The 72,089-nt window shown below is 43.7% G+C and overlaps 1 protein-coding gene and 2 pseudogenes across 1 annotated transcript; all 3 read right to left on the bottom strand.

Moving 5' to 3' along the window:
* Positions 1 to 2,966: 2,966 nt before the first annotated feature.
* On the bottom strand, positions 2,967 to 11,972 carry LOC128598331 (phosphatidate phosphatase LPIN2-like; annotated as a pseudogene).
* A 679-nt stretch (positions 11,973 to 12,651) lies between these two features.
* LOC128560103 (uncharacterized) lies at positions 12,652 to 14,226 on the bottom strand. The gene is made up of 2 exons (XM_053553600.1): positions 14,156 to 14,226; positions 12,652 to 13,420 (listed from the first exon to the last, which is right to left on the bottom strand). Exon 2 carries the CDS (start codon positions 13,300 to 13,302, stop codon positions 12,652 to 12,654), a length of 651 nt encoding a protein of 216 aa, XP_053409575.1. The 5' UTR covers positions 13,303 to 13,420; positions 14,156 to 14,226.
* An 18,251-nt stretch (positions 14,227 to 32,477) lies between these two features.
* LOC128598332 (phosphatidate phosphatase LPIN2-like) lies at positions 32,478 to 41,513 on the bottom strand (annotated as a pseudogene).
* Between the last annotated feature and the right edge of the window lie 30,576 nt (positions 41,514 to 72,089).

The following is a 72,089-nucleotide window of genomic DNA, read 5'->3' on the forward strand; positions in this document are numbered from 1 at the left end:
AAGATAAAATTCTCTGGAAGAGTCTGTTTTCATCAACCTGCAAAAAGTGAAAGAGCTGACTCCTCTCTAACTGTTGTTTCCATAAAAGGTCTTGCCTGGATTCTCATGTGGCTGGACAATCGAGTGGGCCGTCTAGGGGCAGAGCACCTCCCAGTCACTCAGTCAGCTTTGTTCCTGAGTTGGTGTCCCATGATATTTAGCAGCTTTCTTTTTAGGACAGTACACATGTAAGCTGTTTTCTTTTTCCAATTGAAAACGATGCAGATGTTTTCAAACACAGCAAAACATACTACTCAAACATGGAGGCTGCCTGCATGCTCTAGGTACACACGTGCACCTGGCACAGCCTGGCAAGGGCCAGAGTTGGCAGGACGAGCTTTCCAAACAGGGACATCAAAGGGAACACTAGAGTAAGACTGCACTGCAAAGAGGGGAAGGGTCCAGTTCACCGAGGGAGCGTCCGCTAGAATGATGAAGAGCCAACCTGCCTACCATCAACCTGTGATGGTGCCAACTCTCTGCCTACCATCTCCCTGCAGACAGTGAGGGTGGTGCTTCACCCTCCTAAGAGTTTGTGTATAAACACACTTGAGAGCATCTCTTTCACAGAAACAACAAATGTCATTGTACCACATGGCAATGGATTTCCAACACAAACTTAATACTTTCATAACATAACAGACAAAGTAATCATCTACTTTCAGCAAGAAGGACTCCTTTAAACAAGGAAAAACTCATATTAATCAGCCTATGTACCCACTGGATCAATCTGCAGCACCAAGTCTAGTGCTAATGAACACTGGGACACAGGGGCCAGCCACTCTCAACACAGGGCCGGGACCCATGTCCTAGGCTGGACCCTCTAACAAGGCCATGTGTCCAAAGAGCTTGTCAAGAAAAAGAAACACCCTAGTCAAAAACTCTTTGAAGGACAACCTAAAAAGAACTAAAAATGTATGTTAAGATTTTTAGTACCACTCATATGCAAAGAAGTCCTACTAAGCTCAAGTTAAGCACATAAAGCTCTCCTTCTTCCTCTAAACAGAAGGCAGTCAAGAGGACATGGTGATGGCATCTATGAAATGAAGTGGCTCCATGGCTACTCTGCTAAAATTTTAATTCACAAACTGGGTAGAACTTCATATAAACAAAACCTAGGCTCCCTGGCCTACTATACATAAAGAAACCAATTAAATTGTCTTATGAACTATTTAAGAAAGGCAAGGTTTGCACCAGGGAAAGCCTGTGTTGTCCCTTCTCTGGGCACATGTGGTTCCCAGGTTTTGCCCCTGGGAATTGTGCTCAAGGCATTTCAATGTCATCTATGTACCCACCAGCACTAGGGAAAAATGGCTGCAATCAGTCACCAAGGACTTTCAACTCTCCAATCTGGAAAAATAACGTCCCCTATTCCCCCCATATAGGTCAAGACCTAAAACAAGACCACCAGCCCCATACGACTACAGGGGTACATGCAATACCCCCTTCCTAGCGTCCTCCGTCTGTATCTGCAGTCCCTCTGCTCAGGAGCCTGCACCTCCTCAGTTCTCACCATGGTGACTATGACCTGGTGCCATTTCTGGTCCCCTAAAATGTCTCCTTTCTTGCAGTTCTCTTGATGTCAACATTGCAGTAACTGAGAATGCTCTGAGGGGTGGACAGTGCATAATCCTCCCCTGGTGCCATCTGTTTGGACATTTGATATGAGCTCATTATAATAAATAAATGAACTAATAAGTGGAGCTGCTGTGCACATTTCAGTGAGAACACACGAACATCCCAAACCCTCATAGGTCTCACAGGGTGTCCTAGACACAACCAACCACAGGAACACCTGGCTGGAGGGAACGCTGTTGAGGGACGGTGGGCTTATGGGACTCTCCAAGACCCCTCTTGCACAGCTTCCATTGGGATTTATTACAGGGTGGTGATTCCAAAGCCTAACGCTTTCAAGCAAACTTCACTGTGCTCCCTGAGAAATCCGGACCATCAAATTTACAAAATCAGGTGCCAAAGCAAGACACCTAAAGGCCCATCGAGGATAGGCGACTGGCAGAAGGAAACAGCACTCTTCCCAGCACCAACACAACTGTATCTGCGTTTCCAGGGCCTCCCTGAAAATATAGTGGTTGGGGTTTTTTGTTTTGTGTTAAAACCCAACTTCCCACTATTGGTGCTTTAATTGCAGACATGAACTACAGATCTGTAAAATCTGTTCTTCTGGTTAGATGTAAAAAATAACATAAAGGTCTCTCACTGTAGGGAAGACTCACGAGAAGACCGTCTAGGGGAGTGGTTCTCAACCTTCCTAATGCTGTGGCCCTTTAATACGTTTCCTGTGGGTCACGACCCACAGGTTGAGAACCGCTGATCTAGGGGGATTTTCTCCTCCAGAAGCCCACATCTGTGGGACTGGGTTCAGTGGCTCTGGTGCATGGGCCCAGGGGTCATGCCCAAGTTAGCCCACCCAAGCAACAGTCCTGTCCAGTACAGCAGGAAGTGAGGTGCCCAAAGGAGAAATGTGCACAGTCTTAGCCAACATCACGAGCGTCTGAAGAAAGCTCTGGTTACAGAGACAAATTAGCTCCAATGCCGATGGAAATTGTAACAGTTTACTTTGTGTAATGTTTTCATCCCCTCTTTGTTAGGTTTTGTTTTTTTCTTTTAAATTATGTGATGGAAGGAGCACCCTGCACACAACTTGACGAAGTATGTGTGCAGCCTGTGAGGGAGGAAGCACAGCCTCCAGCCCTGGGCTGAGCTCTGCCCTGGTCACTCCGGGCACTAAGCCGCAGACCTGCAGGGTTCGAGCAGCAGCCTTGGGAAGGCAAAGGACAGCAGTGCCAGCTCCAGGAGGACCCAGCCATGCTCGGGAAAGCTGGTGTCCAAGGTTGGCAGAAGGGCTGGTCACCTTCCCTTCCTGTGGAATGAGTGACTGAGCCCTACCTGCCCCGTGGAGGTGCCACTCAGGCCAAGTCATCCAGTTCCACTTCAGGAATTGGGTCTCACCAGTAGCAGAAGGAGCTGAACTCCGGGCAGGGAAAGGCGGCATTCTGTTCCTTGCTGAGAAGTGGGAATACGTGCTCCACAAGCTCACTCAGTCGGTGGGTGGTACTATGACTCGTTTCATTTGGTGCTTTCTTGTATTAATTCACCCTTGGAGTTCACAGTGAATATTCTACAGTCTGGAACTCCAACTTGTGTGTAAGCACAGTCATCATTTGGACTATTTCCAAAGGCAGCATAGAAGGGCTGCTTGGATGGAGCAAACAGATTCTTAATATGACTTAGATGCTCAATTTTGGACTTCTCTGGTTTCTTTTCTATCACTTCCCTGTGGAAGGCCGAGAACAAGCTGCTGGGGGATAGCATCAGAGGACCGTGAGGCAAGATGGTGCCCTTGTCATTGACCCAGTGCAGATAGCCATGGGTCATGTTGGGTATGCCCATGGCATGGGCTGAATAGTACAGTAGCCATTCTCATTGATGGAATGTTGGAGCTTTGCTATGCCCTGATGAGTCCAGTCTTTACCCAGCAGTGGGAGAATCTGTCCCAAAGCATCAGACTTGGTTATTGTTCCATCAATATCAGACGTGATGATATTGTCATTCCAGTTCCACAGATAAATAATCCCTGCACAACGGCAGATCCCTTGATACAGGCTTGTGATACTAAACACAATATCGTTTGGGCCATCTTGGAGCTTCAGTTTTGCGACCTGGTCTGAGGAGAGCGGGAGGGACTGATAGAAAGTTGTGCTGCCATGGCTCAGGGGCTCCATGGCAATGGGGACCACTTGGATTGATTCTTCAAGCTCTTCAAACCCTCAGCACTCGAGGAGTCACCCTCAGCCGGACCGGCACTTGCCGGCTCCTTTGTACTTGATTGTGGGTCACGGATTGGCGGCACCTCAGATTTTCCCTCCTTGGCTTCTGACAGCTGTTTGGTCATGCTTTCTCTCTTACGCCAAAACCACCAGTGACCAGATTTCTTTGGCATCTTGTCTTTAACCCAGGACTCAACTGTGGCCTTAGGCAGACTCTTCTGACACACCTGTGAGCTGAGGGTCATGGGAGCAGCCAAAGCCCAGTTACAGTAACGATTATATATCCGTATGACAAGATTAGGATTGTCTATGAGCCCAGGGTTTTCTGCAAATTCATGATAAGAAATGATATGTTCCATGAACTTTTCTTTAGAAATTTCTCCATTCTCACTGAGGCCCCCGCACAGAAAGAGGGTGACATCTGGCAAGTCCATAGCAGAATCTGAGAGGCACCCAGTGCCACTATCAGCAGCTGCACTTCCCACACACTGTGGCGACTGGGAGCCAGAGAGTGTGTCAGACTCGGGCCACTGCCTTGAGCCCAGACCTGATTTACTTTCAGGGAAATCGAGAACTGCAACTTCAGGTTCTAGAGCCTTTACATTATCAAGGTAAATATCATCAGGTCCCTGCTGCTGGTTTCATGTGGACACCTTTCTTCTTTGATGGTGAGTCTACTTTAGCAGCTGGTTTGGATTCCGAGGCAGCCTCTTCTGAGGATGGGCTGGAAGGTGGTCCACGTGTAACATACCTTGTTTCCTCAAAAATAAGACAGTGTCTTATTTTAAGGTGTGCTCCCAAAGATGCGCTAGGTCTTATTTTCAGGGGACGTCTTATCTTTGGTGTGAGTAGGTCTTATTTTCAGAGGATGTCTTATTTTCGGGGAAACAGGGTGGATGGCATCTGGGGACTCTCCAGAGGCTGGAGAAGCTCTGCAGTGGGAGGTGTGTCACTCAACTGTTTACACAGGGCTCTGGGCTTGGGTATCACTATAGGACAGTATCTTCGATGGAAGCAGCCTCCTCAACTCCGAAAATGAGTATCTTCCAATGGTGTAATTGGAGCCGTCCTGGGATGATAGTCAGCTCTCTCTCTTTTGCTGACCTTGGTGGATTCTGGAAATCCTCCCCACGTCCACTCCATGTGAGACTCTGATCTGAGCAGGCTCTCAGGGGTTTCACCTCCAGCTCTGAATCACTCTTAGGACATGTTGCCTGGCAATAGGTGTTCTCTAAAGGGGACCGATGATCTCCATCAGATAAGGAGTAGCGAACTCCAGCATGAAAGAGCAGAGGCTCCTTGTATTCTTCCTTAAGGAAGCATGTGAAGATCCCGTTGCTGACCGGGCGCCCCTGTCGTCTTCAGAGCTCCCGCCCCCATCTCATGTGTCTCCGCAGCGGGAGAAGCAGCCTGCTCTTCCTTCTTCCTGTCCCGTTTGCACTTCTTTCTCCTTTTTCTTTCTCACAGAACTTGGGGTGAAAACTGTCTCTGTTTCCAAGATGTGTGAGCTGTCTGGACTCTGGGATTGTTTTTCATCTCTACCCGATTTCACCAAAGGGGTGTCAGTATCTTTAAAGAATTGATCTTCGGTTGGACTTGGTGAGGTGGCAGGTAAGCAGGAAGCTTTTCACATTCCTCTTCAGTCTCCTCCACAAAGAAAGCTTCTCCATGTCACCCAACTTCATGGGAAGCTCCACTGCATTGCCCCGGATTTCTATATCAATCACTTTCTCTTTGGATCTCAGGACTCCCAGCTTCCCAAACCGAACGTGGAAAGGCGAACACTGACAGGTGATATCCTGTTGCTGCCCCACGATGACATCCATACCCCAGAGAGGGTGGCCTGCTTAATGCCTTTGTAGAGTTCCTTCACAGTGACAACCACCTGCCCCACCAGCTGTCCCACATAATTCACGGTTTGAGACTGCAGAGGCTCCGCTCCCTGCCCGCAGGCAGCTGAGGGGAGGCGGCCGCTGGACCACAGCCGGGAGGACCCGCGAGGGCGGGCAGCCAAGGGGACATGGCTGGCCAGGGTGCTGCGTGGGGACCGGGCTCCCGCCACTGCCACCGCTGCCTCGGGTTCTGCCTGGGGCCACCGCCAAGCTGTGTGTCCTTCATGAATGGGACCCAGCAGCGGCAGCAGAGGCCGAGCAACAGGCAGCTGGCAATGGTAGTGTGTTTTATAAGGATACGGAACCTATTTAGGTAAAAAGACCCAACTTTTCCAAACTAACAGATGTGGTTCAGGGAAAGGAGGAAAGCCCAGCAATATGTAGATAAAGAGTCACTGAAGCTGTCAGGTGTACAACATGGGCCCAGTTGAGCCGAGTCAGAAATAGTGATTGATACACGATTGACACCTCTGACTGCGATATCCTACAGGAAACTCCAGAAGATGGCCTTGGGCCACCAGACATGCCCCAGCTAATGTCAGTGGGTCTCCACTGTCCCCAACGACCAGGATATGTAACACAGGGGAGCGCCAAAAGGCCAGATTTTGGGGGGTGGCTTTTGTAGTAATGTCCTCCCCAGACACTCACTCCAAGCTGCCCTGGGGATGGTGGAAAGACCTGCCACCCTCCAGGGAAACCTGGACCCTTTTAGAGAGACTGTCACGCCAGTCCCAGAAAGACCAAAGGTGAAGAGGGAAAAGCCATGAAGCACTGGCGGCCCCGTGTCCCAACTGGGGACATCCTGGTTATTGGGCATGGAGTGTCCCTGGATCACAGAGAGGCTGAGGAGATGTCCAGACCCCGATGGCCATGGTCATAAATGACCAAACCCTAAGTGGCAGGATTCCACACTGGCTCCCCACTCATCCCCTCCAAAACACACATGAAGCACCCTGGGTATCCCTGGATGTGGCTGTTAAGCAAATTTTTTCTTATTGATTTGGGAGCCGCCTATTTCCTCATAAATACCTTTGATGACCCCTGTCATCCTCTTGTGTAGCTATGGCATTGATGGGTGCCCCACCAGGAACCCCCCCCACATTATTAAGTATTTGAAAAGAAATGTTAGTAAGCCACCAATTTCTCCTTATCCCAGAGGTTCCAATGTCATTGTTGTAAAGAGTCTTAGTCAAATTGGGCCTTAAATGCAATAGCAACACCTGACTATGGTAAGCAGCCCTTGAGACAGCTGTAAAAGGGAACAGCAATGACATGCAGGCCTGGAGGGCGTGGACCCTGGGACCTGGGCAGAGGGAAGCCAGAGAAGGCTGAGAGGGTTCCTCCAGTACAGGGGACTCTCAAATCAGGCCACCTTTTGCTGTTTGTTGAAGGAGGCTTGGCAGCCTTGTCCTTATGCCATCCTGATTCCCTATTTCAGTGTGCTCGATCCCTACCTCTGTCTCTCTCCTCCCTTCCCTACCCCTGTGGGTTTATCAACCATGGATTGCAAGAATATACATAGAGCTTGAGCCCACAGATAACCCCAAGTGGAAGGTAAATTACAAGCCTCTGTGGATTCCACAGCTTCTCTGGTTGAGTTCGCCTGACTCTTTCTCTGGTGCTTCCCAGCTGCCCTACCCGCTAACTGAAAAAGCTGTCCTCTGGATATTGTGACATTTCTATCACTGTGTTGGATCTTTCCTGGGCAAGCCTCTGTGTTTGTTCTCCAACCGCACTAATTCTGACTTGGCTGAGTTTGACCATTTTTGCTTTGCTAACTGAGAGCGGGGATGGAAGGTGGAATCATAGCAATTCTCAGTTAGCTTTAGGGGCTTTCCTACCCCAATGTCTGTCAAAATGTCAGTTCAAGATGGTATAGGGGAGCATGGCAGGGGACTCCCCACTAGACTGCCTCCTCAGCAACTGGAACGGCTAGGAAGGGTTGGGAAAAAATGGTTCATTTTTATGTCTCCTGTCTGGAAGTTGGGATAAAACACTGGATTCATCTTCGTGTGATCTGTGATGAGCAGGACTATTTCTGCTATCGTTGGTTGGGTGAGAGCAGCCAGGTCACCTGAGTTGCATGTATTGACATAGATGCTCACGTGTTGACTTTTGTAGGTCTTCCTAGTGTGAATGCCTGATTTCTTAGGTCACAAAATTATAAACTGGATAAATATAAATAAAAGAGATACAATGTCTGCACATTTCCCTAGACACTGCTAGTAAGGGGCATCTCGTATGTATGCTATCCTAGAAAACTTCAGAGGTGGCCCTTCTAACTATCTCTCTAGCCACTCTGAATTATCTTCTATTTTTTTTTTTTTTTTTGGCCGGGGCTGGGTTTGAACCTGCCACCTCCGGCATGTGGGACTGGCGCCCTATTCCTTGAGCCACAGGCGCCGCCCTGAATTATCTTCTATTGCATGAAGACACCAAAAGCTCGAAACATTCTCTTTTCATCTTCTATATCACTTAACGAACTTGTAACAAAAGGTTTGTGTAACTGTTCATTGAATGTCCATCTTAAAAAGTAAACAGAAAGCATTAAAAAGAACATGCCTGTTTCATTCACCACTAGGTTCCTAGGATTCCACATACCTGAGTCCAAAAATATAACAGGTGCTCAATAGACATGTATTGCACACACAAATTTATCAACCACAGGTTACAGGAATATACATAGAGCTTGAATTCACTGATAACCCCAAATAATTTCAAGTTTATGCATTTCCCCCAGCTGTTTATTTGATAGGTAGAATTAAAATTTCTTTGTAATATCAAAACCTTGCCCTCAGCTCATTAGCCTTATTTGTGCTAAGTCAGCATATTAGGTTCAAGCAACTCAGTTAAGGGAAGACAGTAGCACTATCTTCATTTTTAAAGGAAGCAAAGGATCATACATAGGCTTCCAACAGCACCCTTGATTTCTATTAGCAAATGTATTTTTATGGAGGCTAACATCTCCTGGGCCTAAGCTAATGTTTAAGCTATTTTTTTACACAAGTCCATGCTAATTCACGTGCCTATTTCTGTAAAGGACAATTCAGAGTGTCCTTTCTTAGGGTTTTCACCACTGTTTAAAGTTACTGGTGATGAAAAGTCTGGAACTCTGGAAGCACGTGGTTCTGCATAGGGGGTGAACCAGGGAGGAGGATGTGTTTTGAAAAGGCATGAAACGTGCCCTTAGTGAGGAAATATTTGTAAGTTAGACATTTTTTCAAAGTTGATTCAATGTATGGATTCAGAAAAAAAAGATAAAAAGAGGTAACAACAACAAAAACAGGCTATCCACGTGGAAATGTGTTTTTGCAAAGAAAGGACTGAACACAGAGGAATGGTTTTGGGGGGAACAAAAGGCCCACAGCTGGCTGAGGCCTCTCAGAGGGCCCCACCTGTGCTACTGTTAAAAGGAGAGAAGGTCACAGTGATACAGTGATTTCAGTGATACACTATTCAGTGAGAAAACACAGCACGACAAGTGGTCCCCTAGGGCACCTTGGGGACTACAGCCAGGTCACTGACTCCCTTCAGTGTGGGGAGGTCATGCAAGGTGTGTGCCTCTCTGTCCCGCAAATGGCCCAGAGATTCCTGTGTTCCTGTTGGGTGACCTTGGTAGCTCCCTCACAGCCCCTTTCCATTCAGTGTTTCTCATTAACTCCAAATACTACTGTGCTGCACAGCCCCAGGTGTGCAGGGAGGACCCCAAACAGCAAAATACGCAGGCCTCAGCTTTCTGGACTGAGATGTATTTATATGGATCTGAAGGAAACACGAGCGAGATGACTACGAACCCTCTTGCCCCACCAGCCACAACCATGGAAGAAAAGGCAGAGAAGGGCAGTAAGGAGACAAGTGCCCAGGAGTCACAGTCCGGGCTCAACGGTTGTTCCAGCTAGGGGGGGAGTCCAGGCCATGCTTCAGCTGGCTCCACTGTGGCCAGGAGGCCTATGCAGGCTGCAGGATGCTTTTCTGGACCCCCACCCTGCTGAGAGTCCTGGCCTGGCCGGCCTCCCACACCATGTTTCAGGATCCCGGGAGCTCAGGGCCTTCTTGCCCTCCAAGGAGACATTTGAAGTGGACTCTCAGGTCTTTTGAAATGTGCCCTACATTCTCCATAACCTGGTCACCCTGCTGTGCAACGGATGTCACGGTTTCAGATCTGTGACAAACACCCTCCCACCCCAAACCCTCCTGTACTTCCCACCCTCGTGTCACAAATGTTCTATGAGGTCAGCTTTGCAGCGGCAACACATCAGTGATAGCATGCTGCATCTGCCTGCGGGGATGAGGGTGTTACACTTGAACTTCACCTTGTTCCCCATACATGTACACACAGTGATACAATTTCAATCTCTTTATTGAAAATCCAATTAAGAAATGAAAGGAGGAAGCGGGGCTTGGACACCCCACACTGGCCTCCTGGTCTCAGCCTCAAGTCCTCTGGCTGTTCCCAGGCACCACCTTGTTCCTGCGGCATTTCTTTTGGGCAGGAGGGAGGCAGAACATTTTGCGAAAAAAGTTCAGGATCCTCCTGGCGCACCCCCGCCTGCCCTGGCCCGCTTCTGTGGGTTCTTCCTCCACTACCTGCCCAGCTGGAAGGGAATAGTTCTGTCTGGGACTTCCCTCATCTCCTGTGTCTCCAGCCAGGCCCCCCCTAAGGTGGCTGGTGCTGGAGGGAGAGGGCACGAGGGCAGGCTGGGGGGCACAATTGAACCTGGGAACCAGGGGGGGAAGGTCTCTGATGGGGTGTCCCCCTCTGGTGGGTTGGCAGCCTCCGGTGGGGTGGCGGCTTCCTGTGGGGTGGTGGCTGCCGACGGGATGGAGGCCTCCGGTGGGGTGGTGGCCTCCTGTGGGGAGGTTGCCACCAATGGGATGGATGCCTCTAGTGGGGTAGAGGCCTCTGGTGGTTTGGCAGTCTCCTGTGAAGTGGTGGCCACTGATGGGATCAAGGCCTCTGTTGGGGTGGAAGCCTCCAGTGGGGTGGCAGCCTCTGGTGGGGTGGCAGCCTCCCGTGAGGTGGATGCCACCTGTGGGGTGGTGGCAACCAAAGGGATGGAGGCCTCCAGTGGGGTGGCCACCTCTGGTGGGGTGGCAGTCTCCTGTGAAGTTGTGGCCTCCAGTGGGGTTGCAGCCCCCGGTGGGGTGGTGGCCACCAATGGGATGGAGGCCTCCAGTGGGGTGGCAGCCTCCAGTGAGGTGGCGGGCTCCGGTAGGGTGGATTCCTCCTGTGGTATGGCAGCTACTGATGGGATTGATGCCTCCAGTGGGGTGGAGGCCTCCAGTGGGGTGGAAGCCTCCAGTGGGTGGAGGCCTCCTGTGCGGTAGTGGCCACTGATGGGATGGAGGACTCCAGTGGAGTGGTGGCCTCTGGTGGGGTAGAGGCCTCAGATGGTTTGGCGGCCTCCGGTTGGGTGGTGGCCTCCGGTGGGGTAGAGGCCTCAGATGGTGTGGCGGCCTCTGGTGGGGTGGCGGCCTCTGGGGTGGTGGCGGCCTCCAGTGGGGTGAAGGCCTCCAGTGGGGTGAATGCCTCCAGTCGGGTGAAGATCTCCACTGGGGTGGCAGCATCTGGTGGCATGTCTGTCACTGACCTGCATGACCTCATTCTGTCTTGCCGAGACTGGAGCCAGGGGTCTGCCATCATCTGGCGGAGGGTGGGTCTCTTGCTGGGGTCAAGGGTTAGGATACTCTGGATAAAGGATTTTAATTTGGGGGTAATGAAAGCAGGTGTTCTATAAGTGCCTCTTAAGATCGACGTTTGCAGTTCATTGAGGTCCCATCCTTTAAATGGGAAGAGCCCGGATGCCATTGAATAGAGGATGACCCCAAGGCTCCAGATTTCTGCCTCTGGTCCCTTGTAGTTCGGGCCCAGGAAAACTTTGGGGGCCAAATACATGGGGGTCCCACATAAGTCTGTGAAGGTCTTACCTTCGCTGAAGGTTGCAGCACTGCCAAAGTCAGCCAGCTTGACATTGTTTTGGGAATCTAATAAAATAGTCTCAAGCTTCAAGTCCCTGTGCACGATGCCCTCTTGGTGAAGGTACTCCATGGCTTTCAGTAGCTGCAAGAATATGGCTCGGGCCTCCCCCTCCTCCATCTGACCAGATGTCATTACTCTGTCACACAGGTCACCACCACCCGCATGTTCCATTATGAGGTAGATATTTTCCTTACCCTCTCTGACCTCCAGCAGTTTGAGGATGTGGGGATGGTCCAGTCTCTGCATGATCTCAATCTCGGAAGACACAGACATGAGGCCAGCAATAAAGCGTTTGTTGAGGATCTTCACCGCCACCTCAGTGCCAGTTGCACGGTGCCGGGCCAGCTTCACCTCAGCGAAGCTGCCCTGGCCAAGGGTCCTTAAGAACTCGTAGTCCTGGAGGACCTCCTTGTCCAGAGACACGCAGCGCCGCCGACCAGCAGAGACGAGGACACCAACCAGGGTTTCAAAGGCACTTCATTGCAGAACGGCTCGGAGAACTGATAGCGATCTCTCTACCCGGGTAGCTTCTTCTTCTTCTCTCTCTTCCCTCCCTCTCCTACCACTCTTATGCTGTAGCGGAACCAATCACAGAACAGTACATGTGCACAGGGCATGCACAGCTCATTCACAATACAGTGGAGCAGACTCAAGCCACGAGCACAGCATGCGCCCTCAGGGCCAATAAGGAGAACTTCCTTATAGTTGTTTACCACTCAAGCGGAGAGGAAACACTTCCTCACAGCGCCATGTGGGCAAGTCTGGGGTGTGTCCGGAGCAGCCCCTGACAGCACCCCCTTTTTTGTTTTAGTTCATGGAAAGCAGGAGACCGTGCCTGTCTTAGGTTGTTCATGGTCTGTCATATTCTTACCCGTCATCAACCTCCCAGGCATCAAGGCCTGTGGTCTGTCTTAGGTTGGTATATACAGCCATAAATCTTACCCGTCATTGGCTACCGGTCTAGCATACTCAGCCAGATGTGAGGGGAGCTGCCAGACTCTAAAGCCATCATGGCCTGCACTATGGCAACTTTCTGGCGTTGCTGGTCTGCACGCATCTTAAGGATGCATCTGAGAAGTCCTCCAAGGCCCAGGCAGAGCAATACTGCAAGGCAGAACAGGCCTGCCCACTGTTTTGTAAAAGTGAGACCCCGCATAAGCCCCTGCACCCAAGCTTGGAGTGCTATGACTTTTACCAGGGTGGTATTTACAGCCAAAATGTGTACACATAGCTGTTGCATGAGATTGTGAAACTCATAGGACCAAGTTCCAGTTAAGTGCTTACTAAGCTCTCTAGACAAGTTAGCGGCTACTGACAGGTTCTGATAGGCAGAAGAAGTAACACACAACCCCGGTAAAGATTGGATACACCCTACAGTCAATAAGTTTTCCAGTATTTCCACTTGTTCTTGAACCAGGTCGACACGCTGGTTTACAAGGAGAATTCCAGCTTGCAGGTGAGCGTTAATGGCTTCCTGCGTCTGGAGCGCGCTGGCTGTTGCTGCTGACAGGTTGTTCAAAGCACTGGCTGTCTGGATGGAGCTAGTCAGGGAAACAGTGGCAGCTACAGCGGCGGCTGCTGAAAGTGCTACTGCAGCGACCATGGCGGCAGTGATTCCAAAGTCTCTTTTCTGCCGGGATAAGACAACAGGGAGGTCCCGCTCCTGCACTTGTGCGGGCACAGGCACATAAGTCGGCACTCGGGCTATTAGGGCAGAATCACTGTGGGAAGCATTCCAACATTGTGAAAGTGCACAGTTATTATTAGTACAATTCAAAATAGGGTGAGACAAATTGAACAGAAGAAACAGAAAAGGAGGGTGGACACAAACAGGGGTAGGGGGAAACTGTCTGCTTTCTCGGGAGCAGTTAAGTTGCACTGTTTGTTCAAATGGTGCGGTATCATTGGGTTGGTACGTACAGTTTTTCCAGGAGCCGCCCTGTACTAGGCTGAGTGCCTCTATTCCAGTACAGGCTCCAACTGCATTACACAGCACCCAGTTGTCCCAAGGGTTTACAGCGCCCGCCAGGACGGGGTTCTGATAAGTATAATTGTAACCTCCAAAGGTATCATTGGAATATGTAGCTAATCTGGGTGAGAAGCTAAAACCTGTTTGAACATTTTGGGCAGAGATACCACTCTGACAACCAGTCCACTCAGGGGGCCAGCTGATTACAGGGGTACATCTTGGGTGCCATTACGTTTTAATAACTCCTGTAAAGGGGTTGAAGCCTCAAGCCCATTTTTTCATTGCTCATTTTTTTGGAACACAGAACAGACTCAAAACAACACGGACTAAACAAAGACAGACAAGACGGACAAGTAGCTACTTCCCTCCCACTGCGGTCGTGGGCACAATTCCCTGCGCAGATCCCCCGCTTTGGTCGCGGGCCTTAAATTCCTCCCACTACGTCCTGTGGGCTTTCCCCTGCTGTGGTCGCAGGCTTGTTACTTACCGAGCTGTTGCTTGCGAGAGGATCCCGGGTTTCGGCACCAGTTGTCGGTGTCGCAGCGCCTCCGACCAGCAGAGACGAGGACACCAACCAGGGTTTCAAAGGCACTTCATTGCAGAACGGCTCCTCCGATAGCGATCTCTCCACCCGGGTAGCTGCTTCTTCTTCTCTCTTCCCTCTCCTACCACTCTTATGCTGTAGCGGAACCAATCACAGAACAGTACATGTGCACAGGGCATGCACAGCTCATTCACAATACAGTGGAGCAGACTCAAGCCACGAGCACAGCATGCGCCCTCAGGGCCAATAAGGAGAACTTCCTTATAGTTGTTTACCACTCAAGCGGAGAGGAAACACTTCCTCACAGTGCCATGTGGGCAAGTGTGGGGTGTGTCCGGAGCAGCCCCTGACACCCAGGCTCCATGCGGAGCCTGACTACCTACCGCTATGCTATATAAGCTACACTAAATAACTAATGAAGAACAACTATACTCACTATGCTAAAAACACTAACAAACTATACTAACTGGGGCACTAAATAGGCTAACACTAGTAATGAAAGCTAACTAGGATAAAAATAATAAGTGAACTTATGCTAACAAAACAAATAACACTACGCTAAGAAGACTATGTACACTATGCTAAACTACTCACTGGGATAACTGCAAGAACTACGATCAAGGAAACACGCTATCTGAGGTCAAGTCCACAGGTCACCGAAAGAAGCTTCCTGGGCTGTAACGACCAAAGACCCAAGCCCAGACGGGGGCTTATATAGGTTTTAGCCTCAATGGCTCTCTATGAGGTCAGAGGCAGGGGGAAATGGACCAATCAGGGCTGGGGATAACACAGGGTAGGGTTTTTTCCCCTTATATGGGCGCAAAAGCATTTTCCTCTTCAAAGAGAAACAAGTGCTTCTTGTTTACATGGGTTATAGAGATTGATATTTCATTTATTACAAATTAAAACCTGTAGCACATTTCCATGGTCTTCTCACTTACAGTTTGAAAACCTATAAAAACTTTAGGTTTTTAGAGACTTGGTTGTGTCTATATGAGAGGTATTCAATTTCTATTTCTTTAAATTTGAATTCATGTTGGAAGGATGCTACAAATAGCTGCCATCATGATATTATACATAAATATTCTCGGGTGTGTGATGCACAATAAGGTCCCTTATTAACATCTAGTGAGCTGCTAGGAAGATGAATCTCATCATCATTTTTCCACATGATTGACATAAAATTTGTCATCAAAAACCTTGCAGTCAGGATATCAATGGGTTGAAATCTTCAAAGTCATGGGGGACAAAAGTTCTGTCTACCAAGAGTCCAACATATGAGAAACTGTGTTTCAAAAATGAGAAAGAAATTAAGACATTTGTCAGCTATCCAAAAGGTGAGCACCAGCAGCCCTGGATCCTACAATGGAAGGGGTCCTTCTTTTGAAAAGAAAGGACACGAGACAGGAACTCAAAGCTTGATGAAGAAATAAAGATGTCTGGTAAAGGCAAATACATGGACAATGATAAAGCCTAGTATGCTTTGTGTTTTGTGCTTGATTTAAGGCTATTATGAGTGGATGTTTTGGACACATGTAATGTGGAGACACCAATAAGTGAAAGAGCAATTAACTAAGAGAAAGAAATACAAGGTACTCGAATTGAAAAAGAAGGTGTAATGTGATTGGTTTACAAATGACATGCTCTCATCTGTAGAAAGCACTGAAGATTCCCTGAAAGTACTATAAAAACCAAAGCAAGCTTAGGAAAGGTTCAGGTATATGGAATCTCAAGGGACCCCAAATAAAACAATCTTGAAAAATACAAACTTGGAGGTCTTATACTTCCTGTTTTCAAAACTCATTACAAGCTCCTGAGTTCAGAACAGGGTGGTACTGGCACGGGCAGACGTAGAGAGCAATGGAAGAGAACACTGAGACTAGAAATCAATCTGCTCCTGGATGGTTAAATGATTTTACAAGGGTGCCATGTGCACCCAGGGGGTAAGGACAGTCTCTTCAGCGAATGGTACTGGGATCACTGGACGTCCACATACAGGAGAATGAAGATGGATCCTGACATGAAACCATACACGAGAATTAAGTCATAGTGAATTGAGGACTTAAATGTTAAGGGCTATAACTATGAAACTCCTGGAAGAAACCACAGGAAGAAAGCTTGAGGGTAATGTATCTGGCATTGATATTTTGCCTATAATACCAAAAGCACAGGTTACATATTTACACTAGGTAAACAGGGCCACATCAAAAGCTAAAGCTGGACCGGGTGCAGAGGCTCAACCCTCTAATTCTGCCACCCTGGGAAGCTGAGGTAGGTGGATTGCTTGAGCACAGGAGTTCAAGCCCAGCCTAAGTGAGAGAAAGACCCTGTCTCTAAAAGTAACTGACTATCGTGGCTCTTGCCTGTAGTCCCAGCTACTGGGGAACCTGAGGGGAGAGGATCACTTGAGCCCAGGAGTTAGAGGTTGCTGTGAGCTATGGACGCCATGTCCTTGTACCCAGGGTGACAAAGTGAGACTGTAACTGAAAATGAAAAAGAAGAAAAAGAATCTAAAATCCCTGAGTATCAAAGGGTGCAAGAGATCAAAGGCAACCTATGAAATGGGAGAAAATACCTGCACTTCATATACCTGATTAGGGGTTCACGTCTGGAATGTGTAGAGAACGTCTATACATTGACAACAATAAAACAAATAACCCAATTAAACAACAGCCAAAGGACCTGAAGAGATATTTCTCCAGATGTGATATGCATATGCCTAATAAGCTCATGAAAAGATGTTCAACAGCGCTCATCATCAGAGCACTGCAGAGCCAAACCTCAGGGAAAACCCGCTTTACACTCCTTAGGATGGCACAGCCATTTCATTTATTAGCTCAGAAATCCTTAACACATAACCACAGTATGGTGGATCCTCAAAAAGTTAAACAGGATTCCACGTGAAATCACAGTCTCAAAGTGGTATTAGTCCCGCTATGTTCCTAGCAGTGTTATTCACAATCACTGAAAGGTGGAAGCAACCCGAGGGTTCATCAAAGATAAGCGGATAAACCAAATGTGTCTGTACACACAATGGAATGTTATTTTAATTTCCCATGGAGGGAGACGCTGACACATGCTACCACATGGCTGTACCTCGGAGACACTGCTAAGCCAGTCTCAAAGGTACAGATTGTGTAATTGCTCTTATATGAGGGGTCCAGAGTAGTCAATTTCATGGACACAGGAAGTAGAAAGGTGGTTGTGAGGGAACGAGGGGTGGGAATTGGGGAGTTGACGTTTTTTGAGGACAGTTTCAGTTTTACAAAATGAATCGTGTAGATAAATGGTGGTGACAGTTGCACCACAGTGGGAATGTATGTCACACCACTGAACTGCACACTCAAAAAGTGTTATTTTATCAGAATCAAAATGAATAAGGGTTCAAAATGTAATCCAAATATTGATGGAAAACAAAGGCAGGGATGTAGGGCAACTGTTAATAGTAGTTTCCATTGATGAAACCACTTCGAGAAAGATATTTGGCAAGAACAATGTGTGCCCCGTGGCCTAGGAGTCTCACTTTTCAGGACACACCCAAAAGAAACTCCTAAGGGTGCCTCCAGAAGGGAAGGTGCCCAGATGCTCTTAGTAGCACAGTGGATCAGAGCTCCGGACTGGAAGGAACGGAAATGTGCACAGTACCATGGCTCAGTCTATTGCCCTGTATCCACACAACGGCGTACTATATTGAAATGTGCATGGGGACATGCAATGTGTGACAGACGAGGAAGCTCAGAATGAGATGGAGCTGAATAAGCCAGGTACGGAAGAGTTTAGCGCAGCATCAAGCAAAATTAGGCGTGTGCTGGTAGAAGTCAGGGTAGGGGTTTCCTTTGGGGGAGAGGCTAGCAATCAGATGTGTCTCCAGGTGACTTTGGGGTGCTGAGAATCTGTTTCCTGATCTGCGTGCTGAGATACACAGTGTGTTCAATATGTGGCAAAAAAAAATTTCAGTTGTATATTCATGTGAAGTGTATTTACATTAAAAATTTGTAAGTGAAAATCATCAGACTGCCTATCAAACCTGGGATGAAAGAGGGACCCTCAGCCTGTCGTGCCTTGTTCACAAAGGACAAGTTCACGATGACCAACTGGTTCTCCCTGTGGTGCAGGGAGGCTGCCACCGGGCTCTGAGCACTGCACTGCAGTGGCCTCAGGGTGAAAGCTGGGGCCCAGGGAACCAACATGTTCCTAGTGAGCTACAGCACTGAGAGTTGAGGCCCAGGGAACCAACATGTTCCTAGTGAGCTACAGAACTGAGAGCTGAGGCCCAGGGAACCAACATGTTCCTAGTGAGCTACAGAACCGAGAGTTGAGGCCCAGGGAACCAACATGTTCCTAGTGAGCTACAGAACTGAGAGTTGAGGCCCAGGGAATCAACATGTTCCTAGTGAGCTACAGAACTGAGAGTTGAGGCCCAGGGAACCAACATGTTCCTAGTGAGCTACAGCACTGAGAGCTGAGGCCCAGGGAACCAACATGTTCCTAGTGAGCTACAGCACTGAGAGCTGAGGCCCAGGGAACCAACATGTTCCTAGTGAGCTACAGCACTGAGAGCTGAGGCCCAGGGAACCAACATGTTCCTAGTGAGCTACAGCACTGAGAGCTGAGGCCCAGGGAACCAACATGTTCCTAGTGAGCTACAGCACTGAGAGCTGAGGCCCAGGGAACCAACATGTTCCTAGTGAGCTACAGCACTGAGAGCTGAGGCTCAGGGAACCAACATGTTCCTAGTGAGCTACAGCTCACTTAGCTCTCTATAGACAGCTGTCCGTAGCTGTCCATAGCTGCCTATCTGCCCTTCAAGGTGAGCCGGGGGCCTGGCCCTTCCCACCCACCCTGCCCACTCCTTCCCTGCTGTGAATTATTCATTTGCTCTTCCATGCCTCCCTCTTCCTGTGACTTTCTGGCTGAAAGCAGGAACTGATGTAAAGGAGCAGAGTTCTCCAGCAGGGGACAATAGGTGCTGACATCCACGTGTTCAGATAGGACAGACAGTGCTTGGCAGGCTTGGCAGGGTGCTAACCTGCCAGGCTGTCATGACCAAGGCAGGAGTGTGGGCTTTAAAGGCTTTGAAATGCTTCCGACAGCTGTCACGAGAGAGGGCCCCTTCTGGTCCACTCCAGTCTCCTTCAGAATCCTCACACAGTTCCAGAACTGGACAGTGGCCTTTGGTGTCTTAGATTCTGAGGCCTCTACAAACTTGGGTCTGGGAGGATTCTGCCCCTTGCCTGATGTCTATGAATCCCTCTTCCCATCTGAGGAGGGAGGTGGCCATGGCCTGTGCAGTTTGGAGCACGTGGGCTCAGCTCCACACCAGCCCTGAGGCTACACATGGGTCTGACACACAGAAGCTCTGTACATTTAACTTCATTTAACTTCTCTGGGCCTCACAGTGCCCCACCTCCCCACCCCCTAAAATAGGGCTGAGACCCCAAGTACCTCATAGGCTGTGGTGAGCATTACTGAACTAATACATGGAATGGGTGTAGGAAGGAGCCGGGAGGTAGTGAGGGCTCAGTGAGGGTCAGTCAGTAATACATGCGCACAAAGACCTGGGCCTCCTCCCGAAGGTGGTTGTGGGAACTTCTCCTATGGGCTGCCACACAGCAGGATGGTGAATGGATTGGTCTTCCTGTGCCTGAACCTTGCCTTTTCCACAAGAGGCCCAGAGGGCAGAGCTGGTGGGAGTTACTGTTCCTGGGGGAGCCCCCAGACTCCGGACTGGAGCAGACAGCCCTCACATTTCCTGCCACCCAGAGTCAGGCAGTGCTGGTCCTCATGGTGTGTCATGTTTGTTTCTCCCTCTGTCCCATTAGAGGCCAGCTCAGTGACCTTAGGACCTTTCATCTCTGCACCTGTATACATGGGCCCAGTACCTCATACAGACCAGAGACCAACCAAGTGTTGTTTTGTTTAGGATGAGGTAATGTTTCCAGGGTCACCCAGAAGGCATGAAACCAAGGCCTCCTGATCCCCAGAGCAAACTCAGCAGCCCTTAGGAGGTGTCTGCTGTGAGCAAAGGCTCCTCCCTGCCCCTGCTGCCCAGCCGTCCAGTTAAGCAGCACGTGTTTGTGAGACCTCCCTGTCTCTGCTCTGGGCCAGGAGATGCCCCAGAGCTGAAAACACAAAAACCATTGCCCCATGACCTGACACTCAAGCAGAGACTGAGGGGTGGGGGAGGGAGATAGGCCACAAATTTTCATAGAAATTTCAGCTAGGACAGTAGGCATTTTTGGCAACACCTGCCACACCTTCAGAGAGATGGAGCTTTTCAGCAGGACCCTGGGGTGGGGTATGTTCAGGGCCCTTCGTGGCTACTTGGCTGGATCAGCAGAGGCCAACCCTGAGCTGACTATTGGTACCTGGGATGTAAGGGTCAGAAAAAGGTAGATGTTTCCCTTTTCATGGTGGCTTCCTAATTGGACAAATATAAGGATGAGTTAAGTCCATTTCCTGGGAACAAAGCCCAAAATGATGAGGCCTTAACCAATAGAGAAGCTTATTTCCCTGTCCTGTGTGATGTTTCATACAGGGGGAGTTTGGCTGCTCCTTATTCATAAGGGATCCAGGCTTCTGTCTTTCTGTCATCGTGCCATTACGTGCCTTACATCCTTTAGGGGTTTGGGGGTCTAAAATCCTTGCCGGAGCTCCAGCTGTCACATCTCATTCCACATAGCCACAAAGGGAAAGAGCTCACTTTTGAGCTCTCCTAGATTTTTGTTATTAGCCTTGCCAGGAGCTTAGAACTATTTCTCTCCACATCTCACTGACCAGGAGTTTGCCCATTATTTACACATAGAGGCAAGAGAAACTGGAGATGATTTCCCTGGGCAATTTACTACCCTAAAAGTGTGGTTTCCTTCCTGAAGGAAGAGGTGACTGTGGAAACTTGGAGGGCAGCTAACAGCCATTGCTGCCATCTATATTTGCTGATCCTTGTGTCCGTTCATCTGCAGCCAGTCCTGACCTCTGCTCATTGTGAGCTCACTGCTCTCCTTCAAGCCTGCGCAGACATTTGTGAGGTCAGAACTACAGGCTCAGGCAGGAGAGGCTCCAGTGGCAGGGTGGGTAGCAGATCTGTGTAGGAAACACAGAAGCCTTTGTTTCATGGTTTAGCCGAATAAAACCCTCCTATTTGGGGTTTTGTTCCCAGTAAGTTGACTTAACTTTGGGACTCCTATTTCTTTGTTGTGAGGCACTTCCATGAACCCCCTACAACTAAAACTTGAGTCTGGGCCCTCCCACTCATCTCTGCTCCTCATGGAACCTTGTTCAGGGCCTGTTAGCTCATGACAGTTCACATGGTTTCTACAGATTCAGTTTTAAGTTTTATTTCCTTTATTTCTGATTAATAGGAGGGTGCAATTAAGTTATAATGTTTGCATTTGTTAGGGAAAGTCCCTGTCGTAGTTGTGTCCTACACCCAGGAGGTGTGCCAAGTACCCTTACATTGTGCCCATTCACTGGGAACACACCAATCTGCCCCTTTCTCCCCTCTCTTCCCCCGAACTTGAGTTTTTCTCTTATTGGGCTGTATATTAGTTCATCTACTGCTGCATATTAGTATTGAGCACATTGGATACTTGCTTTTCCATTCTTGCCATACTCTACTGAGAAGAATGTATTTCAACTCTATCCAGGTTAATACAAAAGATGTAAGTTCTCTATCTTTTTTATGATTGAATACTAGTCCATGATACACATATACCAGACTTCAGTAATCCATTCATGTGTTGATGAGCGTTTGGGTTGTTTCTGCATCTTGGCAATTGTAAATATATCCTTATGATAAAATATGTTTTTTTTTTTTGTTTTGTATAGATGTTTAGTAATGGGTTTCAGGATCAAATGAAAGGTTTTGTTTGAGTTCTTTTTTTTTTTCAAATTATTTTTTATGAAATCATAACTTTTTACATTGATGCATTAATGGGATTCGGGATACTGCTTCAATATACAATGTGAAATGCATACATTGAACTAAGTAACACATCCATCTCAATTATATTCGTTTCTTAATAGTTTTGAAATGTACCATTGCATTGTGCGCATTAGGTGAGGTCCCCCCAAATACCCTCCCTCGTATCATATCCCTTTCTCTCCTCTTCCCTTCTACTTCCTGGACTATAGTTATGTTTTCTTTTTCTTTTTCTTTTTTTATTAATTGTTTTATATGAAATCATAACTTTGTACATTGATGCATTTATGGGGTTCAGGGTACTGCTTCGATATACAATGTGACATGTTTACGTTGAACTAAGTAACACATCCATCACAATTATATTCACTTCTTAATAGTTTTGAAATGCACCATTGCATCATGCACATTAGGTGAGGTCCCCCCAAATATCCTCCCTCCTTTCATTTCCCCACTCCCGTCTCCTGTCACTCCTCTTCCCTTCTACTTTCTGCACTATAGTTATGTTTTGCCATGTGTATGTGTGTGCAGGTGGCTATATATTGTTTTCATAGCAGTATTGAGTACATTGGATACTTTCTTTCCCATTCTTGAGATACCTTACTAAGAAGAATATGTTACAGCTCCATCCAGGTAAACATAAAAGATGTGGAATCTCCATCCTTTTTTATGGCTACATAGTATTCCATGGTGTACATATACCACTGTTTGTTAATGCATTCATGGGTTGATGGTCACTTGGGCTGTTTCTGTGTCTTGCCGATCATCAATTGGGCTGCATTAAACATTCTGGGGCAAATGTCTTTGTTGTAAAATAATTTTTGATCATCTGAATATATACCTAGTAGAGGAATTGCAGGATCAAAAGGTATGTCTACTTTTAGTTCCTTGAGTGTTCTCCAAACTTCTTTCCAAAAAGGTCGTATTAGCTTGCATTCCCACCAGCAGTGTAGAAGTGTTCCCTTCTCTCTGCATCCATGCCAACAACTGTATTTGGGGAATTTGTGATGTGGGCTAATCTTACTGGGATTAGATGATATCTCAAAGTGGTTTTGATTTGCATTTCTCTGATGATTAAGGATGATGAGCATTTTTTCATGTATTTGTAGGCCATGCACCTGTCTTCATCAGAGAAGTTTCTGTTCAAGTCTCTTGCCCACATAGAAATGGGGTTATTTATTCTTTTATTATTGATTAGAGTTCTCTGTAGATTCTAGTTATCAGACATTTGTTGGAAGCATAACCTGCAAAAATCTTCTCCCATTCTGAAGGTTGTCTGTTTGCTTTTACTTACTATGCTCTTAGCTGTGCAAAAGCTTTTTATTTTGATCAGATCCCAGTAATGGATTTTTGGTGTTGCTTTAATTTTCCGGGGGGGTCCTCCTCTTGAAATATTCTCCCAGGGCAATTTCTTCAAGTGTTTTCCTTCACTCTCTTCTAGTATTTTTATAGTTTCATGTCTTAAGTTTAAATCTTTTATACAGTGAGAATCAATTTTTGTTAATGGTGAAAGGTGGGGGTCCAGTTTCAGTCTTCTACAGGTCGCCAGCCAGTTCACCCAGCACCATTTGTTAAATAGGGAGTCTTTCCCCCACTGGATATGTTTGATAGGCTTGTCAAAGATCAAATGACGATAAGTAGCTGCGTTCATCTCTTGGTTCTCTATTCTGTTCCATAAATCTACCACTCTATTTTTGTGCCAGTTACCAAGCTGTTTTGATCACTACAGATTTATAGTGCAGCCTGAAGTCTAGTAACGTGATCCTTCCTGATTTGTTCTTATTTCTGAGTATTTGCTATTTAGTTTTTTTCCGATTCCATATAAAAGGAAGTACTCCATCTTCTGGTTCTTTAAAGTATGACAATGGTGCTTTAATAGGGATTGCATTAAATCTATAGATTACTTTGGGTAGCATGGACATTTTAACAATGTTGATTCTACACAGCCATGTGTATGGTATGTTTTTCCATTTGTTAACATCTACAGCTATTTCTTAGAGTTTCATAGTTCTCATTATAGAGATCTTTCACATCCTTTGTTAGGTAAATTCCCAGATATTTCATCTTCTTTGGCACTATTGTAAAGGGAATAGAGTCCTTGACTATATTTTCAGCTTGACTGTTGTTGGCATATATAAAAGCTACCGACTTGTAATTATTGATCTTGTATTCTGAGATGGTGCTGCATTCCTAGATCACTTCTAAGAGTTTTGAAGTTGAGTCCCTGGGATTTTCCAGGTATAGGATCATATCATCAGTGAAGAGGGAGAGTTTGATCTCCTCTGACCCTATTTGGATACCTTTGATTGCCTTCTCTTGCCTGATTGCGATGGCTGAGACTTCCATTGCTATGTTGAATAGCAGTGGAGACAGTGGGCATCCTTTCCTCATTCCTGATATGAGTGGAAATATTTTTAATTTTACACCATTCAATATGATATTGGGTGTGGGTTTGCTGTAGATGGCCCCTGTGAGTTTAAGAAATGTCCCTTCTATGCCTATTTTCTTAAGAATTCTGATCATGAAAGGATGCTAGATATTATCAAAGACTTTTTTCTGCATCAATTGAGAGAATCATATGGTCTTTGTTTTCTATTTTACTGATGTGATGTATTATTTTTATAGATTTGTGTATGTTGAACCAACCTTGTGACCCTGGAATAAAACCAACTTGATCATGGTGTATAAATCTTGATGTGTTGTTGAATTCTGTTTACTAAGATCTTATTGAATATTTTTGCATCGATATTCATTAGTGAGATTGGCCTATAATTTTCTTTCTTTGTTGGATCCTTTCCTGGTTTGAGTATCAAACCAGGGTGATATTTGCTTCATAGAATGTTTTAGGAAGTATTCCATCTTTTTCTATGCTTTGGAAAATTTTGTATAATATAGTTACTAGTTCCTCTTGAAAGGTTCGATAGAATTCAGATGTGAAGCCATCTGGTCCTGGACTGTTCCTTTTAGGTAGATTTCATATGGTTGATGTTATTTCAGTGATTGATATAGGTCTATTAAAGATTTCTAATTCTTTCTGGTTGAGCCAAGGAAGGTGGCGTGCTTCCAGGTATTGGTCCATTTCCTTCAGATTTTCATATTTCTGGGAATAGAAATTTTTGTAGTAATCATTGAGGATTTTTTTAAATTTCTGAAGTGTCTGTTGTTATTTCTCCTTTATTGTTTCTGATAGACGATATTAGAGATTTTACTTTTCTATTTCTGTTTAGGTTGGCCAAATGTTTATCAATTTTGTTGATCTTTTCAAAAAACCAACTTTTGGTTTCGTTGATCTTCTGAATGATCCTTTTGTTTTCAATTTCATTTAATTCTGCCCTAATTTTGGTTATTTGTTCTCTTCTGCTTGGTTTGGGGTTGTAATGCTCTTCCTTTTCCAGTTGCTTGAGATGATCCATTAAGTTGTTGGCTTTGTCTCTTTCTGTTTTCTTGAAGGCTTCCAATGCTATAAATTTCCCTCTTACAACTGCCTTTGCAATATCCCACGGGTTTCGATAGTTTGGTTCTTCATTATCATTTTGTTCCAAAAACTTGGTGATTTCCTTTTTGATCTCATCTTTGACCCAGCTATTATTCAGCCTAATATTATTTAGCTTCCATGACTTTGTTTGAGTATGAATATTCCTGTTTCTGTTGTGTTCAACTTTTATTCCATGGTGGTCCGAGAAGATACAAGAAATAATTTCTACACTTTTCAATTTTCTGAGGTTAGACTTGTGTCCTAGGACATGATCTATTTTAGAGAATGACCCAGGGGATGATGAGAAGAATGTATATTCAGTTTTATTAGGGTGAAATGTTCTATAGAGGTCTGTAAAGTCCAGTTGTTCTCAGTTCAGGTGTAAGTCTAATATTTCTTTGTTTAGTTTCTTCTTGGAGAATCTATCCAAAACTGTTGAAGGGGTGTTAAAATCTCCAACTATTTCAGTGCAGGAAGATATCAAGTTGTTCATATCCATTAGGGTCTGTGTTATGAAATGAGGAGCATTCTGGTAGGGTGTAATTGTTAATTATGAAAATCTCTTCATGTTGGTTGATTCCCTTGGCAAATATGTAGTGATCTTCCTTATCCTTCTTTACCTTTGTTGGTTTAAAGCCAATTGTATGTGCTACTATTATCCCAACCCCTGCTTTTTTCTGGTTTGCATTTGCCTGTATTATACAAGTCCATCCCTTCACCCTGAGTCTATTTGTATCCTATAAGGTAAGGTAAGATTCTTGTATACAGCAGATATCTGGTCTGAGTTTATGGAACCAGTCAGCCAACCTGTGCATCTTTAGAGGACAATTTAAACCATTCACATGAATTGAGAGAATTGATAAGTCTGGTTGGGTTTGAGGTGTCATGATTTTCGGAAGTCCAGTTGACATTTTTAATCCTTTCACCACTGTCGAATTTTTTTATTTTTATTCTTTCCTGTTTTCTCTCTCTCTTTTTTTATTTTTATTTTTGTTATTAGGAAGTTGGGTTTTGTTCAAAAATTTTGGGGTGAGTTTACTTTGGAGGTAGAGCATGGTGCTGGTCATTGTGGAGTATGGGTCTGAGAATATCCTGGAGAGCTGGTTTAGTTATGGCAAATTTCTTCAACATGTCTATGTCATTAAAGTATTTGATTTCTCCATCACAAATGAAACTCAGTTTAGCTGGATACATGATCCTGGGCTGGAAGATGTTTTGTTTTAGGAGACTGATGGTCGATGACTATCTTCTTCTGGCTTGAAACATTTTGGCTGATAGAACTGCAGTCATTCTGATATTTCTCCCTTTGTAGGTGATGCTTGCATAATTTAACTTTGATTTAACTTTGGCAAAGTTATTCACAATGTGTCTAGGAGATGCTTTATTTGTATTGAGCCTTGCTGGGGTTTTGAAACTGTCTGCTATCTGAAGTTCTGTATCTCTTGCAATTCTTGGGAAATTCTCCTCCAAAATCTCATGGAGTAGAGTATGTGTACCTTTAGGACCATCCTCTTCTACTTTGGGAACTCCTATAAGACAAATGTTTGATCTTTTGCAGTGACCCCACATCTGTTTTTGCTATCCATTTGTCTGCCTCTTTGGGAATGTTGAAAAGCTTTGTCTTCAGATTGAGAAATCCTTTTTTCTGCCTGGTCAACTGAGAGACTACTGAGGGATTCTACTGTATTTTGGAGCTCCTCAACTAATTTTTTCATTTCCTTGAGCTCTGCTATCTCTTTTCTCATTATGTCCATATCTTTGGTGACTTGGGCTTTGAATTCATTTATTTCTTGAGATAACGTTAGAACTACTCTTTGAAATTCAATTTCTATCTTTTCTTCCATTCTATTTATCTTATTTGTCATTCATATTCAGAATTCGATTTCTGACATTGCTGCCATTTGTCTAGGCATGGCATCTTCCGTTGTATTTCCTTTGTCATTTCTTGGGGGTGTTGATCCACTTTGTTCATTCCTTTTGCCAGAGCTCTTCTGTTGGGTTTGCACCATGTTTACTTTCCACCATTTGGTTATTAGAACTGGTAGGGTGAGATGAATTGGGGTTCCAAGGTAGTAGAGATACCCCTTACCAAAGCTCTAGGCTTTGTACTGTGACTTATCTTCTACAACCTTACAAAGGCTCCTTTCAGAGTTTTGGCCAGAAACTCTGAGGACCTACTTGGTGAGATAGCACAAGCAAGCTCTGTTTTGATATCAGCCAACCTCTATCCTCTTGTAAGAAATCATAGTATTAGACTTAGATCTCAACTGTGAAGAGATACAAACAGCTGCAGCCCAGTCCCCACCCTTCAGTTCTTTTCCACTACAGAAATTTGAAGGTCAACCTAAGAATGTCCCTGAGTGGACAGCCTCAGACACAAGTTGCCACCAAAGTGTCTCAGGCAGTGCAAACCCTGCCCAACAGAGAGAGATTCAAGGATCTCCAACAGCACAATTGGAGCCAGGGATCCACACTCCCTCCCACCAGACTCATTCCACACTGTAGTCCACTTCTCTGCTCACAGGCCCTGCTGGAGCCAAGGGCCATGCCCCTGCCCACTGGTCCCAGTCCATACCCAGGTAGCCTGTGCTCGCCAGACCAGTTGGGGTCAGGGGCCCATGCCCTCACCTCCAGTCTCAGTCCACTGCCTGGCAAGCCTCTGTTTGCAGGCTCTGTTAGAATCAGTGCAAGGCACTCTACCCGCAGGTCTCAGTCCTCACCTCGTAAGCCTCTCCTCGCCAGCCCCAAAGGAGACAGTGGACCACTCCCTAGCCCTCAGGTCTTGGTTCACATCCTGAAAGCCAATGCTCGAGGGTTCTGTTGGAATCATGGGACCATGCCCTTGCTCTCAGGTTGCAATCCACACATATCAAGCCTCTGCTTGCAGAACCAGCAGGGGCTGGGGACCAGGCCTGTCTGACAATCTCAATCCACATGGGGCTACCACACTCCCACTGTAGGTGCCGTCAGAGCTGGGGGTTCTGCATCTCATCCCCCAGACGGCACGAACTGAGGGTCAACACTACCACTGGCCAGGCAGAGTCATAGTCAGGAGACTGCTCCTCCTCCCACTGAGAGTCCCTTTCTTCCTACACCCTCTTTCTTCCCCGTTAGTCACAGATTCTATCCTCATGTTTGGTGGTCCACCCTATGCCCAGATTTCTCAGGATAAGACCAAACACTCTGTGCTCTGCAGGGGGCAGAACTTCAGACTGCCTTGCGAGGGGAAAGGGTGGACTGGGACTTTGGACTCGTGGGGGAAAATATGTGTTCGATTTTATGCCTGGTGAGGTGGTGTCTAGGTTCATAAGTGGGACCTCCCTGGAGAAAGAGACCTGGAGTTTAGCAGCTCTCTCCAGCGAGGTAAAATGAGAGTTCTTCTTTTCCCTGCTCCTTTGCAGATAGCCTGTGGCAGGCCCCCTACTTAAAGTAGGGGCCTCCCGTCCTCTTGCCGATAGGCTTTGTACACATAATGTGTTTTCTTCAATGCTCTTCCTTGGAGTTACAGCTTGCCATAACTCTTCTAGGTTCAGCTCCCCATCTTTGGCTTCATAGAGTCCAGTTCCATCCAGTGTTTCTTCCTCTGCTTAGGAGCCTCTGCCAAGGGTTGCTACTGGTCGGCAATCTTCCCAGAATTTGAATAATCCTTCCTTCTTTGAGTTCTTTGAGGATTCTCCATACTTCTTTCCAAAGAGGCGGTATTAGTTTGCAGTTCCACCAACAGTGTAAAAGTGTTCCCTTCTCTCTGCATCCATCTCAGCATCTGAAGCTTTGGGATTTTGTGATGTGGGCTATTCTCACTGGACACTGACATTTTAATACCATACACACAAATTAATTCCCAGTGAATTGAAGACTTAAATGATAAGAGTTAAAACAGACTCTGGAAGAGTCTGTTTTCACCAACCTGCAAAAAGTGAAAGAGCTGACTCCTCTCTGTTGTTTCCATAAAAGGTCTTGCCTGGATACTCATGCGGCTGGACAATTGAGTGGGCTGTGCAGGGACAGAGCACCTCCTAGTCACTCAGTCAGCTTTGTTCCTGAGCTGGTGTCCCATGATCTTTAGCAGCTTTCTTTTTAGGACAGTACACATGTAAGCTGTTTTCTTTTTCCAATTGAAAACGATGCAGATGTTTTCAACAGCAAAACATACTACTCAAACATGGAGGCTGCCTGCATGCTCTAGGTACACACGTGCACCTGGCACAGCCTGGCAAGGGCCAGAGTTGGCAGGACGAACTTTCCAAACAGGGACATCAAAGGGAACACTAGAGTAAGACTGCACTGCAAAGAGGGGAAGGGTCCAGTTCACCGAGGGAGCGTCCGCTAGAATGATGAAGAGCCAAACTGCCTACCATCTCCCTGTGATGGTGCCATCTCTCTGCCTACCATCTCCCTGCAGACAGTGAGGGTGGTGCTTCACCATCCTAAGGGTTTGTGTATAAACATACTCGAGAGCATCTCTCTTTCACAGAAACAACAAATGTCATTGTACCACATGGCAATGGATTTCCAACACAAACTTAATACTTTCATAACATTACAGACAAAGTAATCATCTACTTTCAGCAAGAAGGACTCCTTTAAACAAGGAAAAACTCATATTAATCAGCCTACGTACCCACTGGATCAATCTGCAGCACCAAGTCTAGTGCTAACGAACACTGGGACACAGGGGCCAGCCACTCTCAACACAGGGCTGGGACCCATGTCCTAGGCTGGACCCTCTAACAAGGCCATGTGTCCAAAGAGCTTGTCAAGAAAAAGAAACACCCTAGTCAAAAACTCTTTGAAGGACATCCTAAAAAGAACTAAAAATGTATGTTAAGATTTTTAGTACCACTCATATGCAAAGAAGTCCTACTAAGCTCAAGTTAAGCACATAAAGCTCTCCTTCTTCCTCTAAACAGAAGGCAGTCAAGAGGACATGGTGACAGCATCTATGAAATGAAGTGGCTTCATGGCTACTCTGCTAAAATTTTAATTCACAAACTGGGTAGAACTTCATATAAACATAACCTAGGCTCCCTAGCCTACTATACATAAAGAAACCAATTAAATAGTCTTATGAACTATTTAAAAAGGGCAAGGTTTGCATCAGAGAAAGCCTGTGTTGTCCCTTCTCCAGGCACATGTGGTTCCCAGGTTTTACCCCTGGGAATTGTGCTCAAGGCATTTCAATGTCATCTATGCACCCACCAGCACTAGGGAAAAAATGGCTGCAGTCAGTCATCAAGGACTTTCAACTCTCCAATCTGGAAAATTAACACTCCCCATTCCCCCCATATATGTCAAGATCAAAAACAAGAGCACCAACCCCATATGACTGCAGGGGTACATGCAATAGATGTAAAACCTTCCTAACGGCATCCATCTGTATCTGCAGTCCCTCTGCTCAGGAGCCTTGACCTCCTATGCTCTCACCATGGTGACTATGACCTGGTGCCATTTCTGGTCCGCTAAAAAGTCTCCTTTCTTCCGGTTCTCTTGATGTCAACATTGAAGTAACTGCCCATGCTCTGAGGGGTGGACAGCACACAATCCTCCCCTGGTGCCATCTGTTTGGACATTTGATATGAGTTCATTATAATAAATAAATGAGCTAATAAGTGGAGCTGCTGTGCACATTTCAGTAAGAACACATGGGCATCCCAAACACTCATAGGTCTGACAGGGTGTCCTAGACACAACCAACCACAGGAACACCTGGCTGGAGGGAACACTGTTGAGGGACGGTGGGCTTATGGGACTCTCCAAGACCCCTCTTGCACAGCTTCCATTGGGATTTATTACAGGGTGGTGATTCCAAAGCCTAACGCTTTCAAGCAAACTTCACTGTGCTCCCTGAGAAATCTGGACCATCAAATTTTCAAAATCAGGTCCCAAAGCAAGACACCTAAAGGCCCATCGAGGCCAGGCGACTGGCAGAAGGAAACAGCACTCTTCCCAGCACCAACACAATTGTATCTGCGTTTCCAGGGCCTCCCTGAAAATATAGTGGTTGGGGTTTTTTGTTTTGTGTTAAAACCCAACTACCCACTATTGGTGCTTTAATTGCAGACATGAACTACAGATCTGTAAAATCTGTTCTTCTGGTTAGATGTGAAAAATAACATAAAGGTCTCTCACTGTAGGGAAGACTCACGAGAAGACTGTCTAGGGCAGTGGTTCTCAACCTTCCTAATGCTGTGGCCCTTTAATACGTTTCCTGTGGGTCACGACCCACAGGTTGAGAACCGCTGATCTAGGGGGATTTTCTTCTCCGGAAGCCCACATCTGTGGGACTGGGTTCAGTGGCTCTGGTGCATGGGCCCAGGGGTCATGCCCAAGTTGGCCCACCCAAGCAACAGTCCTGTCCAGTACAGCAGGAAGTGAGGTGCCCAAAGGAGAAATGTGCACAGTCTTAGCCAACATCACTAACTGGACCTGTGGGCAGTTCAGAGGGCCTGAGCCTCTGAAGAAAGCGCTGGTTACAGAGACAAATTAGCTCCAATGCCAATGGAAATTGTAACAGTTTACTTTGTGTAATGTTTTCATCCCCTCTTTGTTAGTTTTTTTTTTTTTCTTTTAAATTATGTGATGGAAGGAGCACCCCGCACACAACTTGACGAAGTATGTGTGCAGCCTGTGAGGGAGGAAGCACAGCCTCCAGCCCTGGGCTGAGCTCTGCCCTGGTCCCTCCGGGCGCTGAGCCGCAGACCTGCAGGGTTTGAGCAGCTGGCTTGGGAAGGCAAAGGACAGCAGTGCCAGCTCCAGGAGGACCCAGCCATGCTCGGGAAAGCTGGTGTCCAAGGTTGGCAGAAGGGCTGGTCACCTTCCCTTCCTGTGGAATGAGTGACTGAGCCCTACCTGCCCCGTGGAGGTGCCACTCAGGCCAAGTCATCCAGTTCCACTTCAGGAATTGGGTCTCACCAGTAGCAGAAGGAGCTGAACTCCAGGCAGGGAAAGGCGGCATTCTGTTCCTTGCTGAGAAGTGGGAACACGTGCTCCACAAGCTCACTCAGTCGGTGGGTGGTACTATGACTCGTTTCATTTGGTGCTTTCTTGTATTAATTCACCCTTGGAGTTCACGGTGAATATTCTACAGTCTGGAACTCCAACTTGTGTGTAAGCATAGTCATCATTTGGACTGTTTCCAAAGGCAGCATAGAAGGGCTGCTTGGATGGAGCAAACAGATTCTTAATATGACTTAGATGCTCAATTTTGAACTTCTCTGGTTTCTTTTCTATCACTTCCCTGTGGAAGGCCGAGAACAAGCTGCTGGGGGATAGCATCAGAGGACCGTGAGGCAAGATGGTGCCCTTGTCATTGACCCAGTGCAGATAGCCACGGGTCATGTTGGGTATGCCCATGGCATGGGCTGAATAGTACAGTAGCCATTCTCATTGATGGAATGTTGGAGCTTTGCTATGCCCTGATGAGTCCAGTCTTTACCCAGCAGTGGGAGAATCTGTCCCAAAGCATCAGACTTGGTTATTGTTCCATCAATATCAGACGTGATGATATTGTCATTCCAGTTCCACAGATAAATAATCCCTGCACAACGGCAGATCCCTTGATACTGGCTTGTGATACTAAACACAATATCGTTTGGGCCATCTTGGAGCTTCAGTTTTGCGACCTGGTCTGAGGAGAGCGGGAGGGACTGATAGAAAGTTGTGCTGCCATGGCTCAGGGGCTCCATGGCAATGGGGACCACTTGGATTGATTCTTCAAGCTCTTCAAACCCTCAGCACTCGAGGAGTCACCCTCAGCCGGACCGGCACTTGCCGGCTCCTTTGTACTTGATTGTGGGTCACGGATTGGCGGCACCTCAGATTTTCCCTCCTTGGCTTCTGACAGCTGTTTGGTCATGCTTTCTCTCTTACACCAAAACCACCAGTGACCAGATTTCTTTGGCATCTTGTCTTTAACCCAGGACTCAACTGTGGCCTTAGGCAGACTCTTCTGACACACCTGTGAGCTGAGGGTCATGGGAGCAGCCAAAGCCCAGTTACAGTAACGATTATATATCCGTATGACAAGGTTAGGATTGTCTATGAGCCCAGGGTTTTCTTCAAATTCATGATAAGAAATGATATGTTCCATGAACTTTTCTTTAGAAATTTCTCCATTCTCACTGAGGCCCCCGCACAGAAAGAGGGTGACATCTGGCAAGTCCATAGCAGAATCTGAGAGGCACCCAGTGCCACTATCAGCAGCTGCACTTCCCACACACTGTGGCGACTGGGAGCCAGAGAGTGTGTCAGACTCGGGCCACTGCCTTGAGCCCAGACCTGATTTACTTTCAGGGAAATCGAGAACTGCAACTTCAGGTTCTAGAGCCTTTACATTATCAAGGTAAATATCATCAGGTCCCTGCTGCTGGTTTCATGTGGACACCTTTCTTCTTTGATGGTGAGTCTACTTTAGCAGCTGGTTTGGATTCCGAGGCAGCCTCTTCTGAGGATGGGCTGGAAGGTGGTCCACGTGTAACATACCTTGTTTCCTCAAAAATAAGACAGTGTCTTATTTTAAGGTGTGCTCCCAAAGATGCACTAGGTCTTATTTTCAGGGGACGTCTTATCTTTGCTGTGAGTAGGTCTTATTCTTGGAGGATGTCTTATTTTCGGGGAAACAGGGTGGATGGCATCTGGGGACTCTCCAGAGGCTGGAGAAGCTCTGCAGTGGGAGGTGTGTCACTCAACTGTTTACACAGGGCTCTGGGCTTGGGTATCACTATGGGACAGTATCTTCGATGGAAGCAGCCTCCTCAACTCCGAAAATGAGTATCTTCCAATGGTGTAATTGGAGCCGTCCTGGGATGATAGTCAGCTCTCTCTCTTTTGCTGACCTGGGTGGATTCTGCAAATCCTCCCCACGTCCACTCCATGTGAGACTCTGATCTGAGCAGGCTCTCAGGGGTTTCACCTCCAGCTCTGAATCACTCTTAGGACATGTTGCCTGGCAATAGGTGTTCTCTAAAGGGGACCGATGATCTCCATCAGATAAGGAGTAGCGAACTCCAGCATGAAAGAGCAGAGGCTCCTTGTATTCTTCCTTAAGGAAGCATGTGAAGATCCCGTTGCTGACCGGGCGCCCCTGTCGTCTTCAGAGCTCCCGCCCCCATCTCATGTGTCTCCGCAGCGGGAGAAGCAGCCTGCTCTTCCTTCTTCCTGTCCGGTTTGCACTTCTTTCTCATTTTTCTTTCTCACAGAACTTGGGGTGAAAACTGTCTCTGTTTCCAAGATGTGTGAGCTGTCTGGACTCTGGGATTGTTTTTCATCTCTACCCGATTTCACCAAAGGGGTGTCAGTATCTTTAAAGAATTGATCTTCGGTTGGACTTGGTGAGGTGGCAGGTAAGCAGGAAGCTTTTCACATTCCTCTTCAGTCTCCTCCACAAAGAAAGCTTCTCCATGTCACCCAACTTCATGGGAAGCTCCACTGCATTGCCCCGGATTTCTATATCAATCACTTTCTCTTTGGATCTCAGGACTCCCAGCTTCCCAAACCGAACGTGGAAAGGCGAACACTGACAGGTGATATCCTGTTGCTGCCCCACGATGACATCCATACCCCAGAGAGGGTGGCCTGCTTAATGCCTTTGTAGAGTTCCTTCACAGTGACAACCACCTGCCCCACCAGCTGTCCCACATAATTCACGGTTTGAGACTGCAGAGGCTCCGCTCCCTGCCTGCAGGCAGCTGAGGGGAGGCGGCCGCTGGACCACAGCCGGGAGGACCCGCGAGGGCGGGCAGCCAAGGGGACATGGCTGGCCAGGGTGCTGCGTGGGGACCGGGCTCCCGCCACTGCCACCGCTGCCTCGGGTTCTGCCTGGGGCCACCGCCAAGCTGTGTGTCCTTCATGAATGGGACCCAGCAGCGGCAGCAGAGGCCGAGCAACAGGCAGCTGGCAATGGTAGTGTGTTTTATAAGGATACGGAACCTATTTAGGTAAAAAGACCCAACTTTTCCAAACTAACAGAGGTGGTTCAGGGAAAGGAGGAAAGCCCAGCAATATGTAGATAAAGAGTCACTGAAGCTGTCAGGTGTACAACATGGGCCCAGTTGAGCCGAGTCAGAAATAGTGATTGATACACGATTGACACCTCTGACTGCGATATCCTACAGGAAACTCCAGAAGATGGCCTTGGGCCACCAGACATGCCCCAGCTAATGTCAGTGGGTCTCCACTGTCCCCAACGACCAGGATATGTAACACAGGGGAGCACCAAAAGGCCAGATTTTGGGGGGTGGCTTTTGTAGTAATGTCCTCCCCAGACACTCACTCCAAGCTGCCCTGGGGATGGTGGAAAGACCTGCCACCCTCCAGGGAAACCTGGACCCTTTTAGAGAGACTGTCACGCCAGTCCCAGAAAGACCAAAGGTGAAGAGGGAAAAGCCATGAAGCACTGGTGGCCCTGTCCCAACTGGGGACATCCCAGTTATTGGGCATGGAGTGTCCCTGGATCACAGAGAGGCTGAGGAGATGTCCAGACCCTGATGGCCATGGTCATAAATGACCAAACCCTAAGTGGCAGGATTCCACACTGGCTCCCACTCATCCTCTCCAAATCACACTTGAAGAACCCTGGGTATCCCTGGATGTGGCTGTTAAGGAAATTTTTTCTTATTGATTTGGGAGCCGCCTATTTCCTCATAAAAACCTTTGATGACCCCTGTCATCCTCTTGTGTAGCTATGGCATTGATGGGTGCCCCACCAGGAACCCCCCCACACATTATTAAGTATTTGAAAAGAAATGTTAGTAAGCCACCAATTTCTCCTTATCCCAGAGGTTCCAATGTCATTGTTGTAAAGAGTCTTAGTCAAATTGGGCCTTAAATGCAATAGCAACACCTGACTATGGTGAGCAGCCCTTGAGACAGCTGTAAAAGGGAACAGCAATGACATGCAGGCCTGGAGGGCGTGGACCCTGGGACCTGGGCAGAGGGAAGCCAGAGAAGGCTGAGAGGGTTCCTCCAGTACAGGGGACTCTCAAATCAGGCCACCTTTTTCTGTTTGTTGAAGGAGGCTTGGCAGCCTTGTCCTTATGCCGTCCTGATTACCTATTTCAGTGTGCTCGATCCCTACCTCTGTCTCTCTCCTCCCTTCCCTACCCCTGTGGGTTTATCAACCATGGATTGCAAGAATAGACATAGAGCTTGAGCCCACAGATAACCCCAAGTGGAAGGTAAATTACAAGCCTCTGTGGATTCCACAGCTTCTCTGGTTGAGTTCGCCTGACTCTTTCTCTGGTGCTTCCCAGCTGCCCTACCCGCTAACTGAAAAAGCTGTCCTCTGGATATTGCGACATTTCTATCACTGTGTTGGATCTTTCCTAGGCAAGCCTCTGTGTTTGTTCTCCAACCGCACTAATTCTGACTTGGCTGGGTTTGACCATTTTTGCTTTGCTAACTGAGAGCGGGGATGGAAGGTGGAATCATAGCAATTCTCAGTTAGCTTTAGGGGCTTTCCTACCCCAATGTCTGTCAAAATGTCAGTTCAAGATGGTATAGGGGAGCATGGCAGGGGACTCCCCACTAGACTGCCTCCTCAGCAACTGGAACGGCTAGGAAGGGTTGGGAAAAAATGGTTCATTTTTATGTCTCCTGTCTGGAAGTTGGGATAAAACACTGGATTCATCTTCGTGTGATCTGTGATGAGCAGGACTATTTCTGCTATCGTTGGTTGGGTGAGAGCAGCCAGGTCACCTGAGTTGTATGTATTGACAAAGATGCTCACGTGTTGACTTTTGTAGGTCTTCCTAGTGTGAATGCCTGATTTCTTAGGTCACAAAATTATAAACTGGATAAATATAAATAAAAGAGATACAATGTCTGCACATTTCCCTAGACACTGCTAGTAAGGGGCATCTGGTATGTATGCTATCCTAGAAAACTTCAGAGGTGGCCCTTCTAACTATCTCTCTAGCCACTCTGAATTATCTTCTATTTTTTTTTTTTTTTTTGGCCGGGGCTGGGTTTGAACCTGCCACCTCCGGCATGTGGGACCGGCGCCCTATTCCTTGAGCCACAGGCGCCGCCCTGAATTATCTTCTATTGCATGAAGACACCAAAAGCTCGAAACATTCTCTTTTCATCTTCTATATCACTTAACGAACTTGTAACAAAAGGTTTGTGTAACTGTTCATTGAATGTCCATCTTAAAAAGTAAACAGAAAGCATTAAAAAGAACATGCCTGTTTCATTCACCACTATGTTCCTAGGATTCCACATACCTGAGTCCAAAAATACAACAGGTGCTCAATAGACATGTATTGCACACACAAATTTATCAACCACAGGTTACAGGAATATACATAGAGCTTGAATTCACTGATAACCCCAAATAATTTCAAGTTTATGCATTTCCCTCAGCTGTTTATTTGATAGGTAGAATTAAAATTTCTTTGTAATATCAAAATCTTGCCCTCAGCTCATTAGCCTTACTTGTGCTAAGTCAGCATATTAGGTTCAAGCAACTCAGTTAAGGGAAGACAGTAGCACTATCTTCATTTTTAAAGGAAGCAAAGGATCATACATAGGCTTCCAACAGCACCCTTGATTTCTATTAGCAAATGTATTTTTATGGAGGCTAACATCTCCTGGGCCTAAGCTAATGTTTAAGCTATTTTTTTACACAAGTCCATGCAAATTCACGTGCCTATTTCTGTAAAGGACAATTCAGAGTGTCCTTTCTTAGGATTTTCACCACTGTTTAAAGTTACTGGTGATGAAAAGTCTGAAACTCTGGAAGCACGTGGTTCTGCATAGGGGGTGAACCAGGGAGGAGGATGTGTTTTGAAAAGGTATGAAACGTGCCCTTAGTGAGGAAATATTTGTAAGTTAGACATTTTTTCAAAGTTGATTCAATGTATGGATTCAGAAAAAAAAGATAGAGGTAACAACAACAAAAACAGGCTATCCACGTGGAAATGTGTTTTTGCAAAGAAAGGACTGAACACAGAGGAATGGTTTTGGGGGGAACAAAAGGCCCACAGCTGGCTGAGGCCTCTCAGAGGGCCCCACCTGTGCTACTGTTAAAAGGAGAGAAGGTCACAGTGATACAGTGATTTCAGTGATACACTATTCAGTGAGAAAACACAGCACGACAAGTGGTCCCCTAGGGCACCTTGGGGACTACAGCCAGGTCACTGACTCCCTTCAGTGTGGGGAGGTCATGCAAGGTGTGTGCCTCTCTGTCCCGCAAATGGCCCAGAGATTCCTGTGTTCCTGTTGGGTGACCTTGGTAGCTCCCTCACAGCCCCTTTCCATTCAGTGTTTCTCATTAACTCCAAATACTACTGTGCTGCACAGCCCCAGGTGTGCAGGGAGGACCCCAAACAGCAAAATACGCAGGCCTCAGCTTTCTGGACTGAGATGTATTTATATGGATCTGAAGGAAACACGAGCGAGATGACTACGAACCCTCTTGCCCCACCAGCCACAACCATGGAAGAAAAGGCAGAGAAGGGCAGTAAGGAGACAAGTGCCCAGGAGTCACAGTCCGGGCTCAACGGTTGTTCCAGCTAGGGGGGGAGTCCAGGCCATGCTTCAGCTGGCTCCACTGTGGCCAGGAGGCCTATGCAGGCTGCAGGATGCTTTTCTGGACCCCCACCCTGCTGAGAGTCCTGGCCTGGCCGGCCTCCCACACCATGTTTCAGGATCCCGGGAGCTCAGGGCCTTCTTGCCCTCCAAGGAGACATTTGAAGTGGACTCTCAGGTCTTTTGAAATGTGCCCTACATTCTCCATAACCTGGTCACCCTGCTGTGCAACGGATGTCACGGTTTCAGATCTGTGACAAACACCCTCCCACCCCAAACCCTCCTGTACTTCCCACCCCCGTGTCACAAATGTTCTATGAGGTCAGCTTTGCAGCGGCAACACATCAGTGATAGCATGCTGCATCTGCCTGCGGGGATGAGTGTGTTACACTTGAACTTCACCTTGTTCCCCATACATGTACACACAGTGATACAATTTCAATCTCTTTATTGAAAATCCAATTAAGAAATGAAAGGAGGAAGCGGGGCTTGGACACCCCACACTGGCCTCCTGGTCTCAGCCTCAAGTCCTCTGGCTGTTCCCAGGCACCACCTTGTTCCTGCGGCATTTCTTTTGGGCAGGAGGGAGGCAGAACATTTTGCGAAAAAAGTTCAGGATCCTCCTGGCGCACCCCCGCCTGCCCTGGCCCGCTTCTGTGGGTTCTTCCTCCACTACCTGCCCAGCTGGAAGGGAATAGTTCTGTCTGGGACTTCCCTCATCTCCTGTGTCTCCAGCCAGGCCCCCCCTAAGGTGGCTGGTGCTGGAGGGAGAGGGCACGAGGGCAGGCTGGGGGGCACAATTGAACCTGGGAACCAGGGGGGGAAGGTCTCTGATGGGGTGTCCCCCTCTGGTGGGTTGGCAGCCTCCGGTGGGGTGGCGGCTTCCTGTGGGGTGGTGGCTGCCGACGGGATGGAGGCCTCCGGTGGGGTGGTGGCCTCCTGTGGGGAGGTTGCCACCAATGGGATGGATGCCTCTAGTGGGGTAGAGGCCTCTGGTGGTTTGGCAGTCTCCTGTGAAGTGGTGGCCACTGATGGGATCAAGGCCTCTGTTGGGGTGGAAGCCTCCAGTGGGGTGGCAGCCTCTGGTGGGGTGGCAGCCTCCCGTGAGGTGGATGCCACCTGTGGGGTGGTGGCAACCAAAGGGATGGAGGCCTCCAGTGGGGTGGCCACCTCTGGTGGGGTGGCAGTCTCCTGTGAAGTTGTGGCCTCCAGTGGGGTTGCAGCCCCCGGTGGGGTGGTGGCCACCAATGGGATGGAGGCCTCCAGTGGGGTGGCAGCCTCCAGTGAGGTGGCGGGCTCCGGTAGGGTGGATTCCTCCTGTGGTGTGGCAGCTACTGATGGGATTGATTCCTCCAGTGGGGTGGAGGCCTCCAGTGGGGTGGAAGCCTCCAGTGGGTGGAGGCCTCCTGTGGGGTAGTGGCCACTGATGGGATGGAGGACTCCAGTGGGGTGGTGGCCTCTGGTGGGGTAGAGGCCTCAGATGGTTTGGCGGCCTCCGGTTGGGTGGTGGCCTCCGGTGGGGTAGAGGCCTCAGATTGTGTGGCGGCCTCCGGTGGGGTGGTGGCCTCCGGTGGGGTAGAGGCCTCAGATGTTGTGGCGGCCTCTGGTGGGGTGGCGGCCTCCAGTGGGGTGAAGGCCTCCAGTGGGGTGAATGCCTCCAGTCGGGTGAAGATCTCCACTGGGGTGGCAGCATCTGGTGGCATGTCTGTCACTGACCTACATGACCTCATTCTGTCTTGCCGAGACTGGAGCCAGGGGTCTGCCATCATCTGGCGGAGGGTGGGTCTCTTGCTGGGGTCAAGGGTTAGGATACTCTGGATAAAGGATTTTAATTTGGGGGTAATGAAAGCAGGTGTTCTATAGGTGCCTCTTAAGATCGACGTTTGCAGTTCATTGAGGTCCCATCCTTTAAATGGGAAGAGCCCGGATGCCATTGAATAGAGGATGACCCCAAGGCTCCAGATTTCTGCCTCTGGTCCCTTGTAGTTCGGGCCCAGGAAAACTTTGGGGGCCAAATACATGGGGGTCCCACATAAGTCTGTGAAGGTCTTACCTTCGCTGAAGGTTGCAGCACTGCCAAAGTCAGCCAGCTTGACATTGTTTTGGGAATCTAATAAAATAGTCTCAAGCTTCAAGTCCCTGTGCACGATGCCCTCTTGGTGAAGGTACTCCATGGCTTTCAGTAGCTGCAAGAATATGGCTCGGGCCTCCCCCTCCTCCATCTGACCAGATGTCATTACTCTGTCACACAGGTCACCACCACCCGCATGTTCCATTATGAGGTAGATATTTTCCTTACCCTCTCTGACCTCCAGCAGTTTGAGGATGTGGGGATGGTCCAGTCTCTGCATGATCTCAATCTCGGAAGACACAGACATGAGGCCAGCAATAAAGCGTTTGTTGAGGATCTTCACCGCCACCTCAGTGCCAGTTGCACGGTGCCGGGCCAGCTTCACCTCAGCGTAGCTGCCCTGGCCAAGGGTCCTTAAGAACTCGTAGTCCTGGAGGACCTCCTTGTCCAGAGACACGCAGCGCCGCCGACCAGCAGAGACGAGGACACCAACCAGGGTTTCAAAGGCACTTCATTGCAGAACGGCTCCTCCGATAGCGATCTCTCTACCCGGGTAGCTTCTTCTTCTTCTCTCTCTTCCCTCCCTCTCCTACCACTCTTATGCTGTAGCGGAACCAATCACAGAACAGTACATGTGCACAGGGCATGCACAGCTCATTCACAATACAGTGGAGCAGACTCAAGCCACGAGCACAGCATGCGCCCTCAGGGCCAATAAGGAGAACTTCCTTATAGTTGTTTACCACTCAAGCGGAGAGGAAACACTTCCTCACAGCGCCATGTGGGCAAGTCTGGGGTGTGTCCGGAGCAGCCCCTGACAGCTCCCCCTTTTTTGTTTTAGTTCATGGAAAGCGGGAGACAGTGCCTGTCTTAGGTTGTTCATGGTCTGTCATATCCTTACCCGTCATCAACCTCCCAGGCATCAAGGCCTGTGGTCTGTCTTAGGTTGGTATATACAGCCATAAATCTTACCCGTCTTTGGCTACCGGTCTAGCATACTCAGCCAGATGTGAGGGGAGCTGCCAGACTCTAAAGCCATCATGGCCTGCACTATGGCAACTTTCTGGCGTTGCTGGTCTGCACGCATCTTAAGGATGCATCTGAGAAGTCCTCCAAGGCCCAGGCAGAGCAATACTGCAAGGCAGAACAGGCCTGCCCACTGTTTTGTAAAAGTGAGACCCCGCATAAGCCCCTGCACCCAAGCTTGGAGTGCTATGACTTTTACCAGGGTGGTATTTACAGCCAAAATGTGTACACATAGCTGTTGCATGAGATTGTGAAACTCATAGGACCAAGTTCCAGTTAAGTGCTTACTAAGCTCTCTAGACAAGTTAGCGGCTACTGACAGGTTCTGATAGGCAGAAGAAGTAACACACAACCCCGGTAAAGATTGGATACACCCTACAGTCAATAAGTTTTCCAGTATCTCCACTTGTTCTTGAACCAGGTCGACACGCTGGTTTACAAGGAGAATTCCAGCTTGCAGGTGAGCGTTAATGGCTTCCTGCGTCTGGAGCGCGCTGGCTGTTGCTGCTGACAGGTTGTTCAAAGCACTGGCTGTCTGGATGGAGCTAGTCAGGGAAACAGTGGCAGCTACAGCGGCGGCTGCTGAAAGTGCTACTGCAGCGACCACGGCGGCAGTGATTCCAAAGTCTCTTTTCTGCCGGGATAAGACAACAGGGAGGTCCCGCTCCTGCACTTGTGCGGGCACAGGCACATAAGTCGGCACTCGGGCTATTAGGGCAGAATCACTGTGGGAAGCATTCCAACATTGTGAAAGTGCACAGTTATTATTAGTACAATTCAAAATAGGGTGAGACAAATTGAACAGAAGAAACAGAAAAGGAGGGTGGACACAAACAGGGGTAGGGGGAAACTGTCTGCTTTCTCGGGAGCAGTTAAGTTGCACTGTTTGTTCAAATGGTGCGGTATCATTGGGTTGGTACGTACAGTTTTTCCAGGAGCCGCCCTGTACTAGGCTGAGTGCCTCTATTCCAGTACAGGCTCCAACTGCATTACACAGCACCCAGTTGTCCCAAGGGTTTACAGCGCCCGCCAGGACGGGGTTCTGATAAGTATAATTGTAACCTCCAAAGGTATCATTGGAATATGTAGCTAATCTGGGTGAGAAGCTAAAACCTGTTTGAACATTTTGGGCAGAGATACCACTCTGACAACCAGTCCACTCAGGGGGCCAGCTGATTACAGGGGTACATCTTGGGTGCCATTACGTTTTAATAACTCCTGTAAAGGGGCTTGAAGCCTCAAGCCCATTTTTTCATTGCCCATTTTTTTGGAACACAGAACAGACTCAAAACAACACGGACTAAACAAAGACAGACAAGACAGACAAGTAGCTACTTCCCTCCCACTGCGGTCGTGGGCACAATTCCCTGCGCAGATCCCCCGCTTTGGTCGCGGGCCTTAAATTCCTCCCACTACGTCCTGTGGGCTTTCCCCTGCTGTGGTCGCAGGCTTGTTTCTTACCGAGCTGTTGCTTGCGAGAGGATCCCGGGTTTCGGCACCAGTTGTCGGTGTCGCAGCGCCGCCGACCAGCAGAGACGAGGACACCAACCAGGGTTTCAAAGACACTTCATTGCAGAACGGCTCGGAGAACCGATAGCGATCTCTCCACCCGGGTAGCTTCTTCTTCTCTCTCTTCCCTCTCCTACCACTCTTATGCTGTAGCGGAACCAATCACAGAACAGTACATGTGCACAGGGCATGCACAGCTCATTCACAATACAGTGGAGCAGACTCAAGCCACGAGCACAGCATGCGCCCTCAGGGCCAATAAGGAGAACTTCCTTATAGTTGTTTACCACTCAAGCGGAGAGGAAACACTTCCTCACAGCGCCATGTGGGCAAGTGTGGGGTGTGTCCGGAGCAGCCCCTGACACCCAGGCTCCATGGGGAGCCTGACTACCTACCGCTATGCTATATAAGCTACACTAAATAACTAATGAAGAACAACTATACTCACTATGCTAAAAACACTAACAAACTATACTAACTGGGGCACTAAATAGGCTAACACTAGTAATGAAAGCTAACTAGGATAAAAATAATAAGTGAACTTATGCTAACAAAACAAATAACACTACGCTAAGAAGACTATGTACACTATGCTAAACTACTCACTGGGATAACTGCAAGAACTACGATCAAGGAAACACGCTATCTGAGGTCAAGTCCACAGGTCACCGAAAGAAGCTTCCTGGGCTGTAACGACCAAAGACCCAAGCCCAGACGGGGGCTTATATAGGTTTTAGCCTCAATGGCTCTCTATGAGGTCAGAGGCAGGAGGAAATGGACCAATCAGGGCTGGGGATAACACAGGGTAGGGTTTTTTCCCCTTATATGGGCGCAAAAGCATTTTCCTCTTCAAAGAGAAACAAGTGCTTCTTGTTTACATGGGTTATAGAGATTGATATTTCATTTATTACAAATTAAAACCTGTAGCACATTTCCATGGTCTTCTCACTTACACTTTGAAAACCTATAAAAACTTTAGGTTTTTAGAGACTTGGTTGTGTCTATATGAGAGGTATTCAATTTCCATTTCTTTAAATTTGAATTCATGTTGGAAGGATGCTACAAATAGCTGCCATCATGATATTATACATAAATATTCTCGGGTGTGTGATGCACAATAAGGTCCCTTATTAACATCTAGTGAGCTGCTAGGAAGATGAATCTCATCATCATTTTTCCACATGATTGACATAAAATTTGTCATCAAAAACCTTGGAGTCAGGATATCAATGGGTTGAAATCTTCAAAGTCATGGGGGACAAAAGTTCTGTCTACCAAGAGTCCAACATATGAGAAACTGTGTTTCAAAAATGAGAAAGAAATTAAGACATTTGTCAGCTATCCAAAAGGTGAGCACCAGCAGCCCTGGATCCTACAATGGAAGGGGTCCTTCTTTTGAAAAGAAAGGACACGAGACAGGAACTCAAAGCTTGATGAAGAAATAAAGATGTCTGGTAAAGGCAAATACATGGACAATGATAAAGCCTAGTATGCTTTGTGTTTTGTGCTTGATTTAAGGCTATTATGAGTGGATGTTTTGGACACATGTAATGTGGAGACACCAATAAGTGAAAGAGCAATTAACTAAGAGAAAGAAATACAAGGTACTCGAATTGAAAAAGAAGGTGTAATGTGATTGGTTTACAAATGACATGCTCTCATCTGTAGAAAACACTGAAGATTCCCTGAAAGTACTATAAAAACCAAAGCAAGCTTAGGAAAGGTTCAGGTATATGGAATCTCAAGGGACCCCAAATAAAACAATCTTGAAAAATACAAACTTGGAGGTCTTATACTTCCTGTTTTCAAAACTCATTACAAGCTCCTGAGTTCAGAACAGGGTGGTACTGGCACGGGCAGACGTAGAGAGCAATGGAAGAGAACACTGAGACTAGAAATCAATCTGCTCCTGGATGGTTAAATGATTTTACAAGGGTGCCATGTGCACCCAGGGGGTAAGGACAGTCTCTTCAGCGAATGGTACTGGGATCACTGGACATCCACATACAGGAGAATGAAGATGGATCCTGACATGAAACCATACACGAGAATTAAGTCATAGTGAATTGAGGACTTAAATGTTAAGGGCTATAACTATGAAACTCCTGGAAGAAACCACAGGAAGAAAGCTTGAGGGTAATGTATCTGGCATTGATATTTTGCCTATAATACCAAAAGCACAGGTTACATATTTACACTAGGTAAACAGGGCCACATCAAAAGCTAAAGCTGGACCGGGTGCAGAGGCTCAACCCTCTAATTCTGCCACCCTGGGAAGCTGAGGTGGGTGGATTGCTTGAGCACAGGAGTTCAAGCCCAGCCTAAGTGAGAGAAAGACCCTGTCTCTAAAAGTAACTGACTATCGTGGCTCTTGCCTATAGTCCCAGCTACTTGGGAACCTGAGGGGAGAGGATCACTTGAGCCCAGGAGTTAGAGGTTGCTGTGAGCTATGGACGCCATGTCCTTGTACCCAGGGTGACAAAGTGTGACTGTAACTGAAAATGAAAAAGAAGAAAAAGAATCTAAAATCCCTGAGTATCAAAGGGTGCAAGAGATCAAAGGCAACCTATGAAATGGGAGAAAATACCTGCACTTCATATACCTGATTAGGGGTTCACGTCTGGAATGTGTAGAGAACGTCTATACATTGACAACAATAAAACAAATAACCCAATTAAACAACAGCCAAAGGACCTGAAGAGATATTCTCCAGATGTGATATGCATATGCCCAATAAGCTCATGAAAAGATGTTCAACAGCGCTCATCATCAGAGCACTGCAGAGCAAAACCTCAAGGAAAACCCACTTTACACTCCTTAGGATGGCACAGCCATTTTATTTATTAGCTCAGAAATCCTTAACACATAACCACAGTATGGTGGATCCTCAAAAAGTTAAACAGGATTCCACGTGAAATCACAGTCTCAAAGTGGTATTAGTCCCGCTATGTTCCTAGCAGTGTTATTCACAATCACTGAAAGGCGGAAGCAACCCGAGTGTTCATCAAAGATAAGCGGATAAACCAAATGTGTCTATACACACAATGGAATGTTATTTAAATTTCCCATGGAGGGAGACGCTGACACATGCTACCACATGGCTGTACCTCAGAGACACTGCTAAGCCAGTCTCAAAGGTACAGATTGTGTAATTGCTCTTATATGAGGGGTCCAGAGTAGTCAATTTCATGGACACAGGAAGTAGAAAGGTGGTTGTGAGGGAACAAAGGGTGGGAATTGGGGAGTTGACGTTTTTTGAGGACAGTTTCAGTTTTACAAAATGAATCGTGTAGATAAATGGTGGTGACAGTTGCACCACAGTGGGAATGTATGTCACACCACTGAACTGCACACTCAAAAGGTGTTATTTTATCAGAATCAAAATGAATAAGGGTTCAAAATGTATTCCAAATATTCATGGAAAACAAAGGCAGGGATGTAGGGCAACTGTTAATAGTAGTTTCCATTGATGAAACCACTTCGAGAAAGATATTTGGCAAGAACAATGTGTGCCCCGTGGCCTAGGAGTCTCACTTTTCAGGACACACCCAAGAGAAACTCCTAAGGGTGCCTCCAGAAGGGAAGGTGCCCAGATGCTCTTAGTAGCCCTGTGGATCAGAGCCCCGGACTGGAAGGAACGGAAATGTGCACAGTACCATGGCTCAGTCTATTGCCCTGTATCCACACAACGGCGTACTATATTGAAATGTGCATGGGGACATGCAATGTGTGACAGACGAGGAAGCTCAGAATGAGATGGAGCTGAATAAGCCAGATACGGAAGAGTTTAGCGGCAGCATCAAGCAAAATTAGGCTTGTGCTGGTAGAAGTCAGGGTAGGGGTTTCCTTTGGGGGAGAGGCTAGCAATCAGATGTGTCTCCAGGTGACTTTGGGGTGCTGAGAATCTGTTTCCTGATCTGCGTGCTGAGATACACAGTGTGTTCAATATGTGGCAAAAAAAAATTTCAGTTGTATATTCATGTGAAGTGTATTTACATTAAAAATTTGTAAGTGAAAATCATCAGACTGCCTATCAAACCTGGGATGAAAGAGGGACCCTCAGCCTGTCGTGCCTTGTTCACAAAGGACAAGTTCACGATGACCAACTGGTTCTCCCTGTGGTGCAGGGAGGCTGCCACCGGGCTCTGAGCACTGCACTGCAGTGGCCTCAGGGTGAGAGCTGGGGCCCAGGGAACCAACATGTTCCTAGTGAGCTACAGCACTGAGAGCTGAGGCGCAGGGAACCAACATGTTCCTAGTGAGCTACAGAACTGAGAGTTGAGGCCCAGGGAATCAACATGTTCCTAGTGAGCTACAGCACTGAGAGCTGAGGCGCAGGGAACCAACATGTTCCTAGTGAGCTACAGCTCACTTAGCTCTCTATAGACAGCTGTCTGTAGCTGTCCATAGCTGCCTATCTGCCCTTCAAGGTGAGCCGGGGGCCTGGCCCTTCCCACCCTCCCTGCCCACTCCTTCCCTGCTGTGAATTATTCATTTGCTCTTCCATGCCTCCCTCTTCCTGTGACTTTCTGGCTGAAAGCAGGAACTGATGTAAAGGAGCAGAGTTCTCCAGCAGGGGACAATAGTGCTGACATCCATGTGTTCAGATAGGACAGACAGTGCTTGACAGGCTTGGCAGGGTGCTAACCTGCCAGGCTGTCATGACTAAGGCAGGAGTGTGGGCTTTAAAGGCTTTGAAATGCTTCCGACAGGGGTCAGGAGAGAGGGCCCCTTCTGGTCCACTCCAGTCTCCTTCAGAATCCTCACACAGTTCCAGAACTGGACAGTGGCCTTTGGTGTCTTAGATTCTGAGGCCTCTACAAACTTGGGTCTGGGAGGATTCCGCCCCTTGCCTGATGTCTGTGAATCCCTCTTCCCATCTGAGGAGGGAGGTGGCCATGGCGTGTGCAGTTTGGAGCACGTGGGCTCAGCTCCACACCAGCCCTGAGGCTACACATGGGTCTGACACACAGCAGCTCTGTACATTTAACTTCATTTAACTTCTCTGGGCCTCACAGCGCCCCACCTCCCCACCCCCTAAAATAGGGCTGAGACCCCAAGTACCTCATAGGCTGTGGTGAGCATTACTGAACTAATACATGGAGTGGGTGTAGGAAGGAGCCGGGGAGGTAGTGAGGGCTCAGTGAGGGTCAGTCAGTAGTAACACATGCGCACAAAGACCTGGGCCGCCTCCCGAAGGTGGTTGTTGGAGATTCTCCCAAGGGCTGCCACACAGCAGGATGGTGAATGGATTGGTCTTCCTGTGCCTGAACCTTGCCTTGTCCACAAGCGGCCCAGAGGGCAGAGCTGGTGGGAGTTACTGTTCCTGGGGGAGCCCCCAGACTCCGGACTGGAGCAGACAGCCCTCACATTTCCTGCCACCCAGAGTCAGGCAGTGCTGGTCCTCATGGTGTGTGATGTTTGTTTCTCCCTCTATCCCATTAGAGGCCAGCTCAGTGACCTTAGGACCTTTCATCTCTGCACCTGTATACAGGGGCCCAGTGCCTCATATAGACCAGAGACCAACCAAGGGTTGTTTTGTTTGTTTTGAATGAGTGAGACAATGTTTCCAGGGTCACCCAGCAGGGATGAAACCAAGGCCTCCTGATCCCCAAAGCAAGCTTAGCAGCCTCTTGCAGGTATCTGCTGTGAGTAGAGGCTCCTCCCTGCCCCTCCTGCCCAGCCGTCCAGTTAAGCAGCACGTGTTTGTGAGACCTCCCTGTCTCTGCTCTAGGCCAGAGGTGAAAAGATGTTCCAGAGGTGAAAACACCAAAACCATTGCCCCATGACCTGACAATCAAGCAGTGACTGAGGGGTGGGGAGGGAGATAGGCCACAAAATTTGATAGAAATTTCAGCTAGGACAGTAGGCATTTTTGACAACACCCTGCCACACCTTCAGAGAGATGGAGCTTTTCAGCAGGACCCTGGGGAGGGGTATCTTCAGGGCCCTTCCTGGCTACTTGGCTGGATCAGCAGAGGCCAACCCTGAGCTGACTGTTGGTATCTGGGATGTAAGGGTCAGAAAAAGGTAGATGTTTCCCTTCTCATGGTGGCTTCCTAATTGGACAAATATAAGGATGAGGAGCTGACTGTTGGTATCTGGGATGTAAGGGTCAGAAAAAGGTTGATGTTTCCCTTCTCATGGTGGCTTCCTAATTGGACAAATATAAGGATGAGTTAAGTCCATTTCCTGGGAACAAAACCCAAAATGACAGGGCCTTAACCAATAGGGAAGCTTATTTCCCTGTCCTGTGTGATGTTTCATACAGGGGGAGTTTGGCTGCTCCTTATTCATAAGGGATCCAGGCTTCTGTCTTTCTGTCATCGTGCCATTACGTGCCTTACATCCTTTAGGGGTTTGGGGGTCTAAAATGCTTGCCGGAGCTCCAGCTGTCACATCTCATTCCACATAGCCACAAAGGGAAAGAGCTCACTTTTGAGCTCTCCTAGATTTTTGTTATTAGCCTTGCCAGGAGCTTAGAACAATTTCTCTCCACATCTCCCTGACCAGAAGTTTGCCCATTATTTACACATAGAGGCAAGAGAAACTGGAGATGAATGGCAATTTACTACCCTAAAAAGTGGGGTTTCCTTCCTGAAGGAAGCGGTGACTGTGGAAACTTGGAGGGCAGCTAACAGCCATTGCTGCCATCTATATTTGCTGATCCTTGTGTCCGTTCATCTGCAGCCAGTCCTGACCGCTGCTCATTGTGAGCTCACCGCTCTCCTTCAAGCCTGCGCAGACATTTGTGAGGTCAGAATTAGAGGCTTAGGCAGGAGAGGCTCCAGTGGCAGGGTGGGTAGCAGATCTGTGTAAGAAACACAGAAGCCTTTGTCCATGGTTTAGCCGAACAAAACCCAACCATTTGGGGTTTTGTTCCCAGTAAGTTGACTTAACTCTGGGACTTGTGCTTCTTTGTTGTGAGGCACTTCCATGAACCCCCTACAACTAAACTTGAGTCTGGGCCCTCCCACTCATCTCTGCTCCTCATGGAACCTTGTTCAGGGCCTGTTAGCTCATGACAGTTCACATGGTTTCTACAGATTCAGTTTTAAGTTTTATTTCTTTTATTTCTGATTAATAGGAGGGTGCAATTAAGTTATAAAGTTTGCATTTGTTAGGGAAAGTCCCTGTCGTAGTTGTGTCCTACACCCAGGAGGTGTGCCAAGTACCCTTACATTGTGCCCATTCACTGGGAACACACCAATCTGCCCCTTTCTCCCCTCTCTTCCCCCAAACTTGAGTTTTTCTCTTATTGGGCTGTATATTAGTTCATCTACTGCTGCATATTAGTATTGAGCACATTGGATACTTGCTTTTCCATTCTTGCCATACTCTACTGAGAAGAATGTATTTCAACTCTATCCAGGTTAATACAAAAGATGTAAGTTCTCTATCTTTTTTCTGATTGAATACTAGTCCATGATACACATATACCAGACTTCAGTAATCCATTCATGTGTTGATGAGCGTTTGGGTTGTTTCTGCATCTTGGAAATTGTAAATATATCCTTATGATAAAATATGGGTTTTTTTTGTTTTGGATAGATGTTTAATAATGGAATTTCAGGATCAAATGAAAGGTTTTGTTTGAGTTCTTTTTTTTTTTCAAATTATTTTTTATGAAATTATAACTTTTTACATTGATGCCTTTATGGGGTTCAGGATACTGCTTCAATATATGATGTGAAATGCTTACATTGAACTAAGTAACACATCCATCTCAATTATATTCATTTCTTAATAGTTTTGAAATGTACCATTGCATTGTGCGCATTAGGTGAGGTCCCCCCAAATACCGTCACTCCTGTCATATCCTTCCCCTCTCTCTCCTCTTCCCTTCTGCTTTCTGGATTATAGTTATGTCTTCTTTTTCTTTTTTTTTATTAACTGTTTTTTATGAAATCATAACTTTGTGCATTGATTTATTTATGGGGTTCAGGGTACTGCTTTGATATACAATGTGACATGCTTACATTGAACTAAGTAACACATCTATCACAGCTATACTCATTTCTTAATAGTTTTGAAATGTACCATTGCATCATGCACATTAGGTGAGGTCCCCCCAAATACCCTCCATCCTCCCATATCCCCATTCCCATCCCCTCTCTCTCCTCTTCCCTTCTTCTTTCTGGACTATAGTTACGTTTTGACATGTGTATGAGTGGTTCCATGTGATGGAGATTTGGAGAAACCATGTACAGAAATGTATGCAGAAACAAAAGTTCAAGAGGTATAATAACACCTTCTTGTTTCAGTAACCACGAGACCAACACAGCTTAGCTGTCTGGATTCAGTTATTGATTCTCTATTGCTTATAACATGATATTTCTTACCCCCATGAGTTTTTCTATTGGTATATAAAAATCCATTCTTCTAATTATTGAGCACTCAGTAAGACAAAGACTTTACGGTGTTGTAAAGTCCATCAGAAAAAGAGAAATCTAGCTCTAAATACCTTAAGAGAAAAACAAAGCAGAGGGATATTAACATGTAGAGCTTACAGAGAATGTTAAGAGGTGGAAATGTTAAAAATAAAGAAATTAAATTGGAAAAAATGGTCAACCATGATATTGAGAGAAGATTTGTACTTCAGGTTGGTTTTCAGTGTGCATGAAAAACCAATAGGATTATGTCCAGAAAGTTCTATTCTGTTTGGGACTCGGAGGAGAGCATTTTGATCTTATTTTAAAGGCTTTGGGAAGCTATTGACACAATCTATGCCTATTTCAGAAAGATCAATTTGGTAGCTATCGAATACTTGCAAAATGTAATACATTAAGTATGAATACTGAAGCTGGATTTAGTTTTTAGCATTATGAATAAAGGACAATGGATCAGCTAAAATAGTGTATCAAAGAAAGGCAGGACTTGACAATAGCCTAGTGGTGGACCACAAATGTAAGGAACTTGCCAAGGATATACAGAATTTTTGTATCTGGATGACTAGGGAAATGGTGATGTTATAAAAGGAAATTTGCTTAAAAACAGAAAAATGTGAAGAAAGAAGACAGTGAATTCAATTTGAATATCACTGCTGGTTTACTAGTCCCTAGAGTGTGAGGTTCTACCTGCTCTTCTTATATAATGACCTTGTACAGCCACACCACCTGCCTACCTCAAATCTGGAAAGTGGGTTTCCAGCTGATTTCTCTGAGAGATGACGGCTAGCCCTAAACCAACTGAAACTTCTCAGTAAATAAAGCTAATAATAGCATGGCTACTTAGACATTCTCATTTGGGGACTGAAAGCCACTGAAAATATACCTTGTTGTTATTTATGTTACTATAATTTATCATATTATTTTAGATATTATGTAAAATATGATGTTTTAGGAAGAATGGTTACATTTTTCTTAGGGTTAGTGTTTAAAATTTTTCTATTATCAGTATTGGCTTTTGTACTGGACTTTCATAATACAGAAGTTTGGAACAAAATTTGTATTTTACACATAACATTGAATAATATAAAGGTCAGTGTGAGTTTTGCCTTTGGAATATAGTTATACGCAAATCTTTAGTTGGAAAATATGGAAATAAACATAATTTTAGCATTCAAGTAAAGATTATTCTATCACGTCACTCAATAAAAAATTAAATCCGTTTTTTTTTCCAAGACTATGTCTTACTGACATTGGTGTGCATTCTTCTTTATTGTTCCCCAGTTCTTTTTTCCTGACCCATTGTTATCCTGGGAGCATATACACTTTCAGATAAACCAAAGAAATTATTTAAAATTATTTTTCAATAGTCTATATGTTAGAAAGCTATTGAACATTTTAGGAGACATAAACATATCAGAACATAATAGAACAATAAACTTTGTAATTATAAACTTCTTTTATTAATAATGTTTATGAAGAAAAAAAAATTTTTTCTCCCCTACTACTACAACACATGCACACATACACACACACACACACACACACACACACAACACACCAAAAAAAAAAAAGCAAACAAACATATAACTGGGAACTTTACCACAAAGGAAGTATTCATTCAAACCTGGCTTATTCACATGCTGTGTTTGCCAATGTTTAGTTCTATGACCTTGAGAAAGTTATAGAATTCCTTTAAATTTGTATCCAAATTCAAAATATATAATAATAATAAGTCCTTCCTGGAGTTGTGACATTTAGGTTAGATTAAGTAACACATATTATAATGTGGAATACATAGTAAGCATGCAAGCAATGCCAATTGTTATATCTCCCATTGTTATCGTTGTTATTATTATCAACACATGCTACTTGAGTATCATATTTCCAATTTTTTTCTAAATTACGTACTATCTTTTTCCATCGCCACCCAATAAAATATCATGTATTATGATTTACCTCTTAAATGATCCTTGAATACACAGAGGGTGCCAAAAATGTATACATATTTTAAGAAAGGGGAAAAAAACTGCATTAAATTTGAAATACATGACATTTGACTTCTGCCATTACAAAAGGTGCTCAACACGACTTCTGTTCATCTTTTATTATTGATATATATTGAATATTATAATTTTAATACAGTTTTTTATTTCTTAAAATGTGTATCCATCTATCTTCTTTAGTGCCTTCTGTGTACTCTCCTCCCCATTACTCCTGTTTCTGCCTTTGTGCAGCTTATAACTCTCCACAAGTATGCAGAAATAGATTCCTAAATCCAAGTTGCAATTATCCAGACCTGATGTAGAGTTTAATATATCCTCATATTTGTCCTCGAAGAGTATTTGGACACCAACCTTTTAATTGTATATTATATGATCTTGTATTGATTCTACCCAATTCAGAAAAATAAATATAAAACAGAAAATATAGATATACTTTGTCTTGTCCATAAAATTATTTCATGTTTGGAGATAAAACTCTGCACTTTTTATTGGAAATAAAATGTCTGAGATTAGTGTTTTCATCTAAAAACTCAATTCCAAATGTCTTGAATTACAATAGAGAAATAAAAATCTTTGTGTATCAAAATGAGAATATCAAAACAACCCTAGAAAATCATTACATTCCTATTATTATTTAAGGCTCTAAGTAACCCTCTTCCACCGAACAAAATTCTGTTTACTTATCAAAATTTGACCGTAGAGAGCTGCACCATGATCCATGACCAACGCCCGCCAGGACCTCTGGAAGAGCTGCACTGTGACCTGTGACTGGCGCCTGCCCGGACCTGCAGAAGAGCTGTGCCGTGAACCATGACCCTTGCCCATCTGGACCTCAGTATCAGCTGTGCCACAACCTGCGACCCACGCCTGCCCGGACTTCTGTACAAGTGGCACCGCAACTTGCAACCCGCACCCGCTGGGCCTCCACATGCCCTGACCAGGAACTCCAGGAGCCATGCAACCCCGCATCCTCCCTCCTGTACCCTCCCTGCCTCCACACCAGCCCACTCATCCGGCCAGGGACTCTGGTAGCCATGTGCCCTCCGGAGCCCTCCCTGTCTCTGCACAGAGCCTTTCTCCTGGCCAGAGATTGCTGGAGCCTTGGGCTCTCTGTTTCAAGTCACTGAGTGCCAGGCACTCCCAGAACTGTGTGCACCACCCCCTGCCCTGCTGCTGGATCCAGTTTAGTTACACTCCAGAGCTACTCCCACAACCAGAACTCCCTGGCTGGGGCAGCCCCTGAGGAGCTACAAAGGCTCACTCCCTACAAAGATCCAGCAACAATAGAGTGATCCCACTGGAGTCTAATCTTGGAGAGACACCTCCCCAACTCTGAGGACAGCCAGAGGCAATGGTAAAAACAATCATGAGGTGAAATCAATGGAAAAAATCTGGCAATATGAATAATCAGAGTAGATCAACTCCCCCAAGGATCAATGGGGCAGACACAGGTCAAGATCCTATGCACAAATAAATAGCTGAGATGTCAGAAATCGAATTCAGAATCTGAATAGCAAGTAAGATTGAATTAGAATTCCAAGCAGTAACCCAAAAGATATCTCAAAAACTCAAAAAATTCAAAGGCCAAAGGACCAAAGATTTTGACACATTGAGACAAGAAGTTGCAGCCTTCAAAGATCTGAGAAACACAGTAGAATCCCTCAGTAACAGAATGGAGCAAGCAGAAGAAAGAATTTCTGACAGTGAAGACAAAGCTTTCGAATGCTCCCAAACTCTTAAAGAGGAAGAGAAATGAAGGGCAAAAACAGATCACTCTCTCAGAGAGCTCTGAGATCATTCAAAGAAAAACAATATTCGTCTTATAGGGATCCCCAAAAGTGACGAAGTGGCTTCACAAGGCACAGAGTCTCTTCTTCATGAAATTATGAAAGAGAACTTTCCAGATATGCCAAGAGATCCTGAAATTCAGATAGCAGACAGTTTCAGAACTCCAGCATGACTCAACCCAAATAAGACATCCCCCAGACACATCATAATCAATTTCACTGAAGTTAATATGAAGGAGAAAATTCTGAAAACAGCCAAATGAAAGAAAACCATTATCTACAAGGGGAAGAATATTAGAATAACTGCAGATCTCTCTGCTGAAACCTCTAAAGCTACAAGAGGATGGTCATCGACTTTTAATCTCCTAAAACAAAATAACTTTCAGCCCAGGATCCTGTACTCAGCTAAACTGAGTTTCGTTTTTGAGGGAGAAATTAAATACTGTAATGACATTCACATATTGAAGAAATTTGCCATAACTAAACCAGCTTTCCAGAATATTCCCAGACCTATCCTCCACAATGACCTGCATAATCCTCCAGAACAAAAGTAAACCCACTCAGAAAATGTTGATCAAATTCCAACTTCTACAGTCGCAAAAGGATTAAAAATGTCCACCGGACTCTCAAAAGGTTTATCAATATTCTCAATTAATATGAATGGTTTCAATTGTCCAACCAGTCAGGCACAGGTTGGCTGACTGGATACAGAAACTCAAGCCAGGTATCTGCTGCATACAAAAATCTCATCTTACATTAAAAGACAGATACAGACTCAAGGTGAAGGGATGGTCATCTAGACTCCAGGCAAATGGAAAGCAGAAAAAAGCAGGCATTGCAATCCTATTCACAGATGCAATAGGCTTTAAACCAACCAAAATAAGGAAGGATAAGGATGGACACTTCATATTTGTTAAAGGTAATACTCAATATGATGAGATTTCAATTATTAATACGTATGCACCCAACCAAAAAGCACCTCAATTTATAAGAGAAACTCTAACAGACATGAGCAACTTGATTTCCTCCAGTTCATAGTAGTTGGAGACTTTAACACCCCTTTAACAGTGCTGGATAGATCCTCCAAAAAGAAGCTAGGCAAAGAAATTTTAGATTTAAACTTAATCATTCAACATCTGTGCTTAACAGACATCTACAGAACATTTCATCCCAACAAAACTGAATAAACATTCTTCTCATCAGCCCATGGAACATACTCCAAAATCGACCACATACTAGGTCACAAATCTAACCTCAGCAAATTAAAAAAAAAAAATAGAAATTATTCCTCTCATCTTCTCAGAGCATCATGGAATAAAAGTTGAACTCAATAACAACAGGAATCTGCATACCCATACAAAAACATGGAAGCTAAATAACCTTATGCTGAAGGATAGATGGGTTATAGATGAGATTAAGAAGGAAATCACCATATTTCTGGAACTAAACAAAAATCAAGAGATGAATTATCAGAACTTCTGGGATACTGCAAAGGCAGTCCTAAGAGGGAAATTTATAGCACTGCAAGCCTTCCTCAAGAAAATGGAAAGAGAGGAAGTTAATAATTTAATGGGATATTTTAAGCAACTGGAGAAGGAAGAACACTCTAACCCCAAACCCAGCAGAAGAAAAGAAATAACCAAAATCAGAGCACAATTAAATGAAATTGAAAACAAAAGAATTATATAACAGATCAATAAATCCAAAAGTTAGTTTTTTGAAAAGATCAATAAAATAGATAAACCTTTGGCCAACCTAACCAGGAAAAAAAGAGTAAAATCTCTAATTTCATCAATCAGAAATGGTAATGATGAAATAACAACAGACCCCTCAGAAATTCAAAAAATCCTTAACGAATATTACAAGAAACTTTACTCTCAGAAATATGAAAACCTGAAAGAAATCGACCAATACTTGGAAGTATGCCACCTACCAAGACTTAGCCAGAATGAAATGAAAATTTTAAACAGGCCTATATCAAGTTCTGAAATAGCATCACTATACAAAATCTCCCTAAAAAGAAAAGCCCAGGACCAGATGGCTTTACGTCAGAATTCTATTAAACCTTTAAAGAAAAACTAGTACCTATATTACTAAACCTCTTCCAAAATATAGAAAAAGAAGGAATATTACCCAACACATTCTACAAAACAAACATCACCTTGATCCCTAAACCAGGGAAAGGAAGAAACCAGGAATGGAAGAAAAAGTATCCAATGTACTCAGCTCTACTATGAAGCTAATTTATAGCTTTCACGTGAAGGCTATAACCTAACTATAGCACAAGAATATGGGGAAAGGGCCAAGGGAGGGGCAGGGAAGGGGGACGTTAGGGTGGAGGGAGAGTAATGAGTGGGGCCACACCTACAGTGCATCTTAGAATGGGTACAGGTGAAACCTACTAAATGCAGAATACAAATGTCTACATACAATAACTAAGAAAATGCCATGAAGGCTACGTTGAACAATTTAATGAGAATATTTCAGATTGTATATGAAACCAGCACATTGTACCCCTTGATTGCACTAATGTACACAGCTATGATTTAACAATAAAAAAATAAATTTTATTTCAACCAAAAAAAAAGAAATGTTCTCTCTCTCTCAATATATATATATATCTACACACACATATATGAACATATACATGGATATATTTACACATATATATAATTACTACTCAGCAATAAGAAAGAATGCAATGTCTTTTGCAGCAACTTGGATTGAACTGGAGGCCATTATCCTCAGTGTTTCTGTTCTCAGAAACAGAAAAAAACAAAAATAAAACAAAAATGCCACATGCTCTCACTTATATGTGGGACTGAAACTATGGCTACTTAAGGGCACCCAGAGTGATATAATCGACACTGGAGGGTAGGAGGGGTTAGAGATGGAAAAGTACCTATGAGGTACAATGTAGACTTCATGAGGGATGGGTACACCCAAAGCCCAATCTCCACCACTATACAAAATATATATGTAACAAAATTCAATTAGCATGTTCTAAATTTATTAATTGTTTTTAAAAAGAAAAGGTCCAGAACATTTCTTAAGATATAAGATATATGAGGGGAGGGTGCAGCATAGTATTTCATACAAAAGGGGTTAGATTTCTTCAATCCCCAGCCTCCTTTTATATACACACATTCTTGATAGTGGTGTTTATGTGATCGAGGTAGTTAGCTATAAAGTAATCTCGGTTGCCCTTTTGTCTCCTATCCTCCTGAATGTCTTGTTCCTTAACAGTCTCTGAATGATCTTACCCTGGTGCTTTCCTAATACCGAATGTCTACCCCCAAATTTTCACCACCAAAATCTAATTTTTGAAGCAATCATGGCAAAATGTTAATAATAGCCTAATATGAGGGGTTTGGGTATGTGTATTTCACTCTACTTTCTGATTTTATGTACTTGAAAAATTTTAATAATAAACGTTAAAAATATGTTTAAAGAAATCCAGTTTTTTCTTTAAGGGTAAAGTAACTTCCCGAGGTGAAATTCTTCTATCTTTCTTATGCTTCTTCTTTTTTTTTTTTTTTCCACATGGTAAGTAGGATGTGACCCACATTCCACCTCCTAGTTTTGAGCTTATGTTGTAGCCAGTTCGTGTACATGTACTAATTTCTGCTTACTAGTTTATAATCACCACATGCAATTAATGCATCACTCATTCATCTATGTCAACAATATAAACAACCCACCAAAATGGCCTTCAGATAGTAAACTCTAAAAACTTGCATATACAAGTGAATTTTTTTAAAAAGATAATCATCTAGCACATGTTGTCTATGAGTGGAACCGGCATCATAAAGAATTAGTGAAGACAAATAAAAACAATAAGAAACAATAGCAAAAACAAAAAACAGCATAAAGGAATATTTTTCAGCATGAGAAACTAGTGAAAAATTTGGAAAGGAAAATAAAAATTTTCCACAAATTCTTGACAATTTTGTAGAAAACTGAAAATCGTTAGCACTTAATATTGGTCCCTACTAAATTACTTTTTATGTCCAAAAAGTATCTATTGAAACTTGAATCTGAGTTTTCAGCCAAGTGGAATCAACATTTATTTACTCCCAAACTCAATAGCCACGATGATTCACATGTTTAAATATGTGCATGTCAAAAGACTTTTGAGTTGTAAAGAGAATTGAAAGTCATAAAATTTTGCAAATTGAACAAAATAAAAAGTACTTATTAGAGATGAAACTTACTGAGATACGGATGCATAGAGAAAGGAATGTTTAGATGAATCACTAAGTTATATAAAAATATATTTGGTCTTACAAATAAAAGTTACTATGGAGAAACGAGCACCTGAAATTTGAATTTGAACTCTCTTTGTACTATTTTGGTAAGAATGAAAAATATTCCTCAGTTATTTTTGTAAAATTATTATTTCAAACAAAGTATTCAATCATCCTGAAGAAAGAACAGACTTCTTCAATTAGCAGCCCCAGGTTAATCAAGCCATATCAACCTGACCTGATGTATTCATTTAAGGATTTGTGGCACAGAGTTGGCAAAAGCAAGAAAAACAGACACCTTACTATACGTTCATCACTGTGAAGTTTTAAGACAGACTGTCTGACTTCCAGGAAACACAGTCCATAGCATCCTTTCTGATTCACTTGCCCAAGTTTCAACTTGCGTGGCTTATCTGTGTTGCTGGGGGGGCTTCATTTGTTTCTATCTGGGCAGATTTTATGTTTATTTTATTTATTTATTTTATTAATATTAAATCATAGCTGTGTACATTAATGCAATCATGGGCACCATATATTTGTTTTATAAACAGTTTGACACATTTTCATCACACTGGTTAATACAGCCTTAATGGCATTTTCTTAGTTATTGTGTTAAGACAATTATATTCTACATTTACTAAGATTCACATGTACCCTTGTAAGATACACTGCAAGTGTAATCTCACCTATCACCCTCCCTCCACTCATCCTCCCCCCTCCCTCTCCTCACTCTCCCCATTCCTCATATTCTTAGGTTATAACTGGGTTATAGCTTTCATATGAAAGCCAAAAATTAGTTTCATAGTAGGGCTGAGTACATTGGATACTTTTTCTTCCATTCTTGAGATACGTGCCCATTGATCCATGAATTGATTAATAAACTGTGGTATATGTACACCATGGAATATTATGCAGCCTTAAAGAAAGATGGAGACTTTACCTCATTCATGTTTACATGGATGGAGCTGGAACATATTCTTCTTAGTAAAGTATCTCAAGAATGTTTATTTTTGTGTATCTCAGAACCTTCATAATGACCCACATATTATGGAACCATATTGATTTCTAGATGTATTATACATTATAAATGTTATGTGTCCTGATAGCTTACTAAGCACATTTAAACATTCAACTCATTTTAGAGTAGTATCTTGAAAAATATCAGTACAAGTAGCCTTCATTTTTATAGCAACTTGGTCTCTGCAGAAGAAAATATTATTGATTTGTTCTCACTGGAGAAACTTATCAGGAAAGGTTATCTCTGGGCCAGTGGGCTAGAGGCTAATTCTGAGTGAACAGGAAGAACAGCGGAAAGTCTCCCTATATTCCTGATTAAAAGGCAGGAAATAGCAGGGTGACTTTTCCTCTTGACTTTTGTCCTACTAATTACATGTTTACCACATTGTTAATTAAAGAGGCAGAAGAGATGCTTGACTTAGTTATTTAAGGTACTTTATTAAAGGTGAAAATTCTCACAATTTTCCGATTTGTGCATTTTTGCCTACAAGTTCCTTTTGTCTACCTTGTTTTATTTCTATGAAGTTCTTGTGATGCATGAAGAAGTGAAATGAAATTATGTCCTGTTAGCCGTCCTGTGGAAGGATGAGCTTTTTCTCACATGTGGCTTGGTTCTGAGCTCCGGGTTTACTAAAAGTGCTTTGGTTGTCTCATTTCTTCAACATAAATTGACACAATCGCTTAAGAAAGCATATCTTAATCTTCTAAGATGCACTTGAGATACTGGCAACCTCTCTTAAAATTGCACAAAAAAAAAAAGTAAGGAAGAGTTTCGAGACTAAACGAGGCAAGTATCCTGCCACCCCTAATGACTTCTGAGAATTTGCTGGGAAAAGTTTCTGGTTTTCACTATGAGAGACTGGATAGCTTTACTTCAAAGGAGTAACATTCCTCCTCTAAATTTACAGATGAAAAACACACTAGGGGGAGAATAGAGCAGGAAAGCCAGAGAGTAACAAACCTTAAACAGACATGGGCCCTGAAAAGAGAAGCAGACTCCATAAATACAAAATCACATTTGTAAAGTGTAAAGCAGACAAGTGCCGTGCTTTCTGCACATTTTATATTATAGATGCTGGGAGGCCCAATGTGGGATGGGGAGTATTGGAGCAATAGAGGAGGCAGCTTATAAACTCAGGCGTTGGAGTGAGACAGGGACTCTGATTTTGGCTCCTCTACATGCTTTGTAAAATTGAACAAGTGACTTAAACTCCGAATCTTCAATTTCCTCAACATTTCAATGTTAAAAATTACCTACTTTATAGAAAAATTCTAATATATTAATGTATTATTAATTTAATAGTTAATGCATAGAGATTCCTATGTGGCCAGCAGCCACTGTTCAGAGTCCTGCATTCACCAACTCTTTACTTCACATGGGGCAAAAGGATGTAAATATCATTGTAAGCTGAAGATGGCCTGTGTGAAGTTCTTAGCATAGTACCTCATACACAAGAGGATACTACACTAAATAAGGATAATTGCTACTTAAAATAGTGTCCATGTATTTTGTATTGAAGAGAGAGAAAAAGCTCTTTTAATGCTGCAGTGATCTTCTTGCTGCAGCTATTTGGCAAGAGAATGTAGCTAGTGACAAAAATATTGGAAATATCGCAGAAAAATAATAAAGGTAAAACAATAATTATGTCTACCTGAACACTTATTGAACTAGAAATTGATAAGAATTTGTCAAATCTTCCTTGAAAAAGGAAAATAGAGACTCAATTACTCATTAAAAGAATAGAATTACTCAATTGTAAAACTTTTCTTTTAGATTTAGAATTTTTTTTTTCTTTAAGGTTAAACATCAAAAGCTTTTGATTTTAGTTCTGATGTCAATAGCGTGTGAATGCTATAAGAAGTTTATATTTCTCTAGACAATTCCATTTTTCACGTACAGTAAGGATAGAGCAACTGATATTTAATGATTTTTGATGTTTCTTACTTAACAATCCCCTCCATGGGTAAAATTCTTTCTAGATCTATGGATTTTTGAAATAACTTTTTGCTTCTTTTTTCTTTCATGAAGCAGAAATAGCTTAGAAAAAGTAATGAGTTTCTAGTAATTCTCTGTTTATTTCCCTTTCTAAGTTAACATCTTCATAATTATTCGGAAAATATTCTAAACCACAAATCTCAGTCTTGATAGCTATATAATGCTCTATTAATCCTCAGTCTTCCTCTCCTATTTTTCCCCTCTGGGTTAAAATTGCAGGGGAAATGTCAAATGGTTCTTTGATGCAAGCTATTTTACACTAAAGTTGAATTATGTCATGATTAGTCTTAGGATAGTACTCAGTTTGGGGGCTCTATCTTAGAAACAGTCTTCCTCTGGCTGGTGAAAATATTTCCCAAGCTTCTCTTAGGAATCTTAAATTTTAGAGTTAAATTTAATTTTAGGAAATTTAAATTTTAGAGTTAAAGGAAACCATCTGGAACCTATCATTGGGGAAATGAAAAAGGGTATCGCTACTATTGTACAATAAAACAAAAAGTGTTCATTTACTCTCATGCTGATTAAATTTTAAAGGGAGAGGTTAAAATGGAGAATATGAAAAACAGAACTTCACTCTCCTATGTTCTCATTAACTTCTCCTGTAAATTTGATAGCACTCGTGAACCCCAGCTTCCCAGACTTCCAATAGCAGGAACTAAAACAATCTAAAATTAGATGTTAATGGAGGAAAGTCTCTAGGATTACCAAAAAATGTTCTTTTGTTTGTTTTCTTTTGTGCCTTTAAGTAAATGTTGTAAATCACAGGCCAAAGGTTCTGGGATGCTTCCAAAAGACAACTCCCTTTTATTCTGAAGCACAAATTCCAAGAGAATTAGGGAAATCTAATAGAAACTCATTATGCAGGAGAACAGTTATGCCAGTAACTAGTTGTAATAAACATAAATGTAAAAAGGACAAAACTGCCAATTAAGATAAAATTGATCCCTCAAACAATAAGGTATAGATAGTAACAAACCATAACAGCTGAAAAGTTAATGAAATAAGGACATTTATGATGTGCTCCATTTTAAGAAAAATAGAGAGGAATAAAACTAATCACACAGCCTGTACTTGCCTAAGGACAAGATCTCTAGTCTTGAATCATAAATTCAACCCTGACTTGCCACTGTACAAAGAAGCTTTCCCTAAAACCACCCCAAACCCCAGTAGAGCAATAAGCCCACCCTCTTGCAGTTCCTCTGCATGGAATATGCATGTCTGTTTCATATTTATATTATGTGGCTTTACATATAGGAAAGTAGATGCATGTCATTCAATTGTGGATATTAAAAATATTTACTGATCACATCTATTTACCGGAAAAAAAATATAACAAGGTCATAATAAATGCCAGTGAATGGTCCTGCCACTGGGGACTTTACTAGCTAGACGGGGAGATAGATAATAAACAATTAAATACAAAAAATAAGAAATAAAAAAATAAACAATTAAATACATCTCTGGAGAAAGGGCGTATAAATATGAATTTGACTAACTGGTGCAGCATTTCAGATAGAAATGGCAAAGACAAGGAGATTCAAGAATACATAAAGTATGATTGAAAGTGGAGGGTAGAGAGGGGGCCTGGTGCAATGATAGTGATGGACATAGAAGCCATGATCTGGTACAAAGGGCTCTGAATGCCAGGCCAAGGAGTTAGATGTGATTTCCAGGCCAGAATCTCAATTGTTAGGAATTCAGAAGTCTCTACCCTAACAAGCTCCTAGGATAATTTTTATGCTAACCCATCCAGCTTAATAAAGTAAAAGGATCCTTTCCTCATTATCAGAGATCATTAGCATAGCTGATAGATTATATTTTCAACACAAATAGCATAATTGTTTTAATATTTTTAGAATTATTTATTATTGAAGTTACATCTGATTTTTAAATTGAAACATGAATTTATAGGCCAAAATGTTATTGGTCGTTAACATATGTCCTAATATAGTAACTAAAAATTTACAAGTATTTAAAGAAAATTACATTTTATAGGGCTATCATATTTGGATCTTAATATACACACTTTATCATAAGCCCTTCAAAAATAGATTAATGAATATTAATGAATAGATTATATATTCATTAATCTATTTAAATGTATCTCATAAATACTGAATGCCCAATACTAGGGTCAGGCCTAGTTCTAAACCCTAGAGATACGCAGGGAAAAATATAGAATCCTTGTACTCAGAGAGTTTATATTAATGGCTGAAAGAGCTTATTAAAGTTATCTTCAGCTGGATTTGAAGGAGGAAAACCTGGATTCTAATTTTGTGTTGACTCTAAACTGACTGATTAATTTGAGAAAAATATCCAGGTTTTTGATCCAGGATAATAAAACTTTTCATGTGGACCTTTATATAATCTCTAAATATCATCTAGTTATAAAATTCCAAATTTTTGTTTTTCTGCACATTTCATAAACTTCCAGATTTTTCTCATATATTCATGTAATTATTAATATTTTATATCACCAGACCCTTTATTTATATTTTGCTTTCTCTTTATAGTAATTTTTTTAATTGTCAGACAAAATTGTATGTATTCATTATGTACAACATGTTTTAAGGTACATATACATAGTAGAATGACTAAATCTTGCTGATTATTATATGCATGACTTCACATAATTATCAGTTTTTTGGTGAGAACACTTTACATCACTTTCTTAGTATTTTTCAATTTCATACATTGTTATTAACTGTAGTCACCATATTGTACCATATAGCCCTAGAATTGATTTCTGCTAAATAGACTTTTGTATCCTTTGATCAACATCTTTTTGACTCTTCTCAGTAACCACTATTTCACCCTCTGCTTATATGATACAAACTTTTTTAGATTCTTTACATGTAAGTGAGATTGTGGGCTATTTGCCTTCTTGTGCCCAGCTAATTCCACTTATCATAATGCCTCCAAGTTTCATTTTTTTTTAATTTGCACTTCTGACATATGTATTATCTCTTCTTTTATTCCTTCTTATTATCATAGAACTTGTGAAACTGGTATGGCATATAAAGCAAAATAAACTATTGCTCAGCTTTGCTTAAAGGATAACAGGTCTGGGTGTTGCTTCTTGGAAGCCCTATAGGGACAGACAAAATATCATAAGAAACTGAATCTTATTTGTTCCCAGAGGAAAGAAAAAAACCTCTTTGACCTGAACAAATTGTTTCTTTGGGCTTAATATTTTCAAAATACAAAAGAAAGGAAAAAATAAAGAAAACAATATTGATTTCAAATATTTACAAGGGCACACTAGTTTAATCTTAAACTTGAGGCATTTAAGCTAACAAGTATTTTAAGTTCTTAATCAAAATAATATTAAAAACTAGTTTTAGAAATGGAAAATACAATGAAGAATATGTGAATAGCTAATTAGAATGACTGTTCTCTTAAAAAGGAGAGCAAGGTAAGAACTTATCTGTAACAATACCTATGATTATTCATTCATTTATTTTGTGAAGTGCAGAAAATGTGAACCATGAATTTTCACGTTGTGCTTGCATTGAAATTCCTTTTGGCTGGTTGTCAAAAAAAGTCAATAAACTAAAGCCTTGGAGAAATTAGGCTATAGACAAATTGTGCTTTTAATGAAGGAAAAAAATATTTTAGAGATTCTTATCTATCCAATAATACCTGGGTATTCTCGTCTTTGCTTACATTGCCTAATAGGAGAATAAAGTACAAGAAAGATTATTTTAAGTAGTATTCAATAGGATATAAATGAATTAAGATTTCCTTGCAAAAATTTCAAAATTACTAATAGTATAGCAAACAAATGATAGCAAAAAACGCATCTGGAAAAACTAGTACTTCATTTTATATGGAAACAGAAAAAAACCTCAAACAGCCAAGACATTACTCAGAAATAAAAACAAATCAGGTGGAATCACTCTACCAGACTTCAGACTATAAATCTATAATGATCAAAACAGCATGGTGTTGGCACAAAAATAGAGAGGTAGATATATGGAACAGAATTGAGAACCAAGAAATGAATCCAGACACTATTGTCATTTGATCTTCGAAAAAATGGAAACATTTGTACTCCCTTTTGTTTACAATGGTCTATATAATAATTAATAAATGATTAATTGAAAATAAATTAGTGTAAGGCTTTGGAATCCTTTGATTTCCTAAACAGAATTCTGAAATTTTAATTAAATATTCTCTTTCACGTGATCCCTTCATATTTTTCTCAGATAAAGCCAATACCAGTTTGCAGGGTACAAATTTTTTATTCTCTTGAAGAAAGGCCAAATAGCATGTTCATAAATATCTTTGCATTTATTTACAAAGATAATTTCAACTATGTTTATTAAGGGCCCCCAGAATTGGTGAATTAGGGACAATAAAGACTAGTTATAGTCATGTTAAAGAAGAAAATGAACAAAGGAGTAAAAGCAAATTAAATACTATAATAGATGGAAGGTGAATTTAGTGGAAAATTAATTGGTCTTTCTGAGGCAATTGTGATGCTCCTTCAAAAGAAAAAAAAGACCCTCAACTAAACTTAATGCTGAAGAGCTCTCCATAAACAATATGGTTCCTCTCCCCACATGAGATATTTAGTACTCTAATCATTGCCTACTTGGATTCATATGGGTGAGATTTGCTTGATGGAATTAGCAGATTATCAGTCCTTTATACACATAGTTGGTACATCATGGCTTACTTGCTAAAAGGACCTTAGAAAACACATTTTTATAAAGGTAGTTCATTTATTGAGCACCTTGCATCTATCACAAAGGGATACTTGACCTACATTTTAAAATTGATCTATGACATTTTAAAAATTATTAATTCCTGGGCGGCGCCTGTAGCTCAAGGAGTAGGGCACCGGTCCCATATGCCGGCGGTGGTGGGTTCAAACCCAGCCCCGGCCAAAAATCACACACACAAAAAAAAAAAAAAAAAAAAAAAAATTACTAATTCCTATCATTTATTTATTTATTTTTATAAATTACTACTTTATTACTCACAATAATCTTGTGAATTCACCTAAATATTTTGAACCATGTTCTCACTGGGAAATTAATTTTAAATCTTCATTAAAACCACTCAAAAGAATTGATTTTCTGTATTTTTCTTTCAGAAAACACTTCAATATTTAAATAATATTTTAAAATACACTCATCAATTCATATATTCACCTACTACAAGTTTACATTTATTGAATGTCTTGATGTGCCAACTACTAGGAAAGTTTAAAAACAAAATAGAATCACACTACATAGGAAATCCTCAGGTCAATTAGGAAAATCTATAATTTTGCCCAAGCAGTATGCTGATAATTTTAATATAATGAAATGATTTCACTACCATTCACCATTTATCTTAATTAGAGAAATTAATTACTGGAGATTTTGAAATAAGTTAATGGAATAAGGATTAAGAATGAGGAGTACATATATTTCACATCTCCTTTCCCCTTCAGAGAAAAGAGTGTATATTTCCAAGTTATGGGAAGAAGGGAAACTTTCCTGGACCTATACTAATCTCTCCTTCACTAGTAACTTATGGAACAGAATGAGAATTACTGATCAGAGCTGTGCTAATAATTTCTGGCCTGTGACTAAAGACTTTCTCTTTCTTTTTTTTTTCTCCTTTCAGTTTTAAAATAGCTTAACATAAGATGGCTTGTGAGTTTGTTGATGCCCTCTCTTCTGTTTTTCTGGCATCTAAAGAATACATTTTCCTCTCAAAACTGCTTTTGCTGTATCCCACAGATTTTGGTAGCTTGTGTCTTCACTGTTGTTATGCTTAAGGAAGTTAGTGATTTCCTGTTTTATTTCTTCCTGCACCCATCTGTTATTTAACAGAAGGTTGTTTAAATTCCATGCCTTTGTGTGGGGTTGAACATTTTTGTTGGAGTAGAGTTCCACCTTTAGTGCTTTGTGGTCTGAGAAGATACAAGGTAAAATTTCAATTCTTTTGATTCTGTTGAGGTTTGTTTTGTGTCCTAGGATGTGATCAATTTTGAGAATGTTCCATGGGGCAATGAGAGCACATCAACAAACTCACAAGCCATCTTATGGAATTGGAAAAAAGAAGAGCAATCTTAGCCTAAACCCAGCATAAGAAAAGAAATCTCCAAAATTAAATCAGAGATCAATGAAATTGAAAACAAAAGAATCACTCAGATAATTAATAAAACAAGGAGTTGGTTTTTTGAAAAAATAAATAAAATAGATAAACCTTTGGCCAGACTAACTAGAAATAGAAAAGTAAAATCTCTAGTAAACTTAATCAGAAATGATAAAGGGGAAATAACAACTGATCCCACAGAGATACAAAAGATCATCTCTGAATACTACCAGAAACTCTATGCCCAGAAATTTGACAATGTGAAGGAAAAGGATCAATATTTTGAATCACACCCTCTCCCTAGACTTAGCCAAGAAGAAATAGACATTCTGAACAGACCAATTTCATGTACTGAGATTAAAGAAACAATAAGAAACCTTCAAAAAAAAAATGCCCTGGTCCAAATGGCTTCACACCAGAATTCTATCAAAACTTCAATGAAGAGCTTATTCCCGTATTGCAGAAATTATTCCAAAAAATTGAGGAGGAAGGAATCTTCCCCAACATGTTCTATGAAGCTAACATCACCCTGATACCAAAACCAGGAAAAGACCCAACAAAAGGGGAATTTCAGACCAATTTCATTAATGAATATAGATACAAAAATTCTCAACAAAATCCTAATCAATAGATACAGCTTATCATCAAAAAAGTCATACATCATGATCAAGTAGGTTTCATCCCAGGAACGCAAAGCTGGTTTAACATACGCAAGTCCATAAACATTATCCACCATATTAACAGAAGCAAAAATAAAGACCATATAATCCTCTAGATGCAGAGAAAGCATTCGATAAAATCCAGCATCCTTTTCTAATTAGAACTCTGAAGAGTATAGGCATAGGTGGCACATTTCTGAAACTGATTGAAGCTATCTATGACAAACCCACAGCTAATATTTTATTGAATGGAGTCAAACTGAAAGTTTTTCCTCTTAGAACTGGAACCAGACAAGGTTGTCCTCTGTCACCATTACTTTTCAACATAGTGCTGGAAGTTCTAGCCAATACAATTAGGCAAGACAAGGAAATAAAGGGAATCCAAATAGGAGAAGAGGAGGTCAAACTCTCCCTCTTTGCTGATGACATGATCTTATACTTAGAGAACCCCAAAGACTCAACCACAAGACTCCTAGAAGTCATCAAAAAATACAGTATGTCTCAGGATATAAAATCAATGTCCACAAATCAGTTGCCTTTGTATACGCCAATAACAGTCAAGATGAGAGGCTAACAGTCAACCCCCTTCACCATAGCTTCAATGAAAATGAAATACCTAGGAATATACCTAACAAAGGAGGTGGAGGACCTCTATAAAGAAAATTATGAAATCCTAAGAAAGGAAATAGCAGAAGATATTAACAAATGGAAGAAAATACCATGCTCATGGCTGGAAAGAATCAACATTGTTAAAATGTCTATACTTCCCAAAACAATCTACCTATTTAATGCCATTTCTAAAAGATACCAACATCATACTTGCAAAATTTGGAAAAAATGATTCTGTGTTTTTTATGGAACCAGAAAAAAAAAAACCGTATAGCTAAGGCAGTTCTTGGTGATAAGAATAAAGCTGGGGGCATCACCATACCAGATTTTAGGCTGTACTACAAAGCCATAGTGGTCAAGACAGCATGGTACTGGCATAAAAATAGAGACATAGACATTTGGAATTAAATAGAAAACCAGGAAATGAAACTAACATCTTACAATGACCTAATGTTTGATAAACCAAACAAGAACATACCTTGGGGGAAAGACTTCCCATTCAATAAATGGTCTGGAAGAACTGGATATCCACATGTATGAGACTGAAACTGGACCCACACCTTTCTCCGCTCACAAATTGATTCAAGATAGATAAAGAACTTAAATTTAAGGCATGAAACAATAAAAATCTTCAAAGAAAGCAAAGGAAAATCACTGGAAGATATTGGCCTGGGGAAAGACTTTATGAAGAAGACTGCCATGGCAATTGCAACAACAACAAAAATAAACCAATGGGACTTCATTAAACTGAAAAGCTTCTGTATAGCCAAAGAGACAACAACCAAAGCAAATAGACAACCTACACAATGGGAAAGGATATTTGCATATTTTGAATCAGACAAAAGCTTGATTACTAGAATCTATAGAGAACTCAAATTAATCCACATGAAAAAAGCCAACAGTCCCATACATCAATGGGCAAGAGACATGAATAGAACTTTTTCTAAAGAAGACAGACGAATGGCTAACAAACATATGAAAAAATGTTCATCATCCCTATATATTACAGAAATGCAAATCAAAACAACCCTGAGATACAACCTAACCCAGCAAGAATGGCCCACATCACAAAAATCTAAAAACGGCAGATGCTGGCGTGGATGTGGAGAGAAGGGAATACTTTTACACTGCTGGTGGGTCTGCAAACTAATACAACCTTTTTGGAAGGAAGTATGGAGAAATCTCAAAGCACTCAAGCTAGACCTCCCATTTGATCCTGCAATCCCATTACTGGGCATCTACCTAGAAGGAAAAAAATCCTTTTATCATAAAGACACTTGCACTAGACTGTTTAATGCAGCTCAATTTACAATCCCCAAAATGTGGGAACAGCCTAAATGCCCACCAACCCAGGAATGGATTAACAAGCTGTGGTATATGTATACCATGGACTACTATTCAGCCATAAAAAAATGGAGACTTTACATCCTTCGTATTAACCTGGATGGAAGTGGAAGACATTATTCTTAGTAAAGCATCACAAGAATGGAGAAGCATGAATCCTATGTACTCAATTTTAATATGAGGACAATTAAGGACACGGTGGG

This window comes from Nycticebus coucang, chromosome 11, assembly GCF_027406575.1.
Source record: "Nycticebus coucang isolate mNycCou1 chromosome 11, mNycCou1.pri, whole genome shotgun sequence".
NCBI lineage: Eukaryota > Metazoa > Chordata > Mammalia > Primates > Lorisidae > Nycticebus > Nycticebus coucang.

What these genes read in the sequence shown, in the direction of transcription:
- LOC128560103 (XM_053553600.1), bottom strand. Translation starts at nt 13,302, where the DNA reads ATGGTCGCTGCAGTAGCACTTTCAGCAGCCGCCGCTGTAGCTGCCACT.